Genomic DNA, 72,089 nt, shown 5'->3' with positions numbered 1-72,089 from the left:
CTGTTGGCAGACAAGATACTGGGTTAGATGCACCTTTGCTCTGACCCAGTCTGGCCATTCTTATGTTCGTATCAAGCTCCCATGCTGAGTGAGAATGTGAATGGAGCAGACAGGGTATGTCTACTAGGGATGTTAAAAGTTGATTAAATAGGTAACTATGTGACCACTGAAAATCTCATGGGCAACATGCTGCATGCTCTTAAATAAGCATTATATTGCTGAGCCCACAGCGATGCCTCCCTGAGAGCAGGCCTGTCAGCCCCTGCTGGCCTGGCTCCCAGGGAAGTGGTTTCCCTGCAACAGTGAAGCTACATCCCTGGGAACTGCCTAAGTTTAACCGACAAGCGTCAACTTATCCGTTAAACGGTTAGCTGGTTACACTCTAACATCCCTAATGTCTTCACCAGTGGCCACCAACCTTTTTATGCACAAGAACATTTTTTAAGTATTAGGGCAACTCGGGATTTACCCACCCTACCCCTGAGGCTCCACAGACTTCATTCCCTGCTCTCTCCATCACTTGCTCTCCCCACACACACACTTTCATTAGGCTGGGACAGGGGGTGCAGGCTCCAGGCTGGAACCAAGAGTTCTGGGAGCAGTAGGGGGTAAGAGATGCAAGCTCTGGGAGGGAAACTGGGTGCAGGAAAGGGGCGCTAGGCTGGAGCACAGTGTTAGGGTGCAGGTGAGGTATAGGGTACTGAGCAAACACCCAGGCCAAGGAGAAAGTCTCGGAGGGTATGTCTACACTAAGCCTAGTTCGAACTTACTAGTTCGAATTAAGGGGTGTGTAGCTCCTTAATTCGAACTAGTGGGAGGTTAGCCCTTCCCAGGTTTCCCTGGTGGCCACTCTGGCCAACACCAGGGAAACTCGTCTGCCCCCCTCCCGGCCCCGCACCCCTTAAAGGGGCACGGGCTGGCTACGGTGCCCGTGCCAGGTGCAAGCCTGCCAGCACCCAGCCAGCAGACCCTGCACCTGGCACGGCTCGAGCCACTCACCCGATGCCCCCCAGCCCTCCGCCTCTTCCCGGGAACAGGCTGGCGGCTCCTGGGAGCTTGCCCGGGACCGCAAGAGGCGGGCACCCACCTGGGCTAGTGCGGACATCGTGGACCTCATCCATGACCTCCACACTGGGCACAGGAAAGTGGCCGTCTAGGGCACGAGAGCTGCCAGCCTGGCCACCCGGGAGCAGGTGTGCATAAAAATCGAGGTGGTCCACAGAGACCCCTGACCCTGAGCCCTGAGCTTACAATGGCCGTACTGGCTCAGACCAAAGGTCCATCTAGCCCAGTAGCCTGTCTGCCGACAGTGGCCAACCCTAGGGACCCTGGAGGGGACGGACCGAAACAATGACCAAGCCATTTGTCTCATGCCATCCCTCTCCAGCCTTCCACAAACTTGGGGCAGGGACACCACTTCTACCCCCTGGCTAAAAGCACTCCATGGACCCAACCTCCATCACTTTATCTCACTTTTCTTTAAACTCTGTTCTAGTTCTAGCCTTCACAGCCTCCTGCAGCAAGGAGTTCCACAGGTTGACTCTTTGCTTTGTGAAGAACAACTTTCTGTTACTAGTTTGAAGCCTGCTACCCATTCCTTTCCTTTGGTGTCGTCTAGTCCTTCTAGTATGGGAACTAATGAAGAACTTTTCTGTATGCACCCTCTCCACCCCACTCCTGCTTTTAGAGACCTCTATCCTGTCCCCTCTCCGTCTCCTCTTTTCTAAGCTGAAAAGTCCCAGTCTCTTTAGCCTCTCTTCATATGGGACCTGTTCCGAACCCCTGATCATTTTAGTTGCCCTCCCCTCTTCCACCCTCTCTCTTTCCCTCTCCCACCTCCTTTTCCCAGTCTCCCCCAGTTTTGTTCAATAAAGACAGATTCCATTTTGGAAGACACTTGTCCTTTATTTTGTACATCAAGAAGAGGGGCTAAGGAGGGATAAGTGGAAGGAGGTGAGGGAGGAATGGGGTACGAGCCCCCGATGGGGAGGACTGGGCTGACTCTGCGGGCTTCTGGGGGTGGAAGCTCTCCTGCAGCCCCCCAATTGCCCCCTCTCCCCAGATGGCAGCCTGCGGCAAGTGCAGCTGGGCTGATGGCCGAGTGGTGTGATGTGCCCAGTGTGGGTACTCCGGGCAATCCAAGCCAGGACTGCTCTGCAAGCGGGGAACCCCTGAGAACTGTCTGTCCGGGGTGGGGGTCGGGACCCTTTAAGCACAGCCCTCGGCTAGCCTGAGAAAGCGTCTCTACGCTCTAAGTTCTTCTCTGATGCCCTGCCGGCACTGCTTCCGGCCATCCTTAACCCCGGTTTAGGGTCCACTTAATGTGGACATGCTAGTTTGAATTAGCAAAATGCTAATTCGAACTAGTTTTTTTGTCTGGATGCGTTAGTTCGAATTAGCTTAGTTCGAATTAACTTTGTAGTGTAGACGTACCCTAAGAGTGTAAAATGGGACAGTTGTAATGGGTTGGATCACAGGGGTCCACTTGGGATTGTAACATGGTGAGCTGAACTAGCCACTGATGCCCACCTCTGGAGTCCCCACCACCTTGTCCCGCAGGATCATCAGCTCTGGTCTCCCCCAGCCAGGCATAGACTTGGAGTTACTGTACCCCTGCAGAGCAACACAGATGCTGAACCAGTTTAGTTCTGAAAGGATTCAGCTATAACACTGTTGACAGCACCTAGGGACTCAACCCACAAGGGACCAAAACCCCAAATAAATCGATCTTACTCTGTAAAACATTTTCATAAAAAAAGGTCATAAAGATATTCCTCCCCTTAATCAATGAAAGAAAGATGAACGTTGATTGCTCTGCCCAGTTAACAGTTATTTACAGTAGGCTCATTGAGAAACAAAAGTGCTTTTTGCTAAGTATTAAAAGTAGTTGCAAGTGAAAAAGAAAGGTCAAAGTAAGTTACTAAGGTAAAATAAATAAAACATGTCACCTAATTCAAATAGAATAAGAAACTTGTTCCATGCAAATTCTTACCCTATACAGCTGTTCTTATCTCAAGCCAAAGTTGATCTTTTTCTGACCTTGGCCTAGCAGCTTTGTTTTTACCCTTTTGCTACAGTTCTTTGTTTCCAGGTTTCTTCATGTGTATCCTCTTAGGATGGGGAGGCAGTTTTCAAGCCACTGAAGACAAATGCCTGATTGTTTTTCATTCCTTCCATAGACTTTTCCCTGCGGCAGGGACCCTTTATTCAGTCTCCCCATCCCTATTAAAAAGTACCAAATTCAAAATGGATTCTAGTGCCAGGTCTTTCTAGGACCAATCACAGTTTGGGCTTCCATGACAAACATGACCATTCACAAGTCATTGGTTTGAGTTCCTACAGTATCGCTAATGGCGCTCATTAGCACATTTAGAATTAAAAACAGATCCACATACAATAATGATACATACACAAAAATAGGATATACAGACCCAGCAGGTTATGAATTTAAAAATGATATGTTACATGACCTGTTTCACATAAAACATCTGTGAATTATGCATATTCATGTTCATAAGTCAATTTTCATACACCATGGGGTGTGATAGGGGGAATACCAGGAGAGATACTCCTAGAAATAAGGTTCAGATAAATTGGGCAATGTATGCAGCTGCATAAAATTTCATGGCATTTTATTCATAGGACCACTAGGTGGCACAATATACATCATTCTAATCTAAGCAATCCTGAAGAAATCAAAAGAAGTCACTGAAATGGAGATATGCAGTATTCTGCAAACTTGTAAAACAATTAGTGCTATACAATGCAATAGGTGATGGTGAACTCTTCAATGGGGAGTGGAATAACAAAGTTGACTCTGCAATAGAAGACACTGTAGCAAAAATTAAATGTGATCCTTTAAATTCTAACGTGAGCTTTATTATAATAGGAATTTTCAAGAGAGGTGCTATTCATTCTTTCGCTTTTGGGCAGAGCCTCAGTTCACAAACTGCGATGTTTTTAGCATGTACTGACAGCTTTCTAAGATTATTCCATGATGTTTGACAATTCTGACATCACTCACCCATAACTTCCAAGTTTTCATGACAATCCTCCAGCTTTCATGACAACCCTATAGCTATTACACACTGGAGCCAGTAGATGCCAGCAACCACACGCTGAAAGAGGTTCCAAAGACAAGGTGATTAAATACAAGTGTTGATTGCAAGTATAGACAGGATAAGCAGTAAGCAGTTAGCAGATGAGTTAGATTTAATACGCAAAAAGTCATGTGGACTCATAAAAGAAAATTTCATACAAATGAAAGTCAAGAATTTATAGTGTGATTGTTTATCTTTTCTGAAAAATTTCACCAACATGATCCATTAACCCATGTAAGCTCTTTGGGTCAGGACCATCTCTTTTGTTCTATGTTAGTAGAGTATCTAATACAAGACTGTTAAGTCCATGACTAGGGCTCCTTGTCTCTATGCCAATACAAATAATAAAAAAAAATAGATGGATGTTACCCTAAGAAAAGATAAAATACGAGTAAACGCCATTTAAAAGAAATTTAAAAGCTTGAAACCTTGCCTCTTTCCCTAGCAGGTAAATCCAGTAAAAGATATTACGTCCTTCAACTTGTCTCTCATTTAAAAGACATGTAATTTGACCAAATCTGACTCCCTATATTGCCAAACGTGTAAATAATTTTTTTTTAAACAGGGCAAATAGCCACATACTCTCAGCCTAACATTCACAACAAACAATGTAGAGCTGGGACTGAGTCATAAATATTTTCATAGAATTATAGAATACTAGGACCGTAAGGGACCTCGACAGGTCATCGAGTCTAGTCCCCTGCCCTCATGGCAGGACCAAATACTGTCTAGACCATCCCTGATAGACGTTTATCTAACCTACTCTTAAATATCTCCACAGATGGGAATTCCACAATCTCCCTGGGCAATTTATTCCAGTGTTTGACTACCCTGACATTTTGCTACATTTACATTGAAGTGTTATGGCAAATTAAAAAAAAAATAGTACTAAGAATATGCAATGTCATACAGGGCATCCCCGTTATACATCCATGATATGTTAAAAAAAAAGCGGGCATATAGTGAAAGGACATAACGTAGGGAATTTTTTTCCTATATCTGACTTCTAATTCCTTAAATTGGTCTTTTTTTTTGCAATGGAAGAGCGGGAAATGGGGAGACTTAAAACAGAACAGTTCCCACAAGCGTCTACGACACTAGTGCAGAACCAACATACACCAGGGCAATTTGTAGTAGGGGTGCTCTGTACCACTGTTATTATTGTGGAATATTCATATTGGTGTTTCACATCTTTTTATGAGTTTATCTATGCAAACTTGCTGCTGTATGGAAAGATTTTTTAATATAAATATCTTAGTTTAGCAAACAAAATAAGTTGTCCATGCTTAATAATGCTGACATTAGTATGGTACAAAAAGTTTATGGCTTATTGTGGGGATTTGGGTGGGGAAAAATTGAGTTCTCACCAACTCAGGCTATTGTTTGGCTGAAATAAATATATGGTGAGACTGGATAAACAGGGTAGCAGTACACAGATTTACAAAGTGAAGCTGTATCTTTTAAATGGAAAAAGATAGGAGGATAAGAGCTAATTCTCCTCTCATTCCTGTTTTAAACTGGTGTCACTCTAGGGAATATACACAAGAATCAGCGAGAAAAAAAATCGAGCCCATTATTTTTACTAAATGAAATTTTTTAACTTGAAGATAAATACAAATAGAATGTAGCAAAAATTAATAAAGACCCTAAATTAAAAAATTTTATTTCCACATGTGAAATTTTGTGAAGGTTTTGCTTTATGTGTGAATGTGAATCTCCTTGTGAATTCTGGCACAAGCAGTGTGTATACCTGCCAGGCTAGGCCTCGACAATGCACAGTGTTGTCAGAAAAAGGGTGGGATTCATTCGGTTAACGTAAGAGCAACTATACTGGGTGAGAAGAAAAGCCCATGTCGCCCAATAGCCTAATTTCTGACTAGCCTCAGAACCAATGAACAGAGCAAGTAATCAAGTGATCCGTCCCATTGTCTAACCCCAGCTTCTGGCAAACAGATGCTAGGTTTGATCAGTTATGGAAAGTTTTATTCTAAATACTAAGGATCACCACCAGACTAATGTCGCACTTAAGTGATAAATTAATCTGCTAATAAATTAATCTGACAAATTAACTTTATGATAATGACAAATAAAATGAGTCCCTTCTTTAAAAGTAATGTTTGCTTTTAAATTCTTGACCTTTTTCTCGGTGAACAGTACAGCCCCACGCAGTCATTCCAACTTTATTACTCCTATGATGTAGCAAATTACACATCCAGTCTTAGTCATGCAGACCTCTATCAAGCAGTAAAGATGGGGTTAAAAGCATTGAGTAATGAAGCCCCATTAAAATTCATCAGAACAAGCACAGGGGAAACAGATCTGATCTGAAAGTGGAGATAAATATTCAAATCAGAACCACCATAAATAAGATCAAACATGTCTCTGTAATATTGTTAAAGGATAACACCTCTTACACCTTGAGATAAAATGGGCAAAACTGTGAAAATTAGTTGTTTGCTCAGAAAGTACAAAATATTTTATTTTGCACTAGACCCATAACGTAATCCTATTTTCTGACACCGTTTTAACTCTTATACTGTGTAGTCTAGGTGAACCTGTAGCTATGCATAGTATTGCATTGAAGGGGGGTTGAGAAATGTTCCTAGTCTGGATGAGTTCATTCTCCTACCTGCATGCAGCTAATTCATCCCCATGGACCCACATCACTCCAAGCCTAATCCGGGTCAACATATTTTAAGGACAATGAAGCCATCAAAAGCAGATGGAAGGAGAGATTTGAAGAGTCTCAGAGGGATAGCCATGTTAGTCTGTAACTTTAAAAACAATGAGTAGTCCTGTGGCACCGTAGGCTAAGACTACACTGCAGCACTATTTCGGGATACCTCTGATATCCCAAAATAGCTATTCCACATCTTTTGACCGTGCCTGTTATTTCAAAATATCCTGACAATGCACAGTTACAATGCACAAAACCTCATTCCACAAGGAGTAAGGGATGTGATTTATTTTGAAATAAGCTCTGCCTGGACAGCACTAAATTTGAAAATAAGCTATTTCAAAATTGACTTGAAATAAGCTACTCAAAAATAGTAGCATCCTGAGCTTTTGTGGGCAAAACCCACTTCTTCAGATGAGTTTGAGTGGAGGAAAAAAGGGGGACCCTCAGACCGAACCTTGAGTCAACTTTTTCTGGTGCCACTATTGAATTGATACTTCAACTATGTGAAAGAATCTCTTGCTGACATCCCCCTGCTTAAAGAAGTAACAAGTCATTATGAAACGAGAGCCACAAGGCATCAGGCCAGATAGCACGCCAGCTGAAGTCTGCAAGAATTGGTTAGGAAGTTCCACACACTTTTTCCTTCATGTCTGGATAATGAGATGATTACAGAAGACCTGAGTAATGTTAACATTGTTATAGTCTTTAAGAAAGAAGATAAGTCTGAGTGCAAAAACTATCAAAGCATTTCTGTGCTATCTATAACAGAAAATTTTTTGCCTATATCCTCTTAAATTGATTATTTTCCCTGCCAGAGGAAATATTGCCAGAAGCCTGTACATGGCCTTCATCGATTTGAGAAAAGCCTTTGATTCTGTCAATAGTGAAGCCCTGTGGAAGGTGCTGGCCAGATTTGTCTACCCTCCAACATTTATTAAGGTCTTAAGTCTTTTCCATGATCATATAACTGCCACACTTCTCTGCAATGGCCTTGAAACAGAACTTTTCGACATCAGAAATTGGGTTAAGCAAAGATGAGTTATTGCCCCAACCCCGTTCTCCTTTTATCACTCTATTTAGTAGTCTTTTTGGTCCTTGTTAATGCTGCTGATCTCTGACATTCAATTCAGAATGGATGGGTCACTCTTTAATCTTCAACATTTTTGCTCAACATCTAAAGTCTTAAGGTTGTCCATTATTGATCTCCAGTATGCCGATGACTGTGTCCTCAGGCACAATAAGCACGACATCCATACTGGATTTTCTTGCACAAGCTTACCAAAGACTAGGACTCTTTCTCAATATTGATAAGACTAAAGTGCACTATTATTGTGCTTCAGGACTTGGACATGACTCATCAAAGAAGCACCTTTGAGGGTCAGACTTGGAGACAATTGAGACTTTTTGCTACCTCAATAGCCAGCTTTCTCAAAATGCAAAAATGGACAGATCACAGTACACAAGTGCTTCCTTTGTGGTGGTCAGAAGAATTGCTACAAAGACACACTTAAGAATACTGACATGGACATCATAAACTGGAAAGAACAAGCTACCAACTGACCCCAATGGCACCACATCCTCCAGCTTCAAGGAGAAGCACTTTGCCCTGAAGCTGAAAAAAGAGAGAAGGAAGAGGTACTTTCTCCCAGAAGGCAGCTGGCCCACCATAAATGTCTGTGCCTACAGCAGGCAGATTTGTGGTTCAAGGTTTGGACTCCCGAGTCATCTCAAATCCATGCTAGAGATCATCCTCTAATAAAGGGATCACCAATTAATGAATTTGTCCCCATTCAAAGATGTCTTTTAGTCCTTGTTCATACATGTACTTGTACAAAGGGACATTCTGTCCTTGAAATGGCCCTTTAGTAGATATAAGATGGGAGATTTGTTTTGAGTTTTCATTTCCCGAGGAAAGGTACCAGCTTACAGTGATTTTCTTTCCTTGTGTGCAATTTTTTTCATTTGGGCAATGGTTATGAGATTTACGTGGACATAGGACTGGGAGGGATCTTCTTCATCACTGAATCCAGTTCCTTGCTATCACAAACAATCCCATCACATAACCCTGTTCATAAATGGATCAACACACACACACACACACACACACACACACACACACACACACACACACACACACACACTATTTATTTTGGAAGGTTGTTCCACAATATCAGTCCTCTGATAGCTAGAATTCTTCATCCAAAAACCACCTTTAATTTCTTTGTGTCCAGTTTATATCCATTGTTTTTGTGCTGACATTGCCCTTCAGTGTAAGGAACTCTTCTCCTTCCTTGGTGTTTACCCCTCAGGGCTGTGTCTACACTAGCATGAATTTCCGGAAATGCTTAAAACGGAATACTATTCTGTTTTCAGTTTTTCCGGAAAAGGAGCGTCTACATTGGCAGGCTGCAGAATAGCGGGAGCAGAATAGTTTTTCCGGAATAGCGGCTGATTTTGTACAGTGGAGCATCGTTGCTTTTCCGGAAATTCAAGGGCCAGCGTAGACAGCTCGCAGCTAATTCCGGAAAAGCGGCTGATTTTCCGGAATAAGTGGCCCAGTGTAGACACAGCCGAAGTGTTTAGAGACAGTGATTATATACCCTTTTGGCCTTAATTCTGATAGGCTAAAGAAACCAAGCTCGTTAATTAGTTTAATGTCTTCTAGTTTCATCTCCTAAGATTTGATCGCCATTCCTCTGTGATTTTCCAAGACTGGATTGGCTGGCTCCACAGTTGATTTGTGCAAAGCCTGTGGAAGTTGGGACGAATACATACTTTTCCTGGCTGAGTTTGAACCTGTTTTGATCACTGAGACTCTGGTGGCATGAGGGGAGCTTTGGGCTCCAAATGTTATCTGAATCCATTCCAAATTTACTATGAGACTGGTAAAATTCAGGTTGATAGAACCCTAACTTTTCCCAGAAGCTCTGAGTTTTATTGTTCTGGGCATCTTGGCTGTGCAAGCTCAGGGCCTGAGTAATTATGCCTGGGACTTACATCCTCCACACCTCTTCTGTGTTGCTCTTAACCCAGACCACTTTGCTTTTCATTTCTTCTTTTCCTAGAATAACTTGCGAAATGCCCAGCCTGACACAAAGCCATTTCTATTTTCAATTACTGTAAATAGCTTGCGAGTCATATGCCTTTTCTGTACCAGGAGATGTTTGAAACATGCCTCACAACTCCTAAGGCTATATCTACACTACTGAGGGGTTTTTTTGGAAAAATGGCTATTTTTCCAAAAAAACTTCATTTATGTCATCACTGCAATCACATTCTTTTGGGGAAAAAATCAAAAGAACAGAGGGGTTAAAATTGTTAAACCTCTTTCTACAAGGAAGAAGCCTATTCCTGAAAGAGCTCTTTCAGAAAAAGGCATGTGTGGGTGGGGAAGAGGGAGTTCTTTCGAAAGAAAAGGAAAGAGGAAAAAGTACAGGTGCCCTGGTGGTCACTCTGTCCATAGTAATCGTAGTTTCAATGTGAGATAGTATCCATTCAGTGTGGACACTATCTTTCAAAAAAGCAGATCACCTTTTCGATGCATTTTGGCAGTGTGGACGCTCCCTTTCGAAAAAAGTTTTTTGAAAGATCTCTTCTGGAAAAGCATCTTCCGAAGGAAGCCTGCAGTCCTGACATAGCCTAACAAACATCTGCTTGCAGCAAAAAAGAGGGGAAATGTCATGCTCAGGGAAAGCCTAACAATATGTTTTGGGGAGAGCTGTGTTCATGTGACACTCCTAGGGTATGTCTACACTACAGCACTAGTTCGAACTAACTTAATTCGAATTAGTGAACTCGAACTAAGCTAATTCAAACTAGTGCATGTAGACCTAAAAACTAGTTTGAACTGGCATTTTGCTAATTCAAACTAGCATGTCCACATTGAGTGGACCCTGAACCGAGGTTAAGGATGGCCGGAAGCAGTGCCGGCAGGGCATCAGATTAGGACTTAGAGCATGGAGCTGCTGTCTCTGGCTAGCTGAGGGCTGTGCTTAAAGGGACCCGACCCCTACCCCGGACAGACAGTTCTCAGGGGTTCCCCGCTCGCTTGTCCTACTCGATGAGGGACAGCAAAGCAGTCCTGGCTCGGAGTGCCCTGAATGCCCACACTCGGCACATCACAGCACTCGGCCATCAGCCCGGCTGCACTTGCTGCAGGCTGCCATCCCGGGGGGAGGTCAATCGGGGGGCTGCAGGAGAGCTTGCACCCCAAGGAGCCTGCAGAGCCACCCCAGTCCTCCCCATCGTCGGCTTGTACCCCATTCCTCCCTCACCTCCTTCCACTTACCCTTCCCTAGCCCCCCTTCCTGATGTACAAAATAAAGGACACGTGTGTTCAAAAGTAGAAACTCTCTTTATTGAACAAATCTCGGGGAGATTGGGAAAAGGAGGTGGGAGAGGGGAAGAGAGAGGGTGGGAGAGGGGAGGGCAACTAAAATGATCAGGGGTTTGGAACAGGCCCCATATGAAGAGAGGCTAAAGAGACTGGGACTTTTCAGCTTAGAAAAGAGGAGACTGAGGGGGGATATGATAGAGGTCTATAAAAGCATGAGTGGTGTGGAGAGGGTGCATAAAGAAAATTTCTTCATTAGTTCCCTTAATAGAAGGACTAGAGGACACCAAATGAAATGAATAGGTAGCAGTCTTCAAACTAATAACAGAAAGTTCTTCTTCACAAAGCAAAGAGTCAACCTGTAGAACTCCTTGCTGCAGGAGGCGGTGAAGGCTAGAACAATAACAGAGTTTAAAGAGAAGTTAGATAAATTCATGGAGGTTGGGTCCATGGAGTGCTATTAGCCAGGGGGTAGAAATGGTGTCCCTGGCCTCTGTTTGTGGAAGGCTGGAGATGGGTGGCACGAGACAAATGGCTTGGTCATTGTCTTCGGTCCATCCCCTCTGGGGTAGCTGGTGTTGGCCGCTGTCAGTAGACAGGCTACTGGGCTAGATGGACCTTTGGTCTGACCCAGTACGGCCGTTCTTATGTTCTTATGTTCTAAGCTCAGGGCTCAGGGTCTGGGGTCTCACTGGACCACCCTGATTTTCATGCAAACCTGCTTCTGGATGGCCAGGCTGGCAGCTATCCTGCCCTAGACGGCCACTTTCCTGTGCCTAGTGCGGAGGTCGTGGATGAGGTCCACGATCTCCGCACTACACCAGGCGGGCGCCCGCCTCTTGCGGTCCCGGGCAAGCTCCCGGGAGCCGCCAGCCTGGTTCCGGGAAGAGGCGGAGGGCTGGGTGGCAGCGGGTGGCTGGTTCGTGCCGTGCCAGGTGCAGGGTCTGCTGGCTGGGTGCTGGCAGGCTTGCACCTGGCACGGGCACTGTAGCCAGCTCGTGCCCCTTTAAGGGCTCCGGGGCCGGGAGGGGGGCAGAAGAATTTCCCTGGGGGTGCCCAGAGTGGCCACCAGGGAAAGCTGGGGAGGGCTAGCCTCCCTCTAGTTCAAATTAAGTGGCTACACAGCCCTTAATTCGAACTACTTAATTCAAACTAGGCGTTAGTCCTCGTAGAATGAGGTTTACCTAGTTCGAATTAAGCGCTCCGCTAGTTCGAACTAAGTTTGAACTAGCAGTTTACCTGTGTAGCACCTATTAAAGTTAATTCGAACTAACGTCTGTTAGTTCATATTAACTTTGTAGTGTAGACATACCCCTATAGAGGCAAAATCGTCTCTTGACGTCATACCAGACCAAAACCTTACAATAGTATCTGGCTGTTCTGCTGAGGCCCATTGGATTGGGCAGTATTTTTGGCAACCATACAGACTAGGAGAATTAAGCACCCAAATATCAGAATTTGGTGCCTGAGTCTCTTGGGCTCCTTTGCAATCCCTTCCACAAGCATGGGTAGGGTAGCATCCTGTTGGAGTGCAGAGGCAGACCACTTTCTCCCCCTTCCTGCCTATCTTCTTCTTTTTAATTCCTTCCTTTGGTTTCATTACCTGCCTTCTTTGGAGGATTTAAGATTTCAAGGAAAAATTGGAACTCCTCTGACAAGGAGGCAAGGAAGGAGCTAGTTTACAAGAAGCCATAAAACTACCAGGAAGAAAAGAGGAACTTAAAATGAAGAAAATCACTTGAATCATAGAATCATAGAATACTAGAACTGGAAGGGACCTCGAGAGCTCATCGAGTCCAGTCCCCGCCCTCATGGCAGGACCAAATACTGTCTAGACCATCCCTGATAGACATTTATCTAACCTACTCTTAAATATCTCCACAGATGGAGATTCCACAACCTCCCTGGGCAATTTATTCCAGTGTTTGGCTACCCTGACAGTTAGGAACTTTTTCCTAATGTCTAACCTAAACCTCTCTTGCTGCAGTTTAAGCCCATTGCTTCTTGTTCTACCCTCAGAGGCCAAGATGAACAAGTTTTCTTCCTCCTCCTTAGGACACCCTTTTAGATACCTGAAAACTGCTATCATGTTCCCCCTCAATCTTCTCTTTTCTAAACTAAACAAACCTAATTCCTTCAGCCTTTCCTCATAGGTCATGTTCTCTAAACCTTTAATCATTCTTGTTGCTCTTCTCTGGACCCTCTCCAATTTCTCCACAGCTTTCTTGAAATGCGGTGCCCAGAACTGAACACAATACTCCAATTGAGGCCTAACCAGCACAGAGTAGAGCAGATGAATGACTTCTCGTGTCTTGCTCACAACACGTCTGTTAATGCATCTGTGACGGGGCAGGCACAGGGTCCGCGCCGCCCCGCACTGAGACGGGGAACCCGGGAGCAGGAGCCCCGGCCGAGACGGCCGTCGGCCCGCCGCTTTCCCCGGCGCCGGGCGATGACGTCACCGGAGGCGACGGGGAGAGCGCGGAGAGGGGCGGGGCCTGGAGTCACGGGACCACGCCGGCCCCGGCGTCCGCAGGGGAGCGGGCCGTCCAAAAGGCGCCTGACCATGGACCGGGGGAGAGGAGCGCTGGAGGCAGGACGGAGGATCCTAGCCCGTTGGGAGGCCCTGGGGAGGAGACGCGTGACCCGCGGCGGCTGAAGCCCCACCCAAGACAGGGGCTCCGGGTGAGTCTGTCCCCTTGCTGGGGGGGGAACGTGCCGAACAACCGGCCGGGAAGAAGTGACCCAGGGCGGGGCCGTGGTCCCCGCGAGTGGAGGGTTTGGGGGAACGTAACCCCCTCCACTGACTAGGGACTAGCGTCCCCGTCTTAGGGCCCTGGGTCGGGGCTCGGAGTGAGGGAGGGCCCGAGCCCCCTTCCCGGCGTCTGCGAGCCAGTGCGGGCTCTGACATCCCACACGGTCGGTCGGGAGCTAGGATCAGACGGAGGGCCAGGAATCCGATCAGCTGGTTAGGACGAGGGTCACCCGAACTCGGGGTGACCACCAGGGCAACGGGTTACACGTGGTGGAGAATGTGGGCATGACCTGAGCCCCGGTTAAGGGGGCACATATACACACACTCAAAAAAAAAAAAAAAAAAAAAAGGAGGGGGGGGGGCCTAGAGTTAAGGGAGTGAAACAGGTCGGTCTTCCCAGGGGCAGGGTCCTTCCTCCGGTTATAACAAGCTAATTTCCCCAGGGATAATGGAGCTGAACAAAGTAGTGGACTGGTTAATAGATAACCAGAAACAGTGGCAGCAGCAGCAGTCGCAGGCGCTGCAACAGGTCCTGGATAAGCTCCAGGAGCATCAAGCGGGAACCAGCATGGCCGGTGGGGGCGCGACACCGGCGGGAAATGACGAAGACGTGGTGGGCCGCCAACTCCCCATCAGGTTGACGAAGCTGGGCCCTGAAGACGACCCAGAGGCCTTCCTGGTAACCTTCGAACGGGTGGCGTTGGCGGCGAAATGGCCACAGGACCAATGGGCAACACTCCTAGCTCCCTACTTGTCGGGGGCGGCCCAACTGGCTTACCGAGGAATGTCCGCAAGAGACGCGTTATGCTACTATAAGGTAAAGGAGGCCATCCTAGATCAACTGGGGATCTCCCCGGAATTCCACCGGCAAAAGTTCCGCGAGGCCCGGTACGGCCCAGGGGAACGCCCGCGGGCTGTGGCTCAGAGGGTACGGGAAGCGGGGATGCGCTGGCTGGAACCCGAAAATAAGTCCGGAACACAAGTGGCCGAGGCGGTGATCTTAGAACAGTATGTGAAGATCCTCCCAGCCGAGGGGCAGCGTTGGGTGAGACGACACCTCCCAGAGACTCTCGAGGAAGCCATCACCTTGATGGAACGCTTCCTTGCCGCCGAAGGAACAGAAACGCCACGTCCCCGCGCCGGGCCATGAGAACCACATTTAGGAGGCCTTGCCCCAGCGAGAAGTGGCACAAAAACACACGGCCCCAGAACACCGGCAGGCCCAACCATGGGACGAGGACTGGCACCCCGGTGGGACCACCCGGAGGGACGAACCCCAGATGCCGGAGGGCCAACCCCAGGGACGGAGAGGAACCCACAACCCGAAGGAGGAACCAAAGGAGCCTGCTACCAGTGCGGACAGGAGGGGCACTTTAAGAAAGACTGCCCCATGATGGATTGCACCTTCGGACAAGGCCCCATGCGAAAGGTAACCCGGGGCGAACAGGGGCGGAGGCAAATGTTGCATGAGATAAGGGTTAATGGACGCCGGGTGCAGGCGGTGCTAGACTCCGGGTGTGGGCAAACGATAATCCGGGCCAACATCCTGGGGTCCCAAGTGCCCCGGGGGCTGAGAGTGTACATGAAATGTGTACATGGGGATATCCACCCCTATGCGACGACAAGGGTGGAAATTGACGATGGGAGGATAAGGGACTCATGTATAGTTGCAGTGGGCCCCAATCTAGCGTACCCCGCGCTGCTAGGCCGGGACTGGCCCGGACTGGGGTACCTACTAAGTAATTGGGGGTTGGAACAACGGAGTAAAAAGGGGGAAAGGGACAAAAACCCCAGGTTTGCAGCTCACGGGGAGGAAGTAGACGACCCAGCCGCCGGAGAGGAGGGGACGAACGGGACAGAGACACCCATGCCCCACCTGGACCTGGACGAAGGCGATTTCCTCGCACTCCAGAGAGAGGACCCGACCTTGCAACACGCGTGGGCTCAGGTAGGAGAAGCCAGAGACACCGGAAGAGGGGGACAGGGTCCTCGGTTCGAGGTGCATCAGGATCGCTTGTTCCGAGTCACTCCACAAGAGGCGGGGACGGAGGAGAAGCACCAGCTGCTCGTGCCAAAGCCCTACCGGGGGGGGGGGTGCTAGAGCTCGCCCACGATCACACCTGGGCTGGACACCTAGGGACAGAAAAAACACAGCACCGGGTGCTCCAGAGGTTCTACTGGCCGGGGGTATATCAGGACATAAAAAATTATTGCGCCTCATGCCCCCAGTGCCAAAAGACGTCGCCTACCAGGGTGCCTCCGGCGCCTCTTATACCTTTACCCATCGTAGGGACGCCTTTCGAGCGTATTGCACTAGACCTGGTGGGGCCACTAGAAAAGTCCAGCAGGGGCTACGTCTACATCCTCGTCATTATAGACTACGCCACGCGATTCCCCGAAGCCGTCCCCTTGAGACGGGCAACCGCGGGGGCGATAGCTGAAGAGCTAATGAAGCTATTCTCGCGGGTAGGCCTACCAAAGGAACTATTGACAGACCAGGGGACGAATCTAACGTCCCGAATAATGACGGAGTTATGCAAGGTTTTACAGGTACGAAAACTACGGACGTCGGTATACCACCCTCAGACAGACGGCCTTGTGGAAAGATTCAATCGTACCCTGAAAGAGATGTTACGAAAATTTGTCAAGGAGGATCCGCGGGACTGGGACCAACTACTACCCGCTCTGATGTTCGCGGTACGTGAAGTCCCCCAGGCATCGCTAGGCTTCTCGCCCTTTGAGTTGCTGTATGGGAGGCAACCCCGAGGGATCCTAGACCTGATAAAGGAGGGATGGGAGGAACAGAGAACACCGGCCCTGGGAGTAGCCCAGTACGTGGGCAAGTTAAAAGGGAACCTCCGCAGGTTGGCAGAATGGGCCCAGGAGAACCTGAGGAAAGCCCAAGAGAAACAGCAGGCCCACTATAACCGAAGGGCCCAGGTAAGGGCGTTCGCACCGGGTGACCTAGTCCTCCTCCTACTCCCGAAGGGAGACTCCAAGCTAATGGCCAAATGGCAAGGGCCCTTTAAGGTAGTGCGACAAGTGGGGCCCGTAGATTACGAGGTATTGATTAACAGCAACCGAAAGGAGACACAAGTCTATCATATAAATTTACTAAAAAGGTGGAACCCGCGGGAAGCGCTCCTAATAGACCCGCGACCCCTAGATATCGAGTTCGGGCCCTGGGGTGAACCGGAGGTAGCGGTCGGCCAGGCCCAAACAGGGGAGGGTCTGTCACCCACCCAACAAGACCAAGTGAGGGCAGTCCTGCGGCAGTTCCAAGAGACCTTGACCAGCCGACCGGGGCAGACACAGGAAGTCTACCATGAGATAGCAACTGAGCCAGGCAAGATAGTTCGAGACCACTTGCGGCCCGTACCCCGGAAAATGTGGGATACAGTGAAGAAAGAACTGCAGAAGATGCTAGAATGGGAGGTGATTCAGGAATCACGCAGTGAGTGGCGGAGCCCCATAGTGTTGGTCCCAAAACCAGATGGGACCACTAGATTTTGTATAGATTTTCGAAAGGTAAACGCCATATCACGATTCGATGCGTACCCCATGCCGCGCGTAGACGAATTACTTAACCGGGTGGGGAAGGCCCAGTACTTGTCAACAATAGACTTAACAAAGGGATACTGGCAGATACCCCTGTCCCCCGAAGCTCAGAAGAAAACGGCGTTCGCTACGCCCTTCGGACTATACCAATTCTTAAACATGCCATTCGGCTTACAGGGAGCGGCCGCTACCTTCCAGAGACTAATGGACCACCTGTTACGGGACCACCACGAATACGCCGCCGCCTACATAGACGATATTGTCATTTTCAGCAGGTCCTGGGAACAACACCTCGAGCACATCGCGGCCGTTCTAGAGACACTCAGACGGGCAAACCTGACGGCTAACCCAAAAAAGTGTCATTTTGGGGAACGAGAGGTCTCTTACCTAGGATATACAGTGGGGCAAGGCAGGCTTAAACCCCTGCTGAGCAAAATCCAGGCAGTTCGGGATTACCCGGCCCCCACCACAAAGAAACAGGTCCGCCAGTTCCTCGGGCTAGCCGGATATTACCGACGGTTCGTAGATAACTTTGCGACGGTAGCCGCACCCCTAACGGACCTCACCCGGAAGGAGCAGCCCCAAAATGTGAAATGGACGGAGCAATGCAATAACGCATTCGAAAGACTGAAATATGAGCTCACTCATGCCCCAGTGTTAATTCAACCCGATTTTAATAAGCCATTTATCTTACAGACGGACGCGTCGGACCTCGGACTGGGAGCAGTACTCGCCCAGGAAGAGGAAGGGGCCGAACACCCCGTGTTGTACTTGAGTCGCAAATTGTTCCCACGGGAAAAAGCCTACGCTACTATTGAAAAGGAAGCCTTGGCCCTTAAATGGGCCGTTGACTCTTTACGATATTTCCTTTTAGGTTCCGAGTTCACGCTGGTAACGGACCACGCCCCCCTCCGATGGATCCAGGGGATGAAGGATACGAACCCCCGTATAATGAGATGGTACCTGAGCCTGCAACCCTACAAATTTGAAGTAAAACATAGGTCAGGTACTACAAACGGAAATGCTGACTGTTTGTCGCGGGTACCAGAAAGGGGGACCGGGGGAGAGGCGGGGGTAGATAGGAGCCTAAGGGGGGAGGGATGTGACGGGGCAGGCACAGGGTCCGCGCCGCCCTGCACTGAGACGGGAAACCCGGGAGCAGGAGCCCCGGCCGAGACGGCCGTCGGCCCGCCGCTTTCCCCGGCGCCGGGCGATGACGTCACCGGAGGCGACGGGGAGAGCGCGGAGAGGGGCGGGGCCTGGAGTCACGGGACCACGCCGTCCCCGGCGTCCGCAGGGGAGCGGGCCATCCAAAAGGCGCCTGACCATGGACCGGGGGAGAGGAGCGCTGGAGGCAGGACGGAGGAACCGAGCCCGTTGGGAGGCCCTGGGGAGGAGACGCGTGACCCGCGGCGGCTGAAGCCCCACCCAAGACAGGGGCTCCGGGTGAGTCTGTCCCCTTGCTGGGGGGGGAACGTGCCGAACAACCGGCCGGGAAGAAGTGACCCAGGGCGGGGCCGTGGTCCCCGCGAGTGGAGGGTTTGGGGGAACGTAACCCCCTCCACTGACTAGGGACTAGCGTCCCCGTCTTAGGGCCCTGGGTCGGGGCTCGGAGTGAGGGAGGGCCCGAGTCCCCTTCCCGGCGTCTGCGAGCCAGTGCGGGCTCTGACATCCCACACGGTCGGTCGGGAGCTAGGATCGGACGGAGGGCCAGGAATCCGATCAGCTGGTTAGGACGAGGGTCACCCGAACTCGGGGTGACCACCAGGGCAACGGGTTACAGCATCCCAGAATCATGGTTACTTTTTTTGCAACAGCATCACACTGTAGTTGAGCGTGGCGGTTGCCCATTTGAGAAACATGTACAAGACTTAGCTTAGGACTGGGACACCTTTAGCTCTCCCTGACAAAAGAGGTTGATCCAAGCAGCAGTGAGATACACACACACACACACACACACACACACACACACCCCTCTAATTTCTTATTAAAGATAAAACTTTCATAAGAATAATCCCTACTCATTAGATACATTGCTTCCTCTTCCTATTCTCCCCAGTGTTGCCTGTGGGTGAGGCTAAGACAGAGACTAAAGGATAGAGAATTGGTTGTAGTGAATACAAAGAAGATTTTCCGTTGAATCCACTGGCCACACACGCAACCTGCAGTTTTCCCTGGCTTTCTATCTGAGAGACTCATGCTGGATCCATCAAAGCACTTCAGTAAGTCCCAATAAAGACACTTGCATGCCTAAAGTTAACCATGAGCTCAAGAAATTTGCTGTATCATGGCCTAACTAAATGCAGCCTGTGATGTCCCCAGTCACCATGCAGGGTTTCCCAAAGTCTTAGCCTGAACATGAAGAGCAGAATCTGTAGCATGGACAGGACACTGGCATGCTCCATTCCCGCTCACAGCATGTTTATATGGGGCTGTGTAAATAATATAAAGAGTCCATATTTTCAACATCTACAAGTCAAACATTTCACTGTGGTATCTGGATATAAGATGATCCTTTTAAGACCTTGAAATACATTTGAGGAGGTGACCCCGGAGAAAGCTGGAACAAGATTTAATTTCTAAGATATATATGATTGTGATTGGAACAGATGTTGACAGGGCCACCAACAGGGAGGAGCAAAGGGGGAAGTTGCACCAGGGCCTGGTAATTTCAAAGGGCCCAGGGATTTGAGCTACTACTGCAGCAGCAACAGCAGCCATAGCCCTGGGCCCTTTAAATCATCACCAGAGCCCTATGTATTGAGATTCCGGTGGCACTGAGGCCTGGCCAAAAAAGGCTAGCCCCAAGTGCCACCCCTTTCACAAAGCCCCACCAGGGCCTGGAGTTGAGCCCCACCCGCATTGCCCAGATCTGGGCAAAGTCTGTGGCCAGTCCTGGATGCAGAAAAGAAAACACAGATGGAAAGATGAGAGGAATTTGTACAAAATGATTGATTTGAATGATGGGTCTTTATTTGGGAGAAGAATCTATGTATTTGATTTGTAGAGCTCAAAGAATATTTTTAAAATGTCTGTATCAAAGGTAATCAACTCCAGTTAGGGTCCATTATATATTTGCTGTGAGGAAGATGCTGTATTGGAGGGCTTGCACGAAAAGGAGAACATACTTGCAGAGGCGATGGTTTTGTCCGGGAAATATTTGTGTCCTGGGGATTCCCAACCTTCTTACTTAATGTTGCAGTAATGAAGCTGCATTTTAAACAGAACAAATTAATTTCTTAGCATCAGGAACTGATATTTCATGTTACAGGAAATATGCAACTTCTCCTATGTTTTTTTGGTACTCTCTAGTCCGGAACTCTTGGGACCTGACCAATTCTGAAGGAGAGAATTTTTTGGACCACAGGATGTCAATATTGTCTAGCAGCATTACCAACACTTCTACAGCTTACTGTGCTGCTAGAGGGCACTTAGGGGTAAATTAGAACTAAATAATAACACAGAACACTAAGAGATAGGACAGGTGGATGTAAACAAACTTTATGGGACCACAGGAAACTTGGCCACACACATGAAATGATGGATGAGAGAGTTCTGGATTAGAGAGGTTCAACCTGTATAGTAAATTATGTGCTGCCCTTGTAATGGAAAAACTTTCACATCAAGTAGGTACAAAGAGAGGTGCCTAAAATAACAAGTATCTACTAATTTGCTCACCTGTTTTAGCATACTCAGAGGTGGGCTCCCCAGCCAGCAAGCCAGTCTTTAGTCAGGTTCTTTGCATATTAGCCTGATCCTCAATAAGTAATGTAGGATGTAGCGTTGTGACTTGTCTCAGTAAAATGTTTTTAAAAACCCACAGTGACTTGCATGGTGACAAATGTCAGAAGGGTAGCCATTTTTGTCTGTCTATACAAAAGCAATGAGAAGTCCTGCGGTACCTTAAAAACTAACAGATTTATTTGGGCATAAGCTTTTGTAGTTGAAAAGCTCCTCGTTGTTTAATAAAAAAAATAGTGCCCCATCAGTGGTAGAGTAGGAGCAGGTTTCTTGACAATTGACAGAACATTAGAAGCCAGAGCTGGAGAGCGAGCAACCTGTTTATAACAGTCCTGGAAGACCAGACTGAGACAGCAGCCACAACATTTAGGAGAGGGGCTCAATTTTGTTTGAAAATGTTTGTTTCTTAAACTTCTGGAGGATCTTTTCTTCCACGAGAAATTATGAAAATTCTACTTGTCATTCCAAAAATGGATTATTTTTCAGAATTTTGGAATTTTTTATAGAATGGAAACTTCTAATCTCTAATCAACCCCCATATTCACCAGAACAGAGTTTTAGATTTTGCAGAGCACCATACACTGTACAAGTCCTGTCTTTGGCACCAAACAAGGCCCAAAAGAAAAATCTATAGGCAAGAAAACCCTTGACTGCAAAATTCCCAGGTCAGATAATATAAAGGAAGACACTCAAACTTTATTTAAAGACTTCAAATGTTGGAAAAGTTTCCACGCACACTGATGACGTGTTTTAGTCATTAATTAGCCTCATTTAAAAATGTTAACAGCAAACTAAAAATTATTAATGAGAGCACAGTTTTGTCCCCCTTATTTTTTAGATTTAAATTATGATAAAAGAAGACATGCCAACAGCTCTAGGCACCCTGACACAGCATTATAAATATATACTACCCCATTATTAAAATGAGCATTTCAACAGGCACTCAGCCAGACACATTACCCTAAGCCCAATTAAACAGGTTTCTATTGAAGCTTGGCTGGAAGATCACCATGTTTGGACTGTCTTGGACCATGGAGGTAAGTTTGTCAACCCTCCAAGAATTAAAGATCAATCTTTAATAAAGATGATGTCATAAGAGCTCCAGGAACAAGTCCAACTGAAATTAGCAACCCAACAAGGAGGGGAGCAAGTTCTGAGTTGTCGAGCCCTTTTACACAGAAAAGAGCAGTTCTGGTCCCAGGCCTCTCGGGGCTTTTTTTTGGATTAACCCAGACTTAATACCCCATCTGGAGACCAAAGTGTAGTGAATGCAAAAGCTGGAGTGCTGGTGTCATATGCTCCCAGCAAGACACCCCGCTCAGTGAGTCACTGCATTGTGCACTGGCTTCAGCCTGACTCATGCTGAGAGATCGCCCTGGGATTGTTTCAGACAGTTAGGATGGAAGAACTGGGCCCCCAGTTAGTTTCAGAGAAACCAACAACCCCTGTATAGCATATGTCATGTTTCACAGGGCCACGTTAGAGGGCAACCTGAGGGTTTCAACTGCAGCATCAACTGCAGGGGCTTTTGTGAAAACATGCAGCACACTGATGCAGCTGTTAAAACAAACTCTTCTTTACGGGAGATGAATGTTACAGGTGCATTCATTACTGCCTTTCTTTTTAGGAAATCTTTCCCTAGCTACAATGTTTTATTCTGTAGAATGAAAAAGGAGGTTGCTAAGTAGATTGCGAAGTCTGGGGTAAAGGGAATTCCACTCCCATAGGTTAAAGCCTGGGGAGGATAGCTAAGCAGTATCTGATACTTGAACACAGATACAAATCAGGAAAAGGCCTTTAATACACCTCAGGCCAACATTGCTACTGGTTTGAAAAATCACTAGTTTACAGTTAAAATTAGAACTGGTCAAAAATGTTTTGTCAAAAAAGTGACATCTTTCCATTTTCTCAATTAAAAATGATAACTAAAAAATTGATTTTCAGTCTCTCAGTGTTCCCCTTCCCCTCCTTTCTATATGCATCTTTTCTCATTTGCCACTGAAAAATCATGGGGGAATTAAAAAAAGATTAAGAGTTATTTTTTCCCCTCAAAAATGAATCCGATTTTTTTAAAATCTATGCACATTTTAATTTTCTAAATAAAAAAGGCATTTTGTCAGAATGATTGTTTACCAGATTTCAATCAGACCTACTTTAAAAATAGCAGTCTACACTTGACAAGCATTCTGTAAACTACGATACCCACATGAGGAAATGAGGAGACAGATTAACAGGGCCAAGCGTGTACCCAGAAGCCTCCTGCTACAGGACAAGCCCAAGAAAGAAACCAACAGACCACCACTGGCCATCACCTACAGTCCTCAGCTAAAACCTCTTCAACATATCATTAGTGATCTACAACCCATCCTGGACAATGATCCCTCGCTTTCACAGGCCTTGGGAGTCAGGCCAGTCCTCGCCCACAGACAACCCGCCAACCTGAAGCATATTCTCACCAGCAACTATACACCGCACCATAATAACTCTAACTCAGGAACCAATCCATGCAACAAACCTCAGTGCCAACTCTGCCCACATATATACGCCAGCAACACCATCACAGGACCTAACCAGATCAGCCATACTGTCACTGGTTCATTCTCCTGCACATCTACTAACGTAATAAACGTCATCATGTGCCAACAATGCCCCTCTGCTATATACATTGGCCAAACTGGACAGTCCCTACATAAAAGAATAAATGGACACAAATCAGATATTAGGAATGGCAATATACGAAACCCTGTAGGGTTTTTTCAATCTCCCTGAACACACAATTGCAGATCTAAAGGTAGCCATCCTGCAGCAAAAATAATTCAAGACCAGACTTCAAAGAGAAACTTCTGAGCTACAGTTCATCTTCAAGTTTGACACAATCATCTCAGGATTAAACAAAGACTGTGAATGGCTAGCTAACTACAAAAGCAGCTTCTCCTCTCTTGGTATTCACACCTCCAGATAAGCTACTAGAAGTGGGCCTCATACTCCCTGATTGGATCCACCTCGTCATGTCTAGCCTGATTCTGGCCTGCATATTTATACCTCCCTCTGGAAATTTCCACAACATGCATCTGACGAAGTGGGTCTTTGCCCATGAAAGCTTATGCTCCGACACTTCAGTTAGTCTATAAGGTGCCACAGGATTCCTCACCACTTTTGCAGATTCAGACTAACACGGCTACCCCTCTGATACTCATGCACTTTACTAGCAGACAATATTGGAAGGTGGCAAGATGATAGGGAACAGCCAGCGTGGATTTGTAAAGAACAACTCATGTCAAACCAATTTGAAAGCTTTCTTTGATAGGATGAGTCTTGTGGATAAGAGAGAAGTGGTAGATGTGGTATACCTAGACTTTAGTAAGGCATTTGATACGGTCTCGCATGATATTCTTATCAATAAATTAGGCAAATACAACTTAGATGGGGCTACTATAAGGTGGGTACATAACTGGCTGGATAACCGTACTCAGAGAGTAGTTATTAATGGTTCACAATCCTGCTGTAAAGGCTTAACAAGTGGGGTTCCACAGGGATCTGTATTGGTGCTGGCTCTCTTCAATACCTTCATCAACGATTTAGATATTGGCATAGAAAGTACGCTTATTAAGTTTGCAGATGATTCCAAGCTGGGAGGGGTTGCGACTGCTCTAGAGGATAGGGTCATAATTCAAAATGATCTGGACAAATTGGAGAAATGGTCTGAGGTAAACAGGATGAAGTTTAATAAAGACAAATGCAAAGTGCTCCACTTAGGAAGGAACAATCAGTTTCACGCATACAGAATGGGAAGCGACTGTCTAGGAAGGAGTACGGCAGAAGGGTATCTAGGGGTTATAGTGGACCACAAGCTGAACATGAGCCAGCAGTGTGATGCTGTTGCAAAGAAAGGAAACATGATTCTGGGATGCATGAACAGATGTGTTGTGAGCAATACACGAGAAGTCATTCTTCCACTCTACTCTGCACTGTTTAGGCCTCAGTTGGAGTATTGTGTCCAGTTCTCGGCACCGCATTTCAAAAAGGATGTGGAGAAATTAGAGAGGGTCCAGAGAAGAGCAACAAGAATGATGAAAGGTCTAGAGAACATGACCTATGAGGGAAGGCTGAAAGAATTGGGTTTGTTTAGTTTGGAAAAGAGAAGATTGAGGGGGGACATGATAGCAGTTTTCAGGTATTTAAAAGGGTGTCCTAAGGAGGAGGAAGAAAACTTGTTCATCTTGGCCTCTGAGGATAAAACAAGAAGCAATGGGCTTAAACTGCAGCAAGGGAGGTTTAGATTGGACATTAGGAAAAAGTTCCTAACTGTCAGGGTAGTCAAACACTGGAATAAATTGCCCAGGGAGGTTGTGGAATCTCCATCTGTGGAGATATTTAAGAGTAGGTTAGATAAATGTGTATCAGGGATGGTCTAGATAGTATTTGGTCCTGCCATGAGGGCAGGGGACTGGACTCGATGAGCTCTCGAGGTCCCTTCCAGTCCTAGTAATCTATGATTCTATATAAAGTATGCTGAATGGATGTAATATTATTACAGTTGCTCAAACCAGTGAGCAAACACATTGCTTCATTCTGAACAAACTGCATGTACCAAAGCTGTTCATCTGAAAGCCACGTGAAGATATTAGACTGTGCAGCCAGAAGTACGTGTCTATTTTGCAAGGTCATGAACCATAGATTAAATAAATGCTGCATTGGAAAATCATGCAAGTGAAAAGCAATGACATATAACTGGTGTTTTGGTTGCCATGGTTGAGAATGGTCAAAATTGACACCAAAAACTTCTAGCCTAACTACCCCTCATTGCTGTGAGACTAAAGTATGGATCTGAAGGACACTGATAGTTGTTCCTGACATATTTTTTCCACCAATCCTAATCAATTTTCAGTTGACCTCAAACACACCTGCTAGCTCAGCAGCAAGGCTGTGTTCCCCTGAATATTTGTTGTCCTTCTCAATTTGTTCTTACTAGAAAGCTTGAGCTAAAGGAAGGTGTAAATTTGACTCTGACCCATAGGAGAAAATGTGGTATTAATCAGTTCCTCCTGAGGAGGTCCTTTTACAGGCCTTCTCAGCCCCTTTTGGTCAAGTAGTTTCTTAGCCCTACTTATTATTTTTTCTAGTGTGCCTTTGTTCAAATGTTTCATATGTATAATTATTCTTCACAGTCCATCTCACAGCACTATATGGAACGTTTTACTGCAATCTACATACTGTGATACATTAGCAGCATTCCAGTTCACCACTCAGGGCAAGATTGTACCTACTCCAACACAGCTGCATAGGGGAAAGGTAAAGATTTCTGCACGCTCACTAAGTGTTAGAACAGGAATGGGCAACCAGGAATGAGGGATGGGTCACAGGAGTGGCCCTCCTTCACCTCAGTGGTCTGCAGCAGCCTATGGCCCACTGGGGTTCCACCTCTGGCCCTGTGGACCCCCTGTATTTGTCCATCGCCTCCCCCCCCATGCACCTCTCTCAAACACTGGGGTACCAGAGCCCTGCACTTACCTGCTCCTCACCATCCCTCCCAGCACTTTTGGCCTGTGTCTAGACTGGCATGATTTTGCACAAAATCTTGCCGCCTCTCTACACTGGCCACGAGTATTTGCGCAAGAACACTGACTTTGTAATGTACAAAATCAGTGGTTCTTGTGCAAATACTCTGATGCTCCCACTCAGGGATAAGCCCTCTTGTGGAAGTATTCTTGCACAGGAGGGCCAGTGTAGACAGGTAACATCCATTTCTTGCATAAGAAAGCCCGATGGCTAAAATGGCCATCTGAGCTTTCTTGTGCAAGAGAGCGTCTACACTGGCATAGATGCTTTTGCACAAAAGCAAATCTTTTGCGCAAAGGCACATGCCAGTATAGATGTTTTCTTGCACAAATACTTTTAATGGAAAAACTTTTCTGTTGAAAGTATTGTGCAAAATCATACCAGTCTAGACGCAGCCTTGGAGTATGCAAACTGCCTGATTCGTGCTTCATCCCCTCGCCTACTCCCCCCCATTTACCAGAACTAGAATGCTGTGAACAGCTGATTCGTGATATTCCATATCTGGGAGAGAGGGGTAGGAGCGGGGATGGAACATGAATCAGATGATTCACATGCTCCAAAAGTGCTGGGAAGGAAGTGCAGGGCTCTGGTGCCCTGGTGCATCAGAGGTGTGTAGAGAATGGCGGGGGGGGGGGAAGGGGGAGGGGCAGCCAGGAGGTTTGTGGGCTGCATGTGGAGCCCAGTAGATCCACTGCGTTAGAGTTACTAGGGTCTTAGTCCCAACTGCTGAGGGAAGCTCAAGAATTGCACTCCAGATGTTTTCCAATAGATACTTCAGTTGGAAAATGGCAGGAACTGGGCAAAGTTTTAGCCCCAAATCTTCCCTTAAACTAGTCTCTGGAGTTGGCTAGCTATAGTGTGTGTGTGTTTGGGAGGGCAGTAAGTAACACCTTGAAAAGGGCTGTTAGCAAGCCCCTTTGTCCCCGTGCACCTTGGATGCCCCCATACTCTAGTTTTTGCATAAAATACACCAGCTAGTTTTCAATCAGTAACTACGCTGAAGAATGATTACTGTTCCAAGGATATTTTTATGTTACAAATAGAGACCTTGGCATAGGCCTATTCATGATAATGTCTTTATTAATTATATGATATTCCAAACTGATAGTCTCTTCTCCCAAAGCTATAGTGAGGAAAAAGAAAGATGGAAAAAGACTTTTCAAAGAGCGCTGGGTGAGGAGTCTGCAGGGATTAGAGGCAAAAGAGATGCAGCAACAGAAGTGAGTAGATAGTATTATACACACACATATGTAACAGTCCTAACACTCATGAACATTCGTGGGAGGAAGGCATGTAAGTAATAGACCCATTGTCATTCTCTATAAACAAATGGGTATTTTTTAAATAATACTGGATGATACCTTCAGCTGGTTTGAATTTACTTAGCTCTGTAGAGAGCTACTACAGTAGATGGGTTGCATGGGACTATTATATTGCCATACTAATTTCAACCCCCAATATTTGATATTAATTTTAACTAGCCTTTTTCATATTTACTTTTTAAATGTTCTGAAATCCTCCAATTTTCTGTTGAAAAAAACCTGCAAAATGCAAGAACTGAGTTCCCAGTTAAGAAAAATTCTTAATTTTCATCATTGTTTATGGGAAATGTTAATCCTCCTTGAACACACAGAGAAAAATAAACTATTCTTCTATCCATAAATGAATTGAAGACCTTCTACATATCACATATATAGTAGGGAAGCTCCAACGCCAAAATATCAATTAAGTTCAGCTTAATGTTAGAGTACACGTAATGCAAGCAAGTGACCGGTTCACATTGAGAATAGCCTGATACTGCTCTTAGCCAAAGTACTTGCTCCATCAGCTTAAGTGGTAACGGCCAACATTTTAGAGCAGAAGGTTTTGTGTTTAATAACCATTATAAAGGTCCAATGAATAAGCAACCCCTTGTCAATAGAAGAAACCTAGCCATAAAAGTAACTAAACATTTAAAATGTCTTATCTTCAGAATGTAATTTCCAAATATAAATTTGCTTATGTAAAAATTATGAAACCAAGAGTGCAGAGTTAAAAACATGATAAACATTATTTATACTAAGACAGATAACAATAACAATGAAAGCGCATCCAATAGGTTTTTACACTTTCAAAATCGGGACTCTCTGCTCCGGCAACATCCATGGTCCGGCAGAGCCGCAGATGTTGCTGGACCAGAGAGTCCCAGAGGCAAAGAGCTGAAGCCAGCCAGGAGAATGCAGGGCTGGGAAGCTCTGGCTGGGCCAGCAGTGGCTGGGCCAGGTGGTGCCTGGGGAGCCCTGGTCCGGCCAGAGAACCCCCGGCCTCAGCAGGACCATGTGGTGAACAGGGAGCCCCCGCCCCGGGCAGGGAACCCCTGGTGTCAGCCAGGCCAAGCAGCAAATAGGGAGTCCCTGCCCCGCCTGGGGAACCCCTTGCAGCAGCAGGGCCAGGCGGCAGCACAGGCAGCCCCAGGGAAGCCAGGTCGGAGCAGGACTGGCCCCCGCAGCGGAGCTGGTGGCAGCCAGGCAGCACCAGCCAGGGAATCCCGGGAAACACCCAGTGGCAGCTGGCTGGGCAGCTGGGTGGCCCCAGCCAGAGAACTCCCCGATGTTGTCAGGGGCAGGTGGCCAGGGAGCCCCAGCCAGGGAACCCCTGGAATTCCCAGTGCAGTGAGGTTGGGGTGGCCAGGTAGCCCTGGCCAGAGAACCCCCAGCAGCAGCGAGGCAGGCAGCAGTAGGTGAGCCTTGGTCAGGGAGCCCTGGGGAATCCCAAACGGTAGCGAGGCTGTGGCATCTGAACAGGCTGGTGGTGTCTAGGTGGCCCCGGCAGCAGAACCTGGGGAACTCCGGGTAGCAGCAAGAAGGAGCCCCAGTTTTGGAAGCCTGGGAGTGGGACAGCCAACATGGGAACACTGACCTCCCCTGGTCTGGCAAGCCGCCTGGTTTGGGACTGCTCAGGTCCTGACAGTGCCGGACCAAGAAGGTCCAACCTGTAGTTGCATGTTACATTTTCAGGAGTTGTGCGTGTGTTCCAGTCAACACCAAACAAACAGACTGGCAGACCACTGTTTCCATTGGACCAGAACAAATTGTGGCAGTATCAAGAAAATGCATCTGGGAGTTATGTCTACTGACTACTGTGAAATCCTTCTTCACAACTCAATAAGAAAATGAGCTAGTGGTATTGCCGCTGGGCTTTTTAGCCTGAAGATACCAGGAGAGGCATTCTAGGGGCAGAATTGGCAGAGCTCTACTTCATCACAGCAACCCTCAACTGACCATTAAGGCCCTCGTATCAGAGGAATAAATTAAAGCTTCATGAGACGTTGTCTAAGGGTACGGCTACATTAGCAACCCTAGTTCGAACTAGGGTGGCTAGTGCAGCCATACCCTAAGTTACATCAAGGCCCATGCCTGCCCTTAGTAATTGGCTCCCTGGTGCTTCCCATCACAAGAAGAAGGTGATCAGAGAGGGTGTGCAGTCCCTAATGGATGAAGGAGGTAACCTAGTGACAGAGGATGTGGGGAAAGCTGAAGTACTCAATTCTTTCTTTGCCTCTGTATTCACGGACAAGGTCGGCTCCTGGACTTCTGTGCTAAGTGACGCAAGATGGGAAGAAGATGGACAGCCCTTGGTGGGTAAAGAACAGGTTAGGAACTATTTAGAAAAGCTAAACGTACACAAATCCATGCGTCCAGACTTAATGCACCCGAGGGTACTGAGGGAGTTGGCAAATGTCATTGAGGAGCCTTTGGCCATTATCTTTGAAAAGTCGTGGAGATCGGGAGAAATCCCAGATGACTGGAAAAAGGCAAATGTAGTGCCCATCTTCAAAAAAGGGAAGAAGGACGATCCAGGGAACTATAGGCCGGTCAGTCTTACCTCGGTTCCCGGAAAAATCATGGAAGGGATCCTAAAGGAATCCATTTTGAGACACTTGGATGAGAGGAAAGTGATCAGGAATAGTCAGCATGGATTCACAAAGGGCAAGTCGTGCCTGACCAATCTGATTAGCTTCTATGATGAGGTAACTGGCTCGGTGGACATGGGAAAGTCAGTGGATGTTATATACCTTGACTTTAGCAAGGCTTTTGATACCGTCTCCCACAATATTCTTGCCAGCAAGTTAAGAGAATGTGGATTGGATAAATGGACGGTAAGATGGATAGAAAGATGGCTAGAAGGCCGGGCCCAGCGGGTAGTGATCAACGGTTCGATGTCAGGATGGCGGTCGGTTTCTAGTGGAGTGCCCCAAGGTTCGGTTCTAGGACCAGTTTTGTTCAATATCTTTATTAATGACCTGGATGAGGGGATAGATTGCACCCTCAGCAAGTTTGCAGATGACACTAAGCTGGGGGGAGAGGTAGATACGCTTAAGGGCAGAGATAGGATCCAGAGTGACTTAGACAAATTGGAGGATTGGGCCACTAGAAATCTCATGAGATTCAACAAAGACAAATGTAGAGTCCTGCACTTGGGACGGAAGAATCCCAAGCATAGTTACAGGCTGGGGACCAGCCAGTTAAGTTGTAGTTCTGCAGAAAAGGACCTGGGGGTTACAGTGGATGAGAAGCTAGATATGAGTCAACAGTGTGCCCTTGTAGCCAAGAAGGCTAATGGCATATTAGGATGCATTAAGAGGAGCATTGCCAGCAGATCCAGAGATGTCATTATTCCCCTTTATTCGGCTTTGGTGAGGCCACATCTGGAGTATTGTGTCCAGTTCTGGGCCCCCCACTACAAAAAGGATGCGGAAGAGTTGGAGAGGGTCCAGCGGAGGGCAACCAAAATGATTAGGGGGCCGGAGCATATGACCTCCGAGGAGATGCTGAGGGACTTGGGTCTGTTTAGTCTGCAGAAGCGAAGGGGGGATTTGATAGCAGCCTTCAACTTCCTGAAGGGAGGTTCCAAAGAGGCTGGAGAGAGGCTGTTCTCAGTAGTGACAGATGGCAGAACAAGGAGCAATGGTCTCAAGTTGTGGTGGGAGAGGTCCAGATTGGATATTAGGAAAAACTATTTTACTAGAAGGGTAGTGAAGCATTGGAATGGGTTACCTAGGTAAGTAGTGGAGTCTCCATCCCTAGAGGTATTTAAGTCTCGGCTTGACAAAGCCCTGGCCGGGTTGATTTAGATGGGATTGGTCCTGCCTACAGCAGGGGGCTGGACTTGACGACCTTCTGGGGTCTCTTCCAGTTCTATGATTCTATAAGGGGATGGTTGGATGAAATAACATGATCTTGGTAACTAATTGACCATTCATTATCAGTTGGAAATAGGTCAATGGAGGGATGATAGGAGTTGCTCTAGGGAACTTTCTGGGTGTCTGGCTGGTGAGTCTTGCCCACATGCTCAGGGTTTAGCTGATCGCCATATTTGGGGTCGGGAAGGAATTTTCCTCCAGGGTAGATTGGCAGAGGCCCTGGAGGTTTTTCGCCTTCCTCTGTAGCATTGGGCACAGATTACAGCTGAAGGACTCTCTGCATGTTGGGTCCTTCAAAGTATTTGAATGCTTCAATATCTTTGATATAGGTGAGAGGATTATTCTAAGAGGGGTGGTTGAGATTCTGTGGCCTGCACTGTGCAGGGGGTCAGACTAGATGATCATAATGGTCCCTTCTGACCTTAAAGTCTATGAGTCTATGAGAATCCTCACCCCTTTCTTACTCATTGGCAGAGGAGACAATCACACCCTCTATATTTATATAGCCCTTAGTGCAATGGGGACCAAATCCTAAGTAGGAACTCTGGCACTATTATACAGACAAATGGAATACAGCTTGAACTTGACACTCTAAGCTTAGAGGCAGCAAAGGCCAAAGGAATCAGTAGCTGATGGATCATCATTTCATGACTACTGCTATAATTCTTCACTAAAGAAAGAGAAATACTGAATTCAGCTCTAGGGAGATTAAGTCTGAGTAATTTCTTATGCCTATGCTAATATGTAGCTCCAAAATTCTAATGGGCAATAAGAAAGAAAGAAAGACACAGAATATCTATCTGTTTTCAGCAAGCCAAACATTCTGCAAGCTCTCTGCACATGTAAATACAAAATATTGTGATAGAGCCCTTACAAGAAGTTAGTTTCTGCAATCAGCCTTTCCTCTTTTTATTTTAGGAAGCATTTTTTTCTTTCCTGGCCCTAAAAGCCCATACATTTGATAGGGATGAAAGATGTGGTTAGTGCTGTGACATCAGGTCCTTAGGTTGATTGCTAAAATGAAACTTGTATTAGATCATCAAATGCATCTGGTGAGAACTGAAAACTGGAGCACAAGGCCCAGAATACAGAATATCCCCTTTCTGTCATTTTCCCTTTCACTGGTCATTTTGCAAAGTCATTGTTATCACTCAATTCAGAAAACACAAGACTGTTAAAACACAGTCTCTAATCTGTAGTCAGAAAGAGAGGAGGGGAGAGGACAAACCATGGGCCAGAGCAGACAAACAACCGCATACAAAGGAATCCAATGCATCAGGGAAGGGCAGACAAATAAGCAGTGGCAAATTTCTAAAGTGCTTGTACACAAATGCTTGGAGTCTGATTACTAAGATGGGTGAACTAGAGTATCTCGTATTAAATGAGGAGACTGACATGATAGACATCACTGAAACCTGGTGGAATGAGGAAAATCTGTGGGACACAATCATACTGGGATATAAAATAGATAGAAAGGATAGAGCAGGCCGAGTGGGTGGCGGAGTGGTACTGTATGTGAAAGATAATGTAGAATCAAACGAAATAAAAATATTAAGTGAATCAACATGTTCAATAGAATCGCTATGGATAGTAATTCCATGCTCCAATAATAAGAAATTAGCAGTAGGGATATATTACCGACCACCTGACCAGGACAGCGATACTGACATTGAAATGCTAAGGGAGATTAGAGAGGCTACCAAAATAAAGAACTCTATAATAATGGGGGATTTTAATTACCCCCATATTGACTGGATACATGTCACCTCAGGAAGAGAGGTGGAGATAAAATTTCTCAATGGCTTAAATGACTGCTTCTTGGAGCAGCTGGTGCAGGAACACACAAGGGGAGAGGCAATTCTCAGTTTAGTCCTGAGTGGAGTGCAGGATCAGGTCCAGGATATAACCGTTACCGGACCGCTTGGGAATAGTGACCATAATATAATAACATTCAACATTCCTGTGGTGGAAAGAACACCTCAGCAGTCCAGCATCCTGGCATTTAATTTCAAAAAGGGGAATTACACAAAAATGAGGAGGTTAGTGAAACAGAAATTAAAAGGCACAGAGACTAGAGCCAAATCCCTGAAAGCTGCATGGAAACTTTTTAAAGACACCATAATAGAGGCCCAACTTAAATGTATACCCCAAATTAAAAAACATAGCAAGAGACCTAAAAAAGAGTCACTGCGGCTTAACCACCATGTAAAAGAAGCAGTGAGGGACAAAAAGGTATCTTTTAAGAAGTGGAAGTCCAGTCCTAGTGAGATAAATAGAAGAGAACATAAACACTGTCAAATCAAGTGTAAAAATGTAATAAGAAAAGCAAAAAAAGATTTTGAGGAACAGCTAGCCAAAAACTCAAAAAGAAATAACAAAATGTTTTTTAAGTACATTAGAAGCAGGAAGCCTGCTAAAAAACCTGAGGGTCCCCTACATGATCGAGCTATAAAAGGATCAATCAAGGACGATAAAGTCATTGCGAAGAAACTAAATGATTTCTTTGCTTCAGTCTTTACAGCTGAGGACGTTGGGGAGATTCCTGAATCTGCACTGTCCTTTGTGGGTGATGAATCTGAGGAACTGTCCCGGATTGCAGTGTCTTTAGAGGAGGTTTTGGAACAAATAGAAAAACTTAATGTTAACAAATCTCCGGGACCGGATGCCATTCATCCAAGGGTTCTAAAAGAACTCAAATGGGAAATTGCTGAGCTATTATCTGTGGTTTGTAACCTATCCTTTAAATCGGCTTCCGTACCTAATGTCTGGACGGTAGCCAACATGACACCAATATTTAAAAAGGGCTCTAGAGGCGATCCTGACAATTACAGACCGGTAAGTCTAACTTCAGTACCGGGCAAATTAGTAGAAACAATAGTAAAGAATAAAATTGAGAAGCATGTAGAAGAACATAATTTGTTGGACAAAAGTCAACATGGCTTCTGTAAAGGGAAATCCTGTCTTACTAATCTGTTAGGGTACGTCTACACTACAACGTTAATTCAAACTAAGCTAATTCGAACTAACGGATCCAGACTAAAAAACTAGTTCGAATTAGCATTTTGCTAATTTGAACTAGCATGTCCACATTAAGTGGACCCTGAACCGGGCTTAAGGATGGCCGGAAGCAGTGCCGGCAGGGCATCAGAGGAGGAATTAGAGTGTGGAGATGCTTTCTCAGGCTAGCCGAGGGCTGTGCTTAAAGGGTCCCTACCCTCACCCCGGACAGACAGTTCTCAGGAGTGCCCCGCTTGCAGAGCAGTCCTGGCTTGGATTGCGTGGACTACCCACACTGGGCACATCACAGCACTCGGCCATCAGACCGGCTGCACTTGCCGCAGGCTGCCATCTGGGGAGAGGGGGCAATTGGGGGGCTGCAGGAGAGCTTCTACCCCCAGAAGCCCGCAGAGCCAGCCCAGTCCTCCCCATCGGGGGCTCGTGCCCCATTCCTCCCTCACCTCCTTCCACTTACCCCTCCCTAGCCCCTCTTCTTGATGTACAAAATAAAGGACACGTGTCTTCCAAAATGGAATCTGTCTTTATTGAACAAAAGTGGGGGAGACCAGGAAAAGGAGGTGGGAGAGGGGAAGAGAGAGGGTGGGAGAGGGGAGGGCAACTACAATGATGAGGGGTTTGGAACAAGTCCCATATGAAAATAAGCTAAAGAGACTGGGACTTTTCAGCTTAGAAAAGAGGAGAAGGAGGGGGGACAGGATAGAGGTCTCTAAAAGCAGGAGTGGGGTGGAGAGGGTGCATACAGAAAAGTTCTTCATTAGTTCCCATACTAGAAGGACTAGAGGACACCAAAGGAAAGGAATGGGTAGCAGGCTTCAAACTAGTAACACAAAGTTGTTCTTCACAAAGCAGAGTCAACCTGTGGAACTCCTTGCTCCAGGAGGCTGTGAAGGCTAGAACTAGAACAGAGTTTAAAGAGAAGTGAGATAAGTGTCTTTCTGCCTGTTCTCCAAGGCTACAAGTGAGCTCTTGTTTGTATGGATGGATGTTTTTAAGTCAGATGTTTATAACTCAGGGATTGCCTGAACACAGCCTGGTGACATCAGGTAACAGTCTGTCATGGATTACATCCATACACACAGTGATGAAAAATATATTCATTACAAATGTAAAGGAAAATTAATGTATAGGAAAACTTGAGTATTGAAATTTCTCTGGTATTTTGCCATTCATTGATCTTTCTAGTCAAACAGGGCTTGTTCCCTAATAGTTATGGAAGAATGCAAATAATGAAGTCACAGGGAAACAAAATGGGCCATGTTGCAAAGGCTGGGGAAAAGCTGGGGATGATCGGCGAATATCCTGCTTCCTGTATTAAACATTAATGCAGAGATCCAAACATAACTAAAGTGCAGTTGTTCCTGGTTTGTGGTCAGGGAAAAATAATGGTGAATCATCTTCAGAACCAACAGATGACATAAAGATGGCCCATGGTGAGTAGATTACAAGCCAGCACAGCCGCGCAGCGCGGTCTGCACATGCGCAGTGTGCCGAACCGCACAGCTGGCGAGCGGGACTCGCTGCCACTTGGTGAGTCCCTGTTTATGGGCCTCACTGTAACATTCATTTTCCTCACAGACACAGTACAGGAGCAGAAGCTCAATAGAATGTGTCATATAGCAACATGCCTTACCTTACTTGGTGCCTTCTATGGGTACGTCTAAACTACATGCCTCCGTCGACGGAGGCATGTAGATTAGCCAGATCGGCAGAGGGAAATGAAGCCGCGATTAAAATAATCGCGGCTTCATTTAAATTTAAATGGCTGCCCCGCTCTGCCGATCAGCTGTTTGTCGGCAGATCGGGGCAGTCTAGACGCGCCGCGCCGACAAAGAAGCCTTTGTTAAGTCCGGTGCGGAGGGTGTCGAATTTTAGCATGAATGCCAGTTCAGAGGATTCCCTTTCAAGTGCAGATTTGAATGTCTTCTGAAGTAGGATGCAGGTTAGCAGGTCATTGAGACTGTGTCCTTTCTGGTTGAAATGACAAGAAACTGTTTTCTCTTTGTGATCTTGTCTGATATCTGTTTTGTGGGCATTAATCCTTTGGCGAAGTGTCTGAGATGTTTGTCCAATGTACATAGCAGACGGACACTTTCGGCACATGATAGCATAGATTATATTTCTGGATGCGCAGGAATATGTGTTCTTGATCTTATAACTCACTTGGTTAGGTCCAATAATGGTATCAGCAGAATGAATATGTGGACAAAGCTGGCAACGGGGTTTGTTGCAAGGGAAGGTACCAGGGTTGGTATTAGTGTGGTACGTCCTGTGGTGATTGGTAAGAATCATCTTGAGGTTAGGTGGTTGTCTATAGGAGACTATGGGTCTGTCTCCCAGAGCCTCTTTGAGTATGGTATCCTGTTCCAATATAGGCTGTAGTTTATTGATAATGTGTTGGACAGGTTTAAGTTGGCATTCAAATCTGCACTTGAAAGGGAATCCTCTGAACTGGCATTCATGCTAAAATTCGCCACCCTCCGCACCGGACTTAACAAAGACCCCAACTATCTTACACATTACAAAGATAGCTTCCCCAATTATCACCTCTAATACTATTAACTCACAGACATTTCCCCTTCCCCACCTCTAATATCATTAACTCACTGGCATTCACCTTCCTTCCCCCCCACCACATCCCCCTTCTGTTCTGTAATGTGATTTGTCCTTTTCATGTGTGTTCATTTTCTTAAATTGTATCCTTTGGTATATATGGTTGTGACTGTTTTCTTCCATTATTTGATCTGAGGAAGTGGGTCTGGCCCACGAAAGCTCATCATCTAATAAACCATCTTGTTAGTCTTTAAAGTGCTACATTGTCCTATAAAGACTAAGAAAATGCTTGCAACTTTTAAAATATGCCAGTTACTTGCTGTTTGATGCACAAAGCTATTTTTAAAAAATTCCAGTATGTAATAGGTACTTTCCAGGCAGAAAAGAAAGAATCATCCCTGCTCCAAACAGCTAACAGTCTAAGCTTAGGTTGGTGGACAAATAGACATTGAATTATAGATTCTTTACCATTCCTGCCAATCCTTTTTTGTGTGGCTATTCTTTCTGCTTCCAAATCAAATTTAATACAACAAAAATTGCTTTCCAGAAAAAAAAAATCTTATATAACGCTGGTATGGGTCTGTCACCATGAAATAAAGAGATTAGATGTCCATGTAGATCAGGGTCTTGCCTTGATCTGGCCCCAAGGCTCAGGGTTCCCATCTTCCTTTTTTTTTTTTTTTTTTTTTTTTTTTGCTTCTCTCTTGTGTGTAGTTCCCAGCTGGCTTTTCTGTGGGTCTGGGAATGGAGATTATAACTGAAATATTCGTACTACTGAACAAAACAATATGGTTGTTCTTTCCAAAATGTACAACTGAGCACAGACCAGTGTAACTTTGAAAATTTACTAGACAGAAGAAAAATGCTGCTTTTAATCATCTTAATGCACATGAACAAGCACAGAAACAATTTCCTTACCTTCTCATTTTCTTAAATTTTCCCCCTTTATTGTTTTAGTCCTAAACATTTTTCATGGCACTAGACTGTATTTTTTTTTGGGGGGGGGGTGGTTTTTTGGGGGGTTTTTTTGTCCCTTTTGCTGCCTGATTGGTCAGTTTCAGTTCCAAATGAGGTCTGGGGTTTGACTGGTAAGTTTGTAATTCTGGTGTTTGTAACTCTGAGGTTCTACTGTATTTCTAATTGTTAGATAGCTAGAAATGGGCATATCTGCTGAAAGAATGTGAGTTTGAGAAGATAGCTGTCTGAAAGCAGCAGTCCTTTCCCTCCCTGAGAATCCTTTGGTGTACAGTGAAAGTCAGTGTTAAGTTAATTTTTTTCCCCCAACATTACTATGAGGTGGTTTACACTAGAATATTAGATCAGTTTAACTTCTTCAGACAGAGGTGTGAAGAATCCACACTTCTGAGTGGAGTGAGGTGACAGAACTAGCTACTGCCTCATGGGAGGGCGGATCACCTACTTTGGCACGGTAATCCCTTTGGTTGGCATAAGTAGTATCTACACTTACCTGCTACAACGGGTCTCCTGCAGTGGTGCCACTATAGTTTAAATGTAGACAAACGATTTAAAAGTGCCTCCACACTCATCTGTTCTGTCAATCTGTCCAGTCAAAGCAATATTCACTTCCTTACTTCCCAAAATACATTTTTACCATCTTTAACACCAGTTACCACTGCAAAACCAATGCAGATATGGGAGAGTCTAATGTGGCTGCCCTGGCTCATCCACTTCTAATGGAGCAGTTAATTAAGTTTCCTGTGCATGTGCTTAGCTTTTCCTTCCCAGCTCCAATAAAGACAATGAGCTTCTGTGGGTGTAACTGAACACACATATTGAAAACAATGGTATTGAATAAGTGTAGCAGAGTTATCATCAGACCTGCAAAGTCTTTATTACTGGAGACAATGAGCAAACTAGAAAGAACATAACCTGAGTTCCTATTCCAGGATAGAATTTGTATGGATGGCAATTAGGAAACAATATATGTACTCATAATTGGCATAAAACCGACATGAAAAACTTTTATTATTAACAACAGCATCCCAGTAATGCCTAGAGACCCCAGATAAGATCAGAGACTCATTCAAATAGGAATTGTGCAAGTATGGAAACTACACCTCGCCTGAGGAACTTTCAATCTAAATAGATCAGCGGAAGTGAGGGAGAAAAGAAGCAATCTGATCCCTATTTTACAAATGAGGAACTGAGGCAGAGTCATTTAAGTAACTTAGTCTAGGTCACACAGGAACTTTGTAGCAAACCCAGGCATCAAACCCGGAAGGCCAGGAACAATGATTTAACCACATGCTCAGACTTCTTAGGTAGATTCACCATACTGAAAAAATGACCCCTCCCACGTCATTTATTTTAAACATAGATTTTGTTCAGTTCCATAAAATCTATGTGGGTTCTTGAAAGTCATGAGCTTCCAAAGGCTACTTCTACACTGTTCGTTTTTTGCAGAAAAGGAAATGCAAGTGAAGTGCTCATTAGTAAATCTTGCACTCTCATTTGCACATTCTCTTCCGATCCTTTTTGTGGAAGAGGTTTTTGAAAAAAAAACAAAAAACCCCACAGTGAATAGGAATAAGGGTTCTTGCGCAAAAGGTTTTTTTTTTTTTCCAAAAAATGGCCCCATTTACACTGCATTTTTTCCATAAAAACCTCTTCCGCATATGCAAATGAGAGCGTAAGATTTGCTAATGCACACTTCATTTGCATTTCCACTTCTGCAAAAAACAAATAGTGTAGACGTAGCCAAAAGGAAGCTTAAAAACCTGTTAAAAAGGGAAGAATCCTAGGCACTGGGGTTATAATAGTGGAGATGTTTGCAACAAAGGGAGACAGTTTACATAGAAGCTGAAGTTAACCTATGGAATTCACTCTTGCAAGAAATAAGTCTGATCACAGACTTCTCCCCACTTGCAGCAAGAAATGCAAACTCATTTATTTGACTGAGCTGCTTGTGACAGATGCAATAATCACAAACAACAAAAAACCCATAAGCCAACTAAACATTTTCTCCTAAAAAAAAGAAAGAAACATTTTGCATACTGTGATAAGGATTAGAAAAACAAACAGAGTAATGAATAAGTGGCACCCAGTGTGAAGTTAATGCATGGGAAATCTTGTGGGGGTTGCCTCTGCTGAAATAAACTTGGTTAAGAATAGTTAGAGAGCACAAAAGCAAAAGTGAGTAAAAAAATTAACAGAATAAGTTCTTCATTTCAGCCTATGGAGGAAGTTCTGAAAATGAGTCACTTTAAACAGGACTCTTGAGTTAAACAGTACTTCAGCCTCTGTTTCAAATATTGCCAGCGCCTGCCTTTAAATATGGGACATTTGAGCCTACCGTAGGTGTTAAAGTAAAGTTCCTGCACCAGGGTTTTTCTAACTAACCTGACAGGTGTAAAAGGCATGGTCAGGTAGAAAGTACTACCACTCCTTTCCTAAACTATCACTACACAAATCCCAACTGCAGGAATCAAATTTTCCCCCTTTAACATGGAAACTCAGGTCATTCAAGTAGCAGACTGGCAACCGTCCTCCACAGCACCTCAGAGCTATTCAGAGCACACAGGCAGGCGTAAGGGCAGGCAGCCCAGAATGAAGCACTAATAGAGCCAATAGCAGCCTCTGTCCTCATCAGGTCTGGGGTACAGGTTGGAGGCAGTGTCTTACAATCACCTGTATGTAACTGCCTCTCTGTCCATGCCTGCGTACTAACCAGACAAGTGGATCTCTCCTGGTGGTGCAGAGGTGAGCCCTTCCTCTTCAGTTTTCACAGCCAGAGAATGCACTCTCCTGGTCAACGAGAGGACCACATGTACTTTGTCCCCGGGGGCTGTGGAGCAAGTTCTTCAGCTGTCACCTAGGACTTTGTGTGGAAATGCTGGGGGAGAAGGACCCACTAGCAGTCCTTCTGGGATTTGGCTTCACATTGTGCCTTTCACAAGGAACCCATTCTGGAAACCATTCAGCATCTAGTTTAAGGCTAGTTTTTGCCCTCCTCTTATGAGGCCGTGCAAGAGACAGTAAGACCCTGTCTACTCTCAAATGGCCATGGAAAGGGCCACACAGAATGGCAGCCTCTATGCTGAGGGAAGTGCAAGGGCTAATGCAAAGATGATTTCCCCACAAACCTCAGGGAAAAATTCAGCAGAGGTGGGATAGGGAGAAAGTGAACTCATGCTTCCCTCCTCCCTGCATGTACCAGCAAATAAAGCCTACAGTACAGGGCAAAGAGGCTGCACCCTTTAAAGGGGTACGGTGTATCAGTGCTGCGTCTGAAGTAGTGCAGCTTCATTTGGCACCTAGTGTGTATAAGACCTGCTCCAAAGCTTACTGAAGACAATGGAAGTTTTTCTGTTTACTTCAGTGAACTTTGGAGCAGGCCTATAAAATGGACGAGCCTCATTTCAGGAAAGATCATAAGCATTCAATGAGTCTACTCTACCATTACTTAATTGTACGGGGTCCTAACTTACCACTTACCAGGCCCAAATATGGAATGAAGACCAAACTGAGGGACACAAAAATATTATTCATGTAGAACACTTACAATGTTGTGAGATTACTGTAATCAGCTCTACATCTAATCTCCCTCTTATGACTCTGCATTTGTAATCTTCGTCATCTCCAGCAATAAAAGTGGAAGGACAGAAAATTTGCCATTTGATGGGTATAAAGGCGAGATTGGAAGGTGAATGACAATTTGGCTCCGTGTAAAACTTCCAGCAGGCTCAGAATGTAGGAGCAGACTCTGAATATAATCTTCATAAATGGTCAATTTTTCATAAATAAAAATGTGAACTGTAGCTTTTCCTGGTGAATTTAATAAATGCAGATATGAAAAATATATTTGTCAGACTGAATACTCAGACAGCATAGCAAAAAGGATTGAACGTCTTAGCTATCAAAAGTCTTGTAATAACAGATGTACAGTATAATAAAGTTCACAAGTGGACTAACAGAAACGTTTCTCATGATTTCATGACTTTTTATGGTAATTCTTTCTTCTGAGCATCAGCCAATACACTTGAGTCACTCTTGAACTCTTCATTAAGGACAGGGTCAAGTGTTGCCTAAAATACATGTATTCAGAACTTGTCTCAGTTCTCTCATCCAACACAATGACCAGTGAATATTCAACAGTGAATCACTAGATTCTACTTCACTTTTTCACATATCTGAAGAAGATTAAAAACACTGAATGACAAAATATAGAATGTATTGTATCAGAAATTATACATAGTTCCTAGTGCAATGGAGAAATGCTGATAGGCACTTTTGCCTACAGCACTAAAATTCCCTGCTCAGTCAGTGGGACTATTCAACAAGCATTGTTTCTCATAGAATGATTACTTACCAGCATAAAGATCCTAGGTATGAAGCTTTAGATGGCAAGGTCATGAGCTTTTTTTATATAGTATTAAGATGCTTCATTGTGTGGAAAATAAATATTACAAAATAAATATTACAGAACAGCTCTTAGTCTAACATGCTATCGCTTTCAATAACTTTCATCTCCGAGGTTGAAATTTCCCAATTTGGGGCCAGGCTTTCTACTGCCCTCAGTTTCCATTAAGTACAGCAGAGTGCGGGGTGCTAGTGAGCTGGTTGTGGCTCCCTGATTCTCTGGTTCAGCTTTGGCCCTTGCCCCTGTAAGAGAATCCTAGATGCTGCTCTAATTAGTGTGGGCTAGTCATGGGCTTCATTGACCTTGGCATTTTTCTGATTTGTATGAGGAACAAGATCATTTCCCTGAATGACATTTCCTCAGAATGACAGAGCACAACGTGGCTTACATCTGTCTTTTAAGTATCACCCATTTTCAGCTGTGCCAAAGCACAGCTCAGCCACAGGCATCTTTGTATTAGCTTCAGTCAGAATAAAATGGGGCCCTAGGGTCCCTCTTCTGCAGTTAAATACACGCTTAACTTTATGCATGTGAGTAGTTCCATGGTGAAATACAACAGATACCTCTTACGCAGTCACAGTGCCGGATACTGCTGGGAGGAGGGCTATTTCTCCTTGTGCTGCAGCTTAGCTCCATTGTCACTAAGCTGTGCACCCAAAATGCAACAGTACGCTGATATTTGGCTGAAGTACCCTATGAAAGAAATTCATCCATTGCTTGCTGTAGCATTCCATGGAGCGCAAATGAGGCCTGCTGCTCACTGAAATCCACCAGAACTGAGTACGGCTCCTTACTCTTCCGTAGAAGCATCTGGGATTTTTTTCCACATAGGATCATTCTAGCTCCTTTATTTTATACTAAATAATCCTTTTTAAAGACTGATTCATCAGAGCTCATCAGATTTGAGGTCAAAAAACTTTAAGGGACTCCATAATCTTTCCACATATAGAAGTGGCCAGATTCAGAGCTTAGTTAAATCTGGACAAACCTTATTAGCATCACTAAATTTCCTCTGGATTTTCAGAATTTGCACTAGAATGCTTAAATAGAAACTTTCACACGGGCAGGTATTACAAAGCATGTAGTTTTAAGTGATTTCTCTCGCACGGCACTTACACTTATGTAGTCACGTCCTCTGCAGTCAATCAACACATGTAGACTAGATATCAAGCCAGAAGTGTGCTGCAATGTGCATTAATGGCACCAAGGTAATGTTGGAAAGCTGAGATTGGTCAGCAAGCAAATGTGTTGACTGAGGTTAAGAAAACTAACATCCCTCTGCCCCTGTGGTTTTTGCACCTGAATCATATGAAAGGAAGATAAAGAAAGTGGGCTGCTCTTAAATATCTCCAGAGATGGAGATTCCACAACCTCCCTAGGCAATTTATTCCAGTGTTTAACCACCCTGACAGTTAGGAAGTTTTCCTAATGTCTAACCTAAACTTTCCTTGCTGCAGTTTAAGCCCATTGTGTCTTCTCCTAGGCTACGTCTACACTGGCCCCTTTTCCGAAAGGGGCATGGTAATTTCAGAGATCATAATAGGGAAATCCGCGGGGGATTTAAATATCCCCCGCGGCATTTAAATAAAAATGTCCGCCGCTTTTTTCCGGCTTTTTTTGCCTCATTAGAGACAAACACAAATACAACAGAGCTTCTTTCCACTGTAGTCCAACGCAAGGGGGACTATTTTGGATTACAGTTTTATTTTAGGCTTCCAAGAAGTCTGAAAGGGGGAGAATGTGTGTGTATACGCACACATGCACATACTTTAGTTCCTCTCTCACTACAACTACAGGGCACCCCTCTTTCACAAAAGCCTATGCAACTGAAGCACCGATTAGCATATTGTCATGCTTCATTTGCATAATTCATTAGAGGCCATTTTTGCGCAAGAGTCTTTGTGCAAAAAAGAGCCATCTACACAGCTCCTTTTTGCACAAAAACACCCTCTTGCGCAAGAGCTATTCTTTCTGAAAAAGTTGAGAAGAATGGCTCTTGTGAAAGAGGGTGTTTTTGCCCAAAAAGGAGCTGTGTAGAGGGCTACTTTTTGTGCAAAAGCCTCTTGTGCAAAAATGTCCCCTGATTAATTATGCAAATGAAGCAGGGAAATATGCTAATCTGCACTTTGTTTGCATAGGCTTTTGTGCTAAAGAGATGCAGTGTAGACATACAAGTGTTAGTCCTCCTCTTAAGTGCTGTTTACACTAGATTTTTATTTTGATAAAGCTATGTCCCTCGGTCGGTCGGCTGTGTGAAAAATCCTGACCCTTGAGAGTCATCTATACTAGCCAGTGTAGACTAGTGCTAGGTCAAGAGGAGACTTCTCCCATTGACCTAGCTACCCCTTCTTGGGGAGGTGATGTACCTCCACCAAGGAGAGAACTCCTATTACTGTGGGCACTACTTATGCTGAAGTGCTACAGTGGTGCAGCTGTAGCATTCTGAGTGTAGCCAAACCCTTAAAGATTCATCCCCAAACATCCAATAGTACAATAATGTTGTACTGTCTTCCTGGGTTATGAATTTTTGACAACTGTCCTGCAAATCCTTGAATTCCAGCAAGAAATTGTAGCCCTTCTTATAGGCAGAAGAGGAGAGTCAACCTTTTCCATCCAACCTCCAGCTGAAGATCCAGACACCTCAGCCACTCTTACGGGAGATTCTAACAGAAGACACATTAAATTAGTTTACCAAATGAGAGGCTCAGTTTTTCAAAGCAGTGGTTCCCTAAAATCAATCACTTGAAGTAGTACAGGTAGTGCAGGTAGCATAATCTATCCTTATTATTGCCCAATGCTGTCAATTCTAGGACCTTGCCTTCAGATGCTTATAACTTTGCAAAACTTAAGCCAGACATTTTCTCACTTGGTTTCAGCCTCAGGCTGAAACTTTGGAAAGTTTCAGAGAAGATGATTCAGCCATTACTGAGAAAATGCCCTCCATAAGACAGAAGTCCATGGGGAAAAAAAAAATAGTTTGCAATCATGGAATTAAAAACTGGACCATAATGTGCACACACATGGGAGCTGAGTTCATTGAACAGGCAATCTTAAGTGTGACATTTCCTACCTTTTGAATGTTTGACTTTGCAACCTTAACATCATTTTAGTCTCATTTTAATATATTATTATCTACAATGAATAAAAGCAAATTCTAAACTTCAAGATATGTAACTGTGTTTAAAATGAATCATTGTGTTAATTGATGACATATTAATTTCCTTTCCTATGCAGCACACGGCGACCAGTCTCCCTTTGATGGAAGGGGGGGAGTACTGGCTCATGCCTTTGCACCAAGCCCAGGGGTAGGAGGAGATACTCATTTTGATGAAGCTGAGAAATGGTCACAAAATCATATAGGTAAAGTATTTCCTGTGCCCTTCGCAACAAATTCAGCTCCTTCTACACAAAGCCCTGGCGTTTTCTTCCTATAACTGTTCGTCCCTCTCTCTCATATATAATGTAACATACTTACCTTTGCCTGCCATAGCATATATATAAGGTCTGTATTCTGTGGAGCTTAAATCACTTTACAAAAGTGGGAGAGCAATATTATCCTGGTGTTTTTGTAAGTTAGACACAACTTTAAGTGATTTGCCTATGGTCAAAAGGTGGGCCATTAACAAAAGGAGAGTCAGGAATAGATTGCAGGTTTCCTGACTTCCCATTCATGGCCTCTGAAAAATTCTTACTAAAACATGGGAGAGCAGATAAACTTAAATTAAACCTATAGGATTTCATCACAATGAAAAGATGTGAATTCTCCTGCTTGTGATTCTCTGTTCCATTGTATGTTAACAATTCTTTTCCGCTTTTTTATATATGAAAACTTTAGGAACAAATTTGTTCCTTGTTGCTGCTCATGAATTTGGCCATTCTTTGGGACTGGGTCATTCAAATGTTCAAGGTGCTCTGACGTACCCTATTTATCGCTACTGGGATCCAAACACCTTCGTCCTTCCAGATGACGACAGACAAGGAATTCAGCGATTATATGGTAATTTCAGTGTCAGATGTTAATTTTGATATAAAAAATACCAAAAAGGGATAGATTTTGTCATACTTTAAGTACCTTACTCAGACAGCCAAACTGATTTGAATGGTCTACTCTCTGAGCAAGGTACTACTCAGTGAGAGTACCTAAATTTAGACCAAGCCAACATGATATACTTTATCCCTTCCGCCTATTCTTTCTGGAGTCTAAGAGTAAGCTGTCCATATCGCAAAACCACCTAATGGAGTTATAGACCGGGACTGACAAAGGGTCCCCTACACACCAGTGCTTTGCAGAAATCAATGATGGCATGCTGCTAACCTAACTGCCAGTGAGTAGTACCTTGCTCTACCAAAGAGGATATTGAAAGCAGTATGGCTGCTTGCTGAATGTGAGATTGTGTAATGTGGCTGTGTCTAGACTGGCCAGTTTTTCCGCAAAATCAGCTGCTTTTGCGGAAAGACTTTCTAGCTGTCCACACTGGCTGCTTGAATTTCTGCAAGAACACTGACGATCTCATGTAAGATTGTCATTGTTCTTGCGGAAATACTATGCTGCTCCAGTTTGGGCAAAAGCCCTCTTTCGCAAATCATTTTGTACTGTTTTGCACAAAAAAGCCCTGATGGCTAAAATGGCGATCGGGGCTTTTTTGCGCAAAAGCGCGTCTAGATTGGCACAGATGCTTTTCCGCAAAAAGTGCTTTTGCGGAAAAGCGTCCATGCCAATCTAGATGCTCTTTTCTGAAAATGCTTTTAACAGAAAACTTTTCCATTAAAAGCATTTCCGGAAATCATGCCAGTCTAGACATAGCCTGTAAGTATGGCAGAATCTGGCCCTCACATCACTGTTCTCGGGGTCAGGACCTACTCATTCTAGGTTACAGTGGCAAAACTGTTCTCTAAAACTATGGCACTTGTGTGTGAACATTTGCTTCCATCAGACACTTCACAAAGGGACAGCAATCATGGTACATATTTCTCTGAATTTTGTCTCAAACAAATACCTTATTGTTTCCGTATTTCTATTCCACAGGCAGAAAAAGAGAAAACTTCTAAAGAACCATGGTGTTTTTAAAGAGAATGAAGAAGTCAGCAAGTGTACTTTTCTTTCACACCAGAAATGTTTCATTTTATTTCTTTAAATGGCAAATGTTTGAAGATCAATTTCTGCTCCTATACATTTAGGCTACATCTAGACAGCAGTGCTATTTTGGGATATCCAAAGTATCCACAAATAGCTATTTCGCATCTTTAAATGCACCCATGACTTCGAAATATATTCCGGTGTCCCTGTAGCCCTCGTTCCATGAAGGTTAAGGGACTTGCTGGAATAGCGCTTTATTCTGAAATTTCAAAATAATCTATTTCAAAATTAGATTGAAATAAGATATGCAATTTGCGTAGCTCAAATTGCGTAGCTTATTTTGACCTACTGGTGCAGTGGAGATGCACCTTTCCTGAGATTTGAAAACCTCTTTAAATGTATTCAGTAGTTTCTATGAAAATAAAAATTCTCCCAGCACTATTCTGCCATCCTACATTCCTGTCTGTCAAACGCTGGTGGTTTGCATTTCACTGGGGGGCTCGGTGACTACTATATGGTCAATGCATGCAGGACAAAAATTGTCAGGTGGGTGCTTGAAGTGCATCTAACATCACGATTTAGGCTCTCTGTTCCCAGCCCATCCCCTTCTCCTCCTTACTGCATATACATACCCAGACTCTGAGTACCCTCCACAAGGCCCAGAGAAAGCATGTAAGGCAGTGAGTGGTTCACAAAGTGTGGGCTGCAACCATCTTGCAGGTAAGCTGCAGGCTCTGGGTTCACACACCCCTATACTGGGGAACCTACACTGGTGCTCCAGCTCTGCAGCTCCCCTCTTGGGGGAGGATCCTCATGGGCCAGATCTAGCTCATGGGGACAGGAAGCAGCTCCATGCACTCCCACTCCTCCTCCTCTGAGCTGGGGGATTGGCAGTCCAAGAAACTGTTCACCTGAAAGCTTTCCCTGCTGCTTCCATTGGCCAGATTCATGGTGCCTGAGAGCGACAGGAGGTACAGAGCCAGGTAAGTGTCGTCCCCTCCGCCCCACCTTCATATCCAAACTTCACACTCCCATTCCCGTCAGGCACCATTCCTTTTTACCCTGCAAGGTAAAGTAAGGGCTGGCAGAGCCTTGAGAAGATTGGATGGGTGGCTCACGGACTGGTGGTGTTATCGAGTTAACATCAAGTCAACTCAGGGATGGTCTAGACAGTATTTGGTCCTGCCATGAGGGCAGGGGACTGGACTCGATGACCTCTCAAGGTCCCTTCCAGTGCTAGTATTCTGTGATTCTATGATTCAAGCCTGAGAAATTCTTCCTCTTGCTGAAGGGGTAACAAGATGAGTCAGAGCCCTAGGCACTCCAAGAAAATGACATACATACCCCTGTAAGCTCCTTTTCCTCCTCCGTGTCTTGGCCAAACCCACATACGGCCAGACCTTCAAATATGTTCAAACCATGTTCATATATGTTATGGACTGTTATAAAGAGAATGTGATCAACTGTTCTCCATGTGGACTGAAAGTAGGAGAAGTAGCAATCAGCTTAATCTGCAGCAAGGGAGATTTAGGTTCAATATTAGGAGAAACTTTCTAAGTAACTATAAAAACAGTTAAGCTACGGAGTAGGCTTCAAAGGGAGGTTCTGGAATCTCCATCACTGCAGGTTTTTAAGAACCAGTTAGACAAAAGTGTGTAGGAATACTTGGTCCTGCCTCAGCACAGGGAGCTGGACTAGGGGGTCTTTCTAGGTCACTTCCACCCTGCATTTCTATGATTCTCTGTAGAGCTTAACTGGTGATCATCACAGCAAAACTGACCCTCCAGCCTTCACCCAGCTCCCGTCCAATGTGAATTATTAACAAATGAGCTGGTCCCTGATATAGAGAAGTCATAAGACCAGTGAGCCTAGCAGCCCTGTCAGTGATATCTCAGGACAGCCATTCCCTCATAGAACAGTGGGGGAAGCTAGGGGATCCAATCGTTCCTCCCTGATAAAGGTCTGCAAAGCACAAACAGGGACTTAGCTTAAAAAAGCAGAGATGCCTTCCCTCAATCACTATTACAGGCACCTATCCTAAGTCTGTAAGTAAACACATGGGCTACGTCTACATTGGCCCCTTTTCTGGAAGGGGCATGTTAATTTCAGAGGTCGTAATAAGGAAATCCGCGGGGGATTTAAATATCCCCCGCGGCATTTAAATAAAAATGTCCGCTGCTTTTTTCCAGCTTTTAGAAAAGACGGAAAAGAGCGTCTACACTGGCCCCGAACCTCCAGAAAAAACACCCTTTTCCGGAGGATCTTATTCCTACTTATTCAAAGTAGCATCTACACAGCCAAACTGCTATTTCGAAATTAATTTGAAATAGCGGAGCACTTATTCCAAATTTGGTAAACCTCATTCCATGAGGAATAAAGCCAAATTCAAAATAGCTATTTCGAAATAAGTGCTGTGTAAACACATCAAAATAGGGGGCCTCCAGCCTTCCCAGGGTGCCCTGGTGGCCACTCCAGCCTCAACCAAGATCACTCCTCTCCTTCCTCCCTCCCCGGAGCCTTTAGGGGTTGACTCTGGCCACAGTGTCTGTGCCAGTTCCAAGCCTGCCAGGCCAGAGCCAGCAGTCACTACCCCTGACCCATTGGCCCCCAAACATGAGCCAGCAAAGACTGGCAGCCAGCCCTCCACCACTCGCCAGGAGCAGTCTGCCAGCTCCCAGGAGCCTGACAGGGGCTGGAGAAGGCGGGCGCCTTCCTGGTCCAGGGTGGAGATCATGGACCTTATTCAGGTTTGGGGGGATTGCCCCCAATGTCCATGATCTCTGCGCTAGAGAGAGGAATGCGGCCATCAATGGCAGGATAGCTGCCAGCGTGGCACTAAAGGCCACATGTGAACCCAGGAGCAAGTTTGCATGAAAATCAAGTTGGTCTGGAGAGCCCCCCCAACCCTGAGCCTTGACCTTCCCCTTCCCTTTCTTCCCCTTGCTTCCTCCCCCCAAGTTTTCACCCTCCCCTCTCCCCCCCTCTTCTCCCCTCTCCCGCCTCCTTTCCCCAGTCTCACCAGAGTTTCATTCTCCCCCCTCTCCCCCGGGGTTTTGTTAAATAAAGATAGTTTGTGTTCATGAAAATACGTGTATTTTATTTGACATCAGGAAGGGGGGTTAGGGAGAGGTCAGTGGAAGGACGTGAGGGAGGAACGAGGCACAAGCCCCCAGTGGGGCAGACCAGAGAGGCTCTGAGGGCTCCTCAGGATGGAAGCTCGCCCGCAGGGCCTCCTGGATACTGACAGCCCCCTGATGGACCTCTCAGATGGCAGCCTGCAGAAAGTTCAGACAGGTCCGCAGCAACGCGTCCATGAAAAGCACCAGAGTGCCCAGAGGCAGCTCTGGCTTCATGTTGCAGAGTGCTGTGATGTCCCGAGTGAAGGCAACCAGAGCACACAGAGACAAAATGGTTTCCTGTCCCTCATGGAGGTAGGCAAGCAAGCAGGGAAACCTGAGAACTGGCTGTCCAGGGGGGTGCCTTTAAGCACAGGCCTCAGACAGCCTCAGGCAGCAGCCACACGAAGTAACTCCTGACCTGATGCCCTGCCGGACCTGGTTCTGTCCGGCCTTAAATGCGATTCACCGTCCACTCAGTGTGGACGCTCTATTTCAAAATAGCAAAAGGCTATTTCACAATGCATTTCGAAATAAGATATTTTGAAATAATGCTGTAGTGTAGACATACTCTGAAAGAAGAAATCAGGCCCCTGAGTAATTGAAACAGATACTTCAAAGAGTTTAATTGGAAACATGTGCACAGTAAATACAAACACTATATTATTTACAGGGGAGGGTTATTTACAGGTGACTGTTTGTGACACACAGCATGGCCAACACCTGAGAAATAAACTTAAAGAGTCATCAGCATTTGTACAATGCCCCTTAATAAATATAATAACATGGGTTGGGATTAAGCTGCTGGATATGGAATGGAAAACAATCTCCAAAACAGGAAACACCACAAGATTAGGGGAACTCCTATTACCTAATATAGTGAATTATCAGAAAGTGTCAATTCAACAGGGGAAAACACTGATCCCCTTCCCATATTCAGCCATCACAGGAAGATCCTCTCCCCACTGAGAACCACAGACAATGATATCCCAGACCCCCTCAGCCTTTTACCCTCCTTTGCTTACTGTTGTCTGGTGACTCCTCATAGGCCCAGAACCCAGGAGGGCAAGAGTAAAGTGCTGAGAGAGACTAGAAACCTAACTATTCAGGAAACTTTTTCTATAAGGTGGAGGATCATAGCCTCTAAATTTGGAGGACGAATGATAAGTGCACAGTAAAAACAAACACTATATTATTTACAGGGGAGGGTTATTTACAGGTGACTGTTTGTGACACACAGCATGGCCAGCACCTGAGAAATAAACTTAAAGAGTCATCAGCATTTGTACAATGCCCCTTAATAAATATAATAACATGGGTTGGGATTAAGCTGTTGGATATGGAATGGAAAACAATCTCCAAAACAGGAAACACCACAAGATTAGGGGAACTCCTATTACCTAATATAGTGAATTATCAGAAAGTGTCAATTCAACAGGGGAAAACACTGATCCCCTTCCCATATTCAGCCATCACAGGAAGATTCTCTCCCCATTGAGAACCACAGACAATGATATCCCAGACCCCCTCAGCCTTTTACCCTCCTTTGCTAACTGTTGTCTGGTGACTCCTCATAGGCCCAGAACCCAGGAGGGCAAGAGTAAAGTGCTGAGAGAGACTAGAAACCTAACTATTCAGGAAACTTTTTCTATGAGGTGGAGGATCATAGCCTCTAAATTTGGAGGACGAATGATATCTGCTGAGTACCTTCTTTGAAGGGCAGAGTGTTCTGAACTCCCAATAACATCAGAGGGAGTTTGAGGACACTCAGCAACTTATGGGACTGGACAATACAAGCACAGTTAAAGGCCCTGGATATCTAAAGGAAATCACCAAAATCCACAGTAAGATGTTTAAATGCCAATTAAAGCCACCCTTAGTGAATTCCTCCCGCATGTGTAATCCCCTAAGTAGTATAAGGGCCCTACCATCAATCAAACGTTAGCCCTGCCCCCTGCCCCCGGAAGTCCCGCCCCCTGACCGCCAGAATTCCCTTCTCCCCTGTCACCGGAAGTCCGGCCACTGGATGGTAGTACATCCGGGTCAAGAGGGACAGCTGACCGGGTGTCATGTGACCCCCGTTAGGCCCGTCCCCTGTCACCGGAAGTCCCGCCCTTGGGGGTAATACATCCGGGGTCAAGAGGGGCAGGTGAGCGGAAGTAAGGAGTGTCATGTGACCCCTCTAAGGACTTGCCCCACCTCCCTCTACCAATCAGGAAGGGTTTTTCCCCTGTAGGACCGCCCCGCGAACCGCTTCGACCAATCGGGGGGGCAGTTCTGGGATCCGATGACTCGCCGAGCAGTGGGTCGTGTGACCCCTCTAAGAACTTGCCCTGCCGCCCTCTACCAATCAGGAGGGGTTTTTTCCCTGTAGGACCGCCCCGCGAACTCCTTTGACCAATTGGGGGGCAGTTTTGGGACCGGATGACCCGCCCAGCAGTGGGTTGTGTGACCCCTCTAAGAACTCGCCCCGCCTCCCTCTACCAATCAGGAGGGTTTTTTCCCTGTAGGACCGCCCCACGAATTGCTTTGACCAATCCGGAGAGTGCAGTTCTGGGACCCGTTGACCAGACCGGAGGCGGGTCGTGTGACCCCTCTAAGAGCTTCCCGTGACACCCTTTGCCAATCAGAGCATAGAACTTCCCCGTAAGTTCTAGCACCACACAAAAGAGGCCCTCTTGTTCCAAGAGCGCGTGTTTCAGAGAGCGTGCAAACGCTGAGCGGAAACATGGCTTCTTTCACCAACTTTGTTTTGGTGCCGAGAAGAAAGCGCTACATCAGCGACAGTTCCGAGGAGGAAGGAGAAGTTGAAGGGAGCCCTTTGGCCCAGCCGCTGATGGATACACCAATATCTGACGCCGAAACCCAACCGCTCACGATGCAGCCAGACAAGCTAGATGGCCTGGAGGAAGAAGGTGCCCATGGCTCCCAGGAGTCGGACAAGACGCATGGAAAAGAAGCCAAATAGGTAAATGAAAGATCGAAGTTGGGGCATCATGGGGTTAGGAAACCGGGATTTAGAAAACTTTAAAAAAAAAATGACCAGAGCGTCTTACATTATTTCTTTCTGGCAATCTTTTGACAGCTTGATGATGCCTTTCTAGCTGACCGTCAGACCCGGGACAGCATTGCATCGGACGAGGAAGACGAACCGGGCCCACCTTGTTTTTGCTCAATACTGATACAAAGCATTGAAGAGAACGCCAAGGATGATACTGGTGTATCCAATAGCAGAGGGGGCAAAGGGCCCCTTTTCGCCTCTCCCTTGTCCTCGGAACTGTTGCTGATGTGGCGCTTTCTTCTCATGTGGTGGAAGGCCCTCGTCACCAAAACAAACTCCAAACTTCTGGTGGGGGTGGTGAAGGAGTCCATGTTTCCGCTCAGCGTTTGCACGCTCTCTGAAACACGCGCTCTTGGAACAAGATGGCCTCTTTTGTGTGGCGCTAGAACTTATGGGGAAGTGCTATGCTCTGATTGACAGAGGGTGTCACGGGAAGCTCTTAGAGGGGTCACACGACCAGCTTCCGGTCTGGTCAACGGGTCCCAGAACTGCACCCCCCGAATGGTGAAAGCGATTTGTGGGGCGGTCCTACAGGGAAAAAAACCTTCCTGATTGGTAGAGGGAGGGAGGGTGAGTTCTTAGAGGGGTCACACAACCCACTGCTGGGCGGGTCATCCGGTCCCGGAACTGCCCCCCGATTGGTCAAAGCAGTTCACGAGGCGGTCCTACAGGGAAAAAACCCCTCCTGATTGGTGGAGGGAGGTGGGGCGAGTTCTTAGAGGGGTCACATGACCCACTTCTGGGCGGGTCATCCGGTCCCGGAATTGCCCCCCCATTGGTCAAAGCGGTTCGCGGGGCGGTCCTACGGGGAAAGCCCTTCCTGATTGGTAGAGGGAGGTGGGGCAAGTCCTTAGAGGGGTCACATGACACCCCTTACTCCGGTCACCTGCCCCTCTTGACCCCGGATGTATTACCCCCAAGGGCGGGACTTCTGGTGACAGGGGACGGGCCTAACGGGGGTCACATGACATCCTTTTTACTTCCGGTCACCTGTCCCTCTCGACCCGGATGTACTACCCTCCAGGGGCGGGACTGCCGGTGACAAGGGAGAAGGGACTTCCGGGGAGTCGGGGGGGGGGGGGAATTCCGGATTCAGGGGGCGGAGCTAATGTTTGATTGATGGTAGGGCCCTTATACTACTCCCTTACCCCATAGAGAGCTAGCAGATATATCGTTCAGTCACTGTAGCTGGCCGCATACCACCAAGCTGAAACAGAAGCTGGCACAGACAGAGCACATTGTTCTCCAGAAATCCCCACTGAAGCAATGGATGTGACAAGGTAGCAGGAGCTCTTCGTTCTATTTGTCTGTGCTTCATTCCCCGAGCACTCATCCAGGTCAGATGTCTCTTAGGACCTGAGTTGCCACCAGCTGGACAATGGGACTTGGGTCATTCTGTAGGACCTGGAGAGCTGGAATTACAGAGAATATGACTCACTTTTCATATAGTCGCCTATGCCTGCAGTAGCTGGAGATTTAGTACCAGTGAGTACCAAGCTACAGCAGCTCTCTGTACAAACAAAGCTTTAGGTTCCTCCATTGGGATCCTTCCAAGCTCCAAACTGAGATGGAGGAGGGGGGAGAGGGGAGACCCTGACCCTACCAGAAACTCATCCAATTGGAAGGTGCTCCATTGACTCAATAGCTTCTGCTTTTAAGTTATTTTACATCTCCTGACAGAAATAAATCTGATGGTGTGGAGTTTGGGGTAGCAAAAAGTGGCTCCCAGGGAGCCGATGGAGCCCAAAGAGTGGATCACACAGGTTGGGAAGAGGCATTGCCAGGATAGCCAGGAGATGCACTGACTTATATCACACTGGCTGCAGTTTCCTCCAGGTACGTCTACACCACAAAGTTAATTCAAAATAACAGCTGTTATTTTGAATTAACTTTAATAGCATCTATACATGCAAACCGCTATTTCGAAATTAATTCGAAATAGCAGAGCGCTTCATTCAAATTTGGTAAACCTCATTCTACGAGGAGTAACACCAAATTTGAAATAGCTATTTCAAATTAAGTGCTGTGTAGACAATTAATTCAAAATAGGGGGCCCGCAGCCCTTCCCAGGGAGCCCTGGTGGCCACTCTGGGCACAACCAGGAAAACTTCCTCTCCTCTCCCCCTGGCCCCAGAGCCATTAAAGGAATAGACCCTGGCCCGTGCCAGATCCAAGCCTACCAGCCAAGAGCCAGCAGTGGCCACCGGGGCCCCTGAGCCAGTAGCCACAAAACGTGAGCCAGCAAGGCACTGGCAGCCAACCCTCCACTGCTCCTCAGGAGCAGTCTGCCAGCACCCAGGAGCCTGACAGGGGCTGGAGAAGGCAGGTGCCTTCCTGGTCCAGGGTGGAGATCATGGACCTTATTCAGGTTTGGGAGGGATGCCCCAGCATCCATGATCTCCGCACTAGACAGAGGAACACGGCCGTCAATGGCAGGATAGCTGCCAGCCTGGCCACCAAAGGCCACATGCGAACCCAGGAGCAGGTTTGCATGACAATCAAGTTGGTGCGGTGAGACCCCCAACCTTGGGCCCTGATCTTCCCTTCTCCTTTCTTCCCTTTGCTTCTCCCTTCCAACTTCCTCCTCCCAGGTTTCACCCTCCCCTCTCCCACCCACTCTATTCCTCTCTCCCACCTCCTTTTCCCAGTCTCCCCAGAGGTTCACCCTGTTGTTCAATAAACCCAGTTTCTATTTTTGAACATACATGTCTTTTATTTGACATCAGGAAGGGAGGCTAGGGAGGAGTAAGTAGATGGACGTGAGGGAGGAATGGGGCACGAGCCCCCGGTGGGGAGGACCGGGGTGGCTCTGAGGGCTCTGAGGGGTGGACACTCTCCTGCAGGGCCTCCTGGATCCTGACAGCCCCCCGATGGACTCCCCGGACGGTAGCCTGCAGCAAGTGCAGCTGGGCTGATGGCAACAACCCTACGAGACGCACCGGTGTGCCCAGGGGCAGCTCTGGCTCCATGTGGCCGAGTGCTGTGGTGTCCCAAGTGCAGGCACTCAGGGCACTCCAAGACAGGACTGCTTTGCTGTCCCTCATCGGGGTAGACAAGCGAGCGGGGAACCCAAGAACTGTCTGTTCGGGGTGGGGGTAGGGTCCCGTGAAACACGGAGCTCAGTTAGCCTGAGGCAGCAGCCCCACACACTATGTCCTAACCTGATGCCCTGCCAGCACTGGTTCCGGCCAGCCTGAACTTCGGTTCAGGGTCCACTCAGTGTGGACGCGCTATTTCAAAATAACAAAATGCTATTTTGAAATAGGTTTTGTGTATAGATGCATAATTCGAATTAGCTTATTTCAAATTAACTATTTCGAATTAAGTTAACTTGAATTAACGCTGTAGTGTAGACGTACCTCTTTCAGAGCAGACTAAAGCTGAATCTGTCCTTTGATGTGTGGCTGATGCACTTCACACCTGTGGTATCAGTTACTGCTTGCTTGTCAGCTAAAGTTCTTTATAACTCACTAATGAATAGGATTTCACCTGTATTTGTTACTTACAGGTCAACAGATGTTCCATGTCCAGCCATTTCATATTCTTGGTGTCCGTATGTTCCAGGATGATGCCTAAATAAGCAGTGTAAAATAAACATCAATAAAAAACCTTCTCTTGTTAAGTGCAAGGTGATAACATTGGCCCTTTGGCTTCTATTGTGAGTCTAAGGTGAGCTGTAGGCAAGACAATACTAGAAAAGTTTAGCGTCCACACTGAAGAGAATAAGAGAAAAAAATTAAGAATGTTTACATAAAACCTCATTTGCTTTAAACAATCTATGTTCCTCTTGCCACTGCTGTCAGTTATTGGAGATATACTAGGATAGTGTATTAATCTAGTGGTGTGAACAAAGGGGCTGGGGCCAGGAATAAGTGCGTACTAAGCAAGGATCTCACCTGGATAAATTAATTAGGCCACAATGCTTGCCTGGCTTGCATGGGTGTGCTAAGGAAAGGATGGCACAGGGCCAAAGGGGAGGAATCTAGTGCTTCCTGGGCAAGGCAATCAGGAACCTGCAACAGCAGGCACTGTGTGGCGGTGGGCTGCCTACCTCCCAGTGATGAAGCACCAGTCAGGAACAGTGAACAACACTGAGCTTAGGTCTATAGTTTGAGTCCACACTAACTCTGACTACTAAAAATAGAGTGCAGGTAAGATGACAGAAGCAGTCGGAGGAGCTAGCCACCTTGAGAACAGACTTTTGGGTTTGGATGGGATCATCCTTGGAATAGTTAACCCCTCCTGCTACTCCTGCCACAGCTACTCTATTTTTAGCACACTAGTTTGATCGGAGAATAAACATACCCTACGTGACAGTGTGCCAGCCTCTGCTACTAAATGACTGCGCCATCTCAAAGCATTCAATTGCAAATTACAAATTCCTCCTAACACCACACTGAAGAAGTAGGAGAACATTAACATCTCCATTTATGCATGAGAAGTCACAGCACGGAGAGATTAATAGTAGCTCAGTGCTGCACACAGGGACTTTTTCTGTCTACCTCAAAGGGAATACCAAAAGGGACACGGCACACTTTCTCTCACCAGCTAACTTGGCTGCAGCTGCCCGGATCTCTTCCCAGCTGCTGCGGAAGTATCTGATGGTGGTTTTGTAAAAGTTCTCCAGTAGCTCAGCCTTCTCTTTGGCCTAGAGAAAATCAGGGACACATGAGCTCTCTCTGGCTAGAAATGCCCTTTGACTGCCAACACATGCCTTTACAAACCACAAGTAAACAGTCTGTGTTCCTCTTGCCACTGCTGTCAGTTATTGGATTCACTCAGACTTTTTTTTTAATTTAAACAAGTAAATAGAAGAAAGGACAGGAGGCTGTGTAGAAGTGGGGAAAGTGGGAATCTATGGCAGATTTACATTCCTCTCACCCTCAGTCCTGTATCCCACTCTAATAGGGTACGTCTACACTCCAATGTTAATTCGAACTAACTTAGTTCGAATTACTTAATTCGAACTAAGCTAATTCAAACTAACGGATCTAGACTAAAAAACTAGTTCGAATTAGCATTTTACTAATTCGAACTAGCATGTCCACATTAAGTGGACCCTGAACCGGGCTTAAGGATGGCCGGAAGCAGTGCCGGCAGGGCATCAGAGGAGGACTTAGAGCGTGGAGATGCTGTCTCAGGCTAGCCGAGGGCTGTGCTTAAAGGGTCCCAACCCCCACCCCGGACAGACAGTTCTCAGGGGTGCCCCGCTTGCAAAGCAGTCTTGGCTTGGAGTGCCCGGAGTACCCACACTGGGCACATCACAGCACTTGGCCATCAGACCGGCTGCACTTGCCGCAGCCTGCCATCTGGGGAGATGGGGCAATTGGGGGGCTGCAGGAGAGCTTCCACCCCAAAAGCCCGCAGAGCCAGCCCAGTCCTCCCCATCGGGGGCGCGTACCCCATTCCTCCCTCAACTCCTTCCCCTTACCCTTCCCTAGCCCCTCTTCTTGATGTACAAAATAAAGGACAATTGTGTTCAAAAATGGAATCTGTCTTTATTGAACAAAACTGGGGGAGACTGGGAAAAGGGGGTGGGAGAGGGGAGGGCAACTAAAATGATCAGGGGTTGGGAACAGGTCTCATATGAAGAGAGGCTAAAGAGACTGGGACTGTTCAGCTTAGAAAAGAGGAGACGGAGGGGGGACAGGATAGAGGTCTCTAAAAGCAGGAGTTGGGTGGAGAGGGTGCATACAGAAAAGTTCTTCATTAGTTCCCATAAAGAAGGACTAGAGGACACCAAAGGAAAGGAATGGGTAACAGGCTTCAAACTAGTAACAGAAAGTTGTTCTTCACAAAGCACAGAGTCAACCTGTGGAACTCCTTGCTGCAGGAGGCTGTGAAGGCTACAACTAGAACAGAGTTTAAAGGGAAGTGAGATCAAGCCATGGAGGTTGGGTCCATGGAGTGGTATTAGCCAGGGGGTAGGAGAGGTGTCCCTGCCCAAAGTTTGTGGAAGGCTGGAGAGGGATGGCACGAGACAAATGGCTTGGTCACTGTCTTCGGTCCATCCCCTCCAGGGTCCCTAGGGTTGGCCGCTGTCGGCAGACAGGCTACGGGATAGATGAACCTTTGGTCTGACCCAGGATGGCCATTGTATGCTCAGGGCTCAGGGTCGTGGGGTCTCAGTGGACCACCTTGATTTTCATGCACTCCTGCTCCTGGGTGGCCAGGCTGGCAGCTCTCCTGCCCTAGCCGGCCACCTTCCTGTGCCTAGTGCGGAGATCGTGGACGAGGTCCACGATGTCCGCACTAGCCCAGGAGGGAGCCCGCCTTTTGCGGTCCCGGGCAAGCTCCCAGGACCCGCCAGCCTGGTCCCGGGAAGAGGGGGAGGGCTGGGGGGCATCGGGTGGGTGGCTCGATCCGCACCAGGTGCAGGGTCTGCTGGCTGGGTGCTGGCAGGCTTGCACCTGGCACGGGCACCGTAGCCATCCCGTGCCCCTTTAAGGGGTCCGGGGCCGGGAGGGGGGCATAGAGTTTCCCTGGTGTTGGCCGGAGTGGCCACCAGGGAAACCTGGGGAGGGCTAGCCTCCCACTAGTTCGCATTAAGGGGCTACACAGCCCTTAATTCGAACTAGTAAGTTTGAACTAGGCTTAATCCTCGTGGAATGAGGATTACCTAGTTCGAACTAAGCGCTCCGCTAGTTCGAATTAAATTCAAACTAACGGAGCGCTAGTGTAGCGCCTATGAAAGTTAGTTCGAACTAACGTCCGTTAGTTCAAACTAACTTTGTAGCGTAGACATACCCATAGATACTTACATTGCCCATCACACATTCCCCCTGCTTCTACATCACAAGCCTATGCTGTCAATAATCTCATATAATTCTATAGGTCACTCACAAGGTGTCTGCAGATATCCATCTGGAGCTCCTCAGGGTTCAGCTCGGTTCTCCAACTAAGATGCTCATTAAGTATAGTTTGGAGCCTCTTCAGTCCCAAAAATGGGGCACAGAGATGAAATGTAGCTCTGCACTCCTGAAAAAGAGGGTTGCACCAGTGAATTGTTCCATAACACGTATTGTGCTCATTCAAATGGAACTCATGTCCTTGACTGCTCATCTACCCCAAGAATAAAAGGGATTCCCCTGAAGTAATAGACAGAAAATATGCCAGCATGACTTTAATAGGGGGAAAGGGATTCTACTTCTGGAGTATTGCATCCAATTCTGGGCACCCCATTACTTAAAAAATGTTGATACATTGGAGAAAGTCCAACGGAGGGCAACAAAAATGATTAGGAGGCTGGAACACATGATTTACAAGGAGAGGCTGAGGGATTTGGGATTATTTAGTCTTCAGAAGAGAAGAGTGAGGGGAGCTTTGATAGAAGGCTTTAACTACCTGAAGGGGGATTTCAAAGAGGATGGAGAGAGGCTGTTCTCAGTGGTACTAGATGACTGAATGAGGAGCAATGGTCTCAAGTTACAGTGGGGGAGGTCTAGGTTGGATAGTCGGAAAAACTATTTTACTAGGAAGGTGGTGAAGCACTGGAATGGGTTACCTAGGGAGGCAACGGAACCTCTAAATCTAGAGTTTTCAAGTCCTAGCTTGACAAAGCCCTGGCTGGGATTGTTTAGTTGTGGCTGGTCCTGTTTTGGGCAGGAGGTTGGACTCAGTGACCTCCTGAGGTCTCCTCCAAACCTATGGTTCTATGATTTTATAATACTGAAAACTGGAGATAGCAGCAATGTTTTTTCAGAACAGATGTAGCTATGAAAGCTGCTTCACTAGGCATAGCTGTGATCTTTCCTCTGTTGTGGGGAGGCAGGAACGTGGGGTGCAGAGATAGGCAGGAATGAACTCTTGGGATCAGACCCATGACCTATCCTGAACTCCAGTGAGACAACCCTGGCTGCTAAGGACCAGCCTGTCTGGGATTGACTCAAAAGGAGGGCAATGAACTGAGGGAAGAATTTAGGTCTCCACTGCAGGAAGGAATAGCAGAGCTCCCCTGGCAACAGGAGGAAGATTCTTTTTGCTTAGTATTTAAGTCACTGTCATTCTTACCATTGAAACTTCAGGGCTTGGATCTTGCAGGTGCAGCAGAAGCGTGACCCAGCTCTGTCTAACCTGCTTGGCAAAATAGTCCTTCCATTTTCTCTTTGCAGAGCCGGCCAGGATACCAAACAGGACAAAGGCCAATGCACGAAGAGTGTTGTCCTTCTATAGCCAAGAAAGCCACACAGGTTGGTAACGAAGAGATAACCACATCATGTATCTAGCACAGCTGTCTCTTCTACATTAGAGTAGAGTGATTTCAACTACAGAAGTTTAGAAGAACTGGAATTAATCAAGTTTGGGCCAAATGTGTTGATTCTTCAAAATACTTTGAAGACAGTTCAATTTTGACAAAATTCTTCCAGAAGCCAAGTAGGGGTACTTGGTCAGCTTCTTGGTGACCCATCTAGCAGGCTAACTGAGATCTTGGGCTTCCTGGCCCTCACCTTCAGAACAGCCTGTTTGGCAGGCTGACAAGGAGCCAGGAAATGTGTACCCTGGCACCTCTAATTCCCAGTGCTTCCAGGTTCCCTGTCTCCAGCATAGTCTGCCAGTAGACTGCCCTCAGGCAAGGCTCCCAGTAGAGCTGGGTTGAGAATAGTATTACTGTTTCACAAAGAGATTTGAAATTTGGGCTGGGGGGTGTGTCCCCCAAATAGGAACAAAACCAAAATTTGAAATCTCAAACTTCTCTGCAAAATGGAATAATTTCAACCAGGTGACATAAAAATCGTATGGAGCAGGCCCAAAACAGTCCATTACACCCTGTATGCCCATTTTCCTTGTTATGCAGCTACCTAATCTAGTATTCATACTTCCTTTGCCATTCTCATTGGAAATAAAGATGAACAGAAGGGTGAGACTGAAGGAGCAGGGATGGCATCCTCATTTTCTTAATTCTCTGCTCCGCCATAAAACACATCTCTTCCCTAAGGCCTAAAATCACTTCATTCTGACATGAACAATGCCCAGTGAGGACACATCATGCATTGTAAATGGAGCCTCATCAATGTCAGCTGAACTGGGGTTGAAGGCTTCTGTTCACGTACATTATCGAAGTACTTCCGGATCTGTATGGTGAGGTCTCTGAAGGAAGAACCTATGTCCTTCCCTTTCAGCTCCTTCAGGACTTTGGCCAGTGCCTTCATGCATTCGATAATGATTTCAAAACTGAAAGTCTCTTCTAAAGTCCTGATCAGTGTCTCCAGAAGAAACTTCTTGTACTTTTTCACCTGTTCAGACATATGACATTAAAAAACACTTTCCACTAACCACATTTCTAATATGTTTTTTTAGCAATTATGAAGCAGTGGGAATTTCATCTGCCCCCTAGTGACCTATAGCTATATTTTACATCAGGTACTAGCTACAATAAGCCAAACTCTGTGCCATATTACACCTATGTAATCCTATTAGATTTCTAATTACTTAGATTTGAAGGCCAAAAGGGACCATTGTGACCTCCTTCACAACACAGAACCTCCCCAAAATAATGTCTGTTTGACTAGAGCACCTCTTTTAGAAAAACAGCCCATCTTGTTTTTAAAGTTGCTACTGATAGAGAACCCACCACAACCCTTGGTAAATGGTTCCAATGATTAAAATTACCATTAAAATGTATGCCTTACTATCAGTCTGAATTAGTTTAGCTTCATTCCTCCCCCCCCCCCCCCCATTGAATCTAAAGGCACATTTTCTAGCCCTTTGAAAATTCTTGTGACTCTTCTCCAATTTATCAGCATCCTTCTTGAATTGCAGGCATGATCCTGACATAGTATTCTAACAGTTCTCACACCAGTGCCATAAGCAGAGGTAAAATAACTTCTTTATTCTTATTCAGAATCCCTCTGTCTATGCCTCCGAGGATCACCTCAGCTCTTTTGGTCACAGCTTTGTACTGGGCGCTTACGTTCAGCTGATTATCTATCATGATTTGAGTTTTTTAGTGTCTCTGTTTCCTGGAATAGAATCTCTCATCTTGGAAGTATGGCCTACACTCTTCATTCCTAGGAGTATACATTTACATATGATCATATTAAGTACATATTGTTTCCTTATGCCCAGCTTACCAAGGGAACCAACCTGCTGTGTATTGACTGCAAAGAGGTTACAGGGGTATGAGAGAGCAGAAGTTGGCCTAGTGCATTGTGCATGGCCTCTGTAAATCCTGAGCAATTGTTTCCTTTAGTTTCTCTAGTTATGCTGCATTGTATTCAGTATTCTATCTTACCTTCTCAGGTGCCCCATAGACTACATTTCCCAGGCCTCTTACAGCCATTCGACGGACAATCCAGTAGTTGTCCTCTAACCTTTCTTCTAAGATGTGTAAGACAGACTTAAGCAACTTCTTCTCCCTGAGTATGGGATCAGTCATTAGCTGAAATAAAATCAACATGTCCATTAGCTCTAATATGTTCATTAAGATAGCGAATATAATTTGAGGAGACACGTAATACACTGTAATTTATTATTCTATATGAATGAGTACTGTGTTAAAAACATGGATTTTTCCTTTTAGGCACTATAATGGGTGATTGCTCATCCCTTGAGAGCCTCTCAGTGACTGCATTTGATACCACAGTCCTTTTCTCGCCCAGGTGCATCCTGCCAGTCGATCTTAGTGAGTCTTCCATGGCTCAGCCCTCTGGCCAAGTCCCAAAGTCCAAACAAATGCCTTTTAGGTCCTGTTGCCCTCACTAGGGTCTTCAGCCCCAACTCTGGACCCTTTATATTCTGTTCTTTGTTCAACCTCTCCATAAGCCCTGTCCCCTTCATCGGGTTTATGCCACTGGGGAACCTGGGCCTGCCCACTACTCTTGGTTCCAACCTAGAAATAGCAGCGAGTCATTGCTTCATTTCAGTTCATTGCTACTTTTTCCTTGGGTTCTTCCTATGGGGCCACTTTCAGTTTCTCCCTCAAATTATATGTTTAAGGCTCGTAAGGACTCTCTCTCTGCAAATTCAGCTTCAGAAAATGCTGCCTGAAATAAACCCCTGTGAATTGGTTTGGCCAGAGAATAGCATCCTTTCTTGGCCCTCCACTTCCTGAAAGAAACTGACCTAATAAAGCCCTGTAGCTCCATATATCTGAGCCAGCTGGGCTCTGATTGGCAGCTTTCATGAGGCCTCTCTAGGCAGACCTTGAAAACCCACGTTTGTGACTCCTTTCCTAGGTGGGGTGTAGAAAGATTTTGGGGCACAAACAGATTCCTAGAACCACCAGATGAGCCTCTAAAATAGCGACTTAGCGTAAATGTGAAATATGACACAGACGTTATAGCAAGGCTGTGGAGAGGGAGGATGCTCCAGTAGTTAGCAGCCTAGGACTTAGGAGGTTCCAGTTCAATTTCCTGCACCCTCAAAGACTTCCTAGATGATGTTGGGCAAGTCACTTAGGCCTTCTGTGCATCAGTTTCCTCTTTGCAAAATGGGACTAATAGTGTTTCCCTGCCTCACAGGGGTATTGTAGGGATACATACTTTTAAAGAGTTTTGAGGCACTCAGATACTACATTATCATTTTGAAGTACTCAGATAATACAAGTTTCTAAAAGGATGTTTTAAGGAAGATGGAGAAAAATTGTTCTCCTTGGCCTCTAAGGATAGGATAAGAAGCAATGAGCTTAAATTACATCAAGGGAGGTTTAGGTTGGACAGCAGGAAAAACGTCCTGCCTGTCAGGGTGGTTAAACCCTGCAATAAATTGCCTCAGGAGGTTGTGGAATCTGCATCACTAGAAATATTTAAGAGCAGGTTAGACAAACACCTGTCAGGGATGATCTAGACTGTGCTTGGTCCTGCCGTGATGGCTGGGGATTGGACTCGAAGACCTCTCAAGATCCCTTCCAGTTCGAATGTTCTATGAATCTATTATTCTACATTAATGAGAATCTAAGATAGATGTTAATGTATTTGTATGTTGCTTATTTTATAGTATTAGGACACTAGATTCATTTAGAAGATTTGCTGAGCTAGACCAAAATCAGGAGCTGTTGGTTAGTATTAGCCCTAGGAATTGTCAGAAAAGGTCTAGTAACTCAAATTCTATGGCTACATCTACATTGGCATGATTTTGCGCAAAAGCAGCTGCCTGTCTACACTGGCGGGGAGTTCTTGCGCAAGAACACTGACATTCTAATGTCTAAAATCAGTGCTTCTTGCACAAAAACTATGATGCTCCCGCTCAGGAAAAAGCCCTCCTGTGCAACTGTTCTTGCGCAAGAGGCCAGTGTAGACAGGCCACATTAATTTCTTGTGCAAGAAAGCCCAATGGCTAAAATGGCCATCGGAGCTTTCTTGCGCAAGAGAGCGTCTACACTGGCACGGATGATTTTGCACAAAAGCGCCTCTTAGCGCAACAGCACATGCCAGTGTAGACGCTCTGTTGCGCAAATATTCTAACGCAAAAACTCTCACGTTAAAAGTATGGGTATGTCTACACTACAAAGTTAATTCGAACTAACAGCCGTTAGTTCGAATTAACTTTAATAGCGGCTATACATACAAACTGCTAGTTCGAATTTCAATCGAACTAGCGGAGCGCTTAATTCGAACTAGGTAAACCTCATTCTACGAGGAGTAACGCCTCGTTCGAATTAAGTAGTTCAAATTAAGGGCTGTGTAGCCACTTAATTCGAACTAGTTGGAGGCTAACCCTAATCAGGTTGCCCTGATGGCCACTCTGGGCCAAACCAGGGAAACTTTTCTGCCCCTCTCTCAGCCCCAGAGCCCTTAAAGGGGCACGGTTTGGCTGCAGTGCCTGTGCCAGTTGCAAGCCTGCCAGCACCCAGCCAGCAGACCCTGCACCTGGCATGGCATGAGCCAGCCACCCGCTGCCACCCAGCCCTCCGCCTCTTCCCAGGACCAGGTTGGCGGCTCCTAGGAGCCTGCCCAGGGCCACAAGAGGCAGGCGCCCGCGTGGTCTAGTGCGGAGATCGTGGACATTATCGAGGTTTGGGGGGGAGGCCTCCAGCGTCCACGACCTCCACACTAGGCACAGGAATGCAGCCGTCTAGGGCAGGATAGCTGCCAGCCTGGCCACCAAAGGCCACATCCAAATCCAGGAGCAGGTTTGCATGAAAATCAAGTTGTTCCAGTGAGACCCCCGACCCTGAGCCCTGCGCTTAGAACATAAGAACATAAGAATGGCCGTACTGAGTCAGACCAAAGGTCCATCTAGTCCAGTAGCCTGTCTGCCGACAGCGGCCAACACCAGGTACCCCAGAGGGGATGGACCGAAGACAATGACCAAGCGATTTGTCTCGTGCCATCCATCTTCAGCCTTCCACAAACAGAGGCCAGGGACACCATTCCTACCCCCTGGCTAATAGCACTCCACGGACCCAACCTCCATGAATTTATCTAACTTCTCTTTAAACTCTGTTATAGTTCTAGGCTTCACAGCCTCCTGTGGCAAGGAGTTCCACAGGTTGACTATAAGAAGAACTTTGTGTGAAGAAGAACTTTCTTTTATTAGTTTTAAACCTGATGTCCATTCATTTCATTTGGTGTCCTCTAGTCCTTATATTATGGGAACTAATGAAGAACTTTTCTTTATGCACCCTCTCCACACCACTCATGATTTTATAGACCTCTATCATATCCCCCCTCAGTCTCCTCTTTTCTAAGCTGAAAAGTCCCAGTCTCTTTAGCCTCTCTTCATATGGGACCTGTTCCAAACCCCTAATCATTGTACTTGCCCTTTTCTGAACCCTTTCCAAGGCCATATCTTTTTTGAGGTGAGAAGACCACATCTGTACACAGTTCTGAAGATATGGCGTACCATAGTTTTATACTTCCCCTCCTCCTTCTTCCCCTGGCTTCCCCCTTCCAGCTCCCTCCTCCCAGGTTTCCACCTCCCCTCTCCCACCCTCTTTCTTCCCCTCTCCCACCTCCTTTTCCCAGTCCCCCAGAGGTTAACTCACCCCCCCCCACCCCCAGTTTTGTTAAATAAAGAGAGTTTCTATTTTTGAACACGTGTCCTTTATTTTTTACATCAGGAAGAGGGGGCTCGGGAAGGGTAAGTGGAAGGAGGTGAGGGAGGAATGGGGCACGAGCCCCCGATGGGGAGGACTGGGGTGGCTCTGCGGGCTCCTCGGGGTGGAAGCTTTCCTGTAGGGCCTCCTGGATCCTGACAGCCCCCTGATTGACCTCCCCCAGATGGCAGCCTGCGGCAAGTGCAGCCGGGCTGATGGTCGAGTGCTGTAATGTGCCGAGGGCATTCAGGGCACTCCAAGACAGGACAGCTTTGCTGTCCCCATCGAGTTAGAAAAGCAAGCGGGGAATCCTGAGAACTGTCTGTCCGGGGTGGGGGTCGGGTCCTTTTAAGCACAGCCCTCGGCTAGCCTGAGGAAGCAGCTCCACACCTTAAGTCCTAACCTGATGCCCTGACGGCACTGGTTCTGGCCAGCCTTAACTTCGGTTCAGGGTCCACTCAATGTGGACATGCTATTTCGAATTAGCAAAATGCTAATTCGAATTAGTTTTTAGGTCTAGATGCACTCATTTGAATTAGCTTATTTCGAATTAACTAATTCGAATTAAGTTAAATTGAATTAGTGCTGTAGGTTAGACATACCTTATGTGTGCAAAATCTTGCCAATGTAGACGTAGCCTATCTATATCTTTCTCACTCTCTCTTAACCAGCAACTAGAATAGGCAGCTAGGCCAGGCTAGTATAGACCCCAAAAATAACAAAGAGAAAATGATTAAGAAAGGTGTAATGAAGTTCCTTGTGAGATTTCCTTACAAAGGACACATTCTACTATCTAAAATGAATTCCTATGAAGTGAACTGTACAACTCCTCAGAGAAAGGTAAACAACAGATAACAGCCTAATGGTGGAACTGCTCATACCTGAGCAAAGAAAGCTGTGCTGGTGCCTCGCTGATTTTCTGATGGGGAATTTACCCAGGGGAGGAGGCTCTGTATGATCTCCACTGTTATTAGTCCAGATCTTTGCAGAACACTGGAAGACAAAAGGAACCACTTATGGGGCAGACTGTGCACTTCAAAAGCTTAGCTGCTATGACCATACAACTCTAAAACCTACGCATGGAAGCTCTGTGTTTCTCACCCAGGACACCCCACACAAAGCTATACCTGAAAGTTCCCTGTCAGTCACTCTATTTGTTGCCGATCCCTGAGGATGAAATGCTGTCTCCTAGATCTCTTACCTCACCAGCAAACACACCCCCTCGTGGTGAGTCTGCGGATTTTCAAGAAGCATCCAAGTTCTCTGCTTCCAGAGTGTTCTTATCAGCTTCTCATTCACAGCCTTGAAAAGCACAGCCTCTAATGCTTCAATAGAAAGCCTGGGGGAAAAGAGGCACAGAACTGTAGTAACCAATAGAAAGGCACAGCCTAAGCAGTCAGGAAACCCCAGTTACTTGTCAGGTCTGTTGTTCATTGACAGTTCATCCATTGACAGTATCCTGGGGACCACTGTTTTTGGAAGGACTTAATTCCAGGAGGTATTTCAGTCTCATACATCTCATATTACTAGTGTTGCTATGGACAACATTTTGCAGTCACTTTCTCCTATCTGCAAGGCGTATGGGCACTAGCACAGTACAGTAATATGGAAAAAATTCACAATCAGACCCCAAAAGCTGGGACACAGAGAGATTAGTGATCACTAATGGATATTTTGGGGCCCTATGTCCAGCGAGATGTGACAGGGTGCTGAGAGCTTGTACTTGGGGTCAGCACTCTGGTAACTACTAGTACTAATTAGCTTCCCCAGAGAAAGCCTAATTGGATAGAAATGTACCTGATTGCCTGGCTAGAGTGGGGCTATAGAATCAACAAACCTATTATCCCATTAATAAGGAATCTGCCTAAAGGGACACACAGAGGAGTGTTTGAGGGAAACAGAGAGCAAAAGAGACAAATGCTAGGAGAGCCTTTCAAAGGGAGTTCTCTGAATGGAAACACTTTCCCTCCATCTGGAGGAGGGACTAGAAAGCTGAGATATAATGTAACGGTGCTATGCATGGACAGGCGGATTAAAACACTGCACATAGTCTACACATCGGTATGTACAGACAAGAAAGTCTCAACACGGGCAACGACTCCTCCGAAGTTTGGAGAGTTTTATGACAGGAAATGGAAACCAGCCACAGAAGGTAGCGTTCTGCAAAGTGGGGCCTGAAAATAACCCTGATGTAGTTTTGGCTACCCTTAAAAGAGCAGCAGGTGGACCTGCGAGACACAGAGCAATGTGTGCCCTTCAACTGACACCACACAGCAGTGCGGATGGGAGGAGCTGCTGGTGCAGGACACTGGTTCCCAGGCATGACAGGGCCATGCGCCTCTCTGTTGGTCACAATGGCTCTTGGGAGCAGAGCCCTGTGGATGTGCAGAACCCAATGTCTATCTGCAGATCTCCGTGTCCAGGGGTAGATGTTTGTATTCGCGCAGGGCTCTAACCATTTTTTGCCTGTATTCTAACTCATTATCACTGACATCTCTGTTCTTTGATAATATACCAGTTCTTGTTTTCCCTATAAATACATCTAAGTGTTGTATGTTTTCCAGAGCTGAGTTCTAAAGTATAAGTGTAAGCAGGGCAGTGTGTGCTGAGCTTGTGTTTCTCTGTTTGGTTTAGTTTGGTGTTTGTTTGTTTGTTTGTTTGTTTGAAGGAGCTTCTAAAAGGTTTGAAATCTAGAAGCCTATGTTAATTGGCTGAGCCTCAGTGGGGGGAGGGGCTACCAGAGCTATATAAGCCTGTGAGTCCGCGAACAGGGAGCTTGGAGAGGGACTTTGGAGTGGGAGTTTAGAGGGCACTAGTGACTTCTGATCTTCTTTAAACCTAACTTTTATAATAATCTATATTCCAGAGATTTAATAAGCCCAGTTTTTACTTAAATTTATTCATAAAAAAATGGAGACAGAAGCCCAGCAGCAGAGTGGGGGCTATCCTGTTTATTACGTCGAGTGTAACATGTATGATTACCTGCCCTGTGGGCGAGTGGCGTATGTGTGCACCTGTTGCAAGGAGCTCCTGGCCCTCAGAGACCGAGTTCGGGCTTTGGAGGCCAGGGTGGCTGAACTGGAGGAGCTAACAGAGGTAGAGAGCTATGTTGATGAGACTTTCCAGGGCACTGTAGTACTGTCCCACCTCCAGTCTGAGAGTCCCAGTGCTCTTAAGGAGGATGAAAGTCTCAAGGGAACAGAGAATTCAATGGGAGCAGAGGGAAACCATCCCGTAGTTGGGACCCTCCTTCCCGAGGATGTTGCGGTATCCTCTCGCACCAACGATACCTCTGAGGGGGAGGGAATGCCAGATGTTAGGAAGAGGCAGGTGTTAGTAGTGGGTGATTCGATCGTTAGAAACATAGATAGTTGGGTTTGTGATGACCAGGAGAACTGTATGGTCACTTGACTGCCTGGTGCAAAGGTTGTGGATCTCTCGAGGTATCTAGATAGACTTATGTCTAGTGCTGGGGAGGAGCCGGTGGTCATGGTACATGTAGGTATCAATGACATAGGGAAGGGTAGGAGAGATGTCTTGGAGGCCAAATTTAGGTTGCTAGGAAAGAGACTGAAATCCAGGACCTCTATGGTGGCATTCTTGGAAATGCTTCCAGTTCCACGCGCAGGACCAGGTAGGCAGGCAAAGCTTCAGAGTCTCAATGCGTGGATGAGACGATGGTGTAGGGAAGAGGGGTTTGGATCTATCAGGAACTGGGGACACTTTTGGGAGAGGGGGAGCCTATACAGGAAGGATGGGCTCCACCTAAACCAGGGTGGAACCAGACTACTGGCACTAAACATTAAAAGGCCGTAGAGCAGTTTTTAAACTAAGAGATGGGGGAACGCTGATTGGTGCGGAGATGCACGTACATCGCAGGGAGACTTCTCTTAGAGGAGAATCCGTTGATAGAGATTCTCTAAGCTGTAGTCAGAAAGAGAGGACAAAGAGACTGAGGCCTGAGGAGGCCTAGATAGTAGTGTTTGTATTGCCAGAGGTTGGTG

General features: G+C 46.2%; 1 protein-coding gene and 1 long non-coding RNA gene across 2 annotated transcripts; one reads left to right on the top strand and one right to left on the bottom strand.

Moving 5' to 3' along the window:
* The first annotated feature begins 18,739 nt into the window (after positions 1–18,739).
* On the top strand, positions 18,740–46,212 carry LOC149525828 (uncharacterized). The gene is made up of 3 exons (XR_016348883.1): positions 18,740–18,872; positions 19,486–19,648; positions 46,091–46,212. It is a non-coding gene; the product is annotated as an uncharacterized LOC149525828 (long non-coding RNA).
* Positions 46,213–60,894: 14,682 nt separating this feature from the next.
* LOC142824856 (protein maestro-like) lies at positions 60,895–64,621 on the bottom strand. Its single transcript, XM_075916643.2, has 4 exons — positions 64,342–64,621; positions 63,161–63,343; positions 62,121–62,276; positions 60,895–61,088 (listed from the first exon to the last, which is right to left on the bottom strand). The coding sequence occupies exons 1-4, from the start codon at positions 64,528–64,530 to the stop codon at positions 60,939–60,941; spliced, it is 678 nt and encodes a 225-aa protein (XP_075772758.2). The 5' UTR covers positions 64,531–64,621; the 3' UTR covers positions 60,895–60,938.
* Between the last annotated feature and the right edge of the window lie 7,468 nt (positions 64,622–72,089).

Source organism: Pelodiscus sinensis, chromosome 1 (assembly GCF_052426305.1).
Source record: "Pelodiscus sinensis isolate ZL-2025 chromosome 1, ASM5242630v1, whole genome shotgun sequence".
Classification (NCBI taxonomy): Eukaryota; Metazoa; Chordata; order Testudines; family Trionychidae; genus Pelodiscus; species Pelodiscus sinensis.
This window is presented reverse-complemented; position numbering and strand designations above follow the sequence as displayed.

Bases quoted from the DNA above. Each gene is read 5' to 3' on its own strand.
- LOC142824856 (XM_075916643.2), bottom strand. From the start codon at position 64,530: ATGAACATATTAGAGCTAATGGACATGTTGATTTTATTTCAGCTAATG. The intron at 63,344-64,341 runs GTAAGATAGAAT...ATGTCTGAACAG, and splicing joins TCTATGGGGCACCTGAGAAG to GTGAAAAAGTACAAGAAGTT. The intron at 62,277-63,160 runs GTACGTGAACAG...TCTTGGCTATAG, and splicing joins TCCGGAAGTACTTCGATAAT to AAGGACAACACTCTTCGTGC.